Below are 72,089 nucleotides of genomic sequence, written 5' to 3'. Positions count from 1 at the left end.
TGCCAAAGGAGGACACTGCCGTCACCATGCCTCACTGTGAGGATGGTGGTCATCGGGTAATGCGAAGTGTTGCTTGTGCACCAGACATACCTTTTGGAGTTGTGACAGAAAAGCTGAACCTTGCTGTCATTGCACCATAACATATTTTCACACATGCTCTTGGGAGACTTGATGTAATGTTTTGCAATTTGTAGCCAGGTCTGGATCTTTTTCTGTGTGGGAAAATGCTTTCTTCTTCCAGCTGCACCCCATAGGCCAGTCTTATGAAGAATATGGAAGGTTTTGTCACATGTAGTACACAGCCAGTACTTTCCAGAGATTCCTGCAGATCCGTCAGTGTTGCTGTATGTCTCCTTGTGGCCTCTCTGACTGTTTTTTGTCATGTCTTTTCATCAGTTTTGGGGGACGTCTGGTTCTTTGCAATGTCACTGTTGTTCCATATCTACTCCACCTTTTGATGACTGTCTTCACTGTGTTCCATGGTATATGCAATGCTGTGATAATGTTTTTGTACCCTACTCCTGACTTATACATTTTAACACTGAGATCCCTTTGATGCTTTGTAAGATCTGTGTGAACCATGGCTTTTGCTGTAGCAGGTAACTGAGTAAATGTCAGGTATATCCTACTAGGGCAGCAGACCATTATTTGGTGTTACTCAGAGTCTTTTTACTTGATGATAGGTGTGTACCCAAGCAGTCTGAATGCTGTAATTAAATCACAAGCTGCTCCAACAAAGTATTAGTTGGTGGGTGTGCATACATATGTATCCAGCTTATTGTAGGTTTTGTATCCTTCATATTTGGTCCCCTGACAGATTTGTTTGTTTTTCAAGTGAATTGTTCAGGTTATACATCACATTAAAGGTAGGAAAATGTGTGGAATGAAATATCGTGGTCTGATTTTTTTATATCACAAACACCTGGCATCTTAACAGGGGCATGTACACATTTTATATCCACTATATGAGTAATATTTCAAATATGTCCCAATTTTTGGGACATTGTGCCCCATTCTGTCAGTCAGAATATAGGCCCTTGTGGTGACCAATGTGATGCAATGCAGTTAACACCACCACAAGTGAACATGCACATAACGTAATGTGACTAGGAGTGACAGTTGTGTGCATGGTAAAATGCATGCCCTTAACATGCCTTGGGTATTGGTGAACCACAACAGAACAATTCCATACTCACCAGCTTCAGGCTGCTGTCCCAGATCCAGACCGGAGGGACATATGTAGTTGTGGGAGAGAGGTATTGTCAGCAGACTCACATGTGGTATTGGTACAAGATGAATGCATCTTTTCTGCACATTTACGGTACAAGCTCCTATATACACAATTTACTGTCCTTCACCATAGATGTGCACATTTGTGCATTATAAAACCCAACCACAACTGCATTCTGACCTGGCATATGCATCTAGATACTCTACAGATGTCAGTATGGCTGCTACACTAGTCCATTGATCTCCACTTGGGTTTTACCTGCACAGTCCTCGCCTGTTGTCTGGGTGCCACCCACCTCCACATTGTGGGTGTCTGGACTCTTGGTGTGGGTGCCCCAAGGTTAGCAAGGAGCTCCTCGATGGGTATAAGTGGGGCCTGCATGGCAGGACCCCCACCTGTGGCTGTGCGGTCCCTGGCCATGGCAGCAGCCCTTCGCCAGGCATGGAGTATCAGGTCAGTCACACGATGCCGGACCTGCCTGTATGTACATGCATTCAAGCCGACATTGTTTACCCTGTGGACAAGGTCATCCCACAGGGCGGTCCACTCCCACAGATGCTGTTGGGTCTGGCTGAACATTTCACTGTAGTGCTGGATGATGTGGTCATTTATTACTGCAGTTTCAGCCTCCATGTAAGCAGGATTTCTGGCACAATGCATTGCACATGGAAGACAGAAACAGGGAAACACATCATAGGATCTCATACATTTGTCAATAGTATTTACAGAACCTGCACATCAAAACTGACTAGCAGTAGTCACCGCTCACAACCGCATCATACCCCTGTCAGTTATCAGCACAGTATCAGCTTGCATTGCACTCCTTGTCCTTATGTGCCATGTTCTGTGTAGAGGGATGACAGTGGCTGTCTTTCATGTGGATGGAGTGTGGATGGTGCTTAGGCTTTGTTTGACTACAGAATGTAATGGAGCTGAGACCACAGGCCTAACTTCATGTAGGATACAGAGATGGATGTTATCAGGTCCCATGGAGACCTACTTTTGTTGCCTTTCAGTAGGTATTAAAGACCTGTTCCCTGATGATGAGAGGAGGGGTGCAAGTGCTGTGCATATACACCTATACTGAAGGGGGGACAGGAGGGGTGATGTTTCCACTTAACCTGTCTGCAGCAGGTTGGCTATAGCTATGGCATGTGTGTATGTGATGTGATTGATCACCAGTACATGGTGGATTGGGTTGTTACCTCTGAGACTGAAGACATATGTGAGGATGGCCTTGGTGGAGTGGATGTGTCCAATTTTTACTCATAGTTAGCCTTGCCATGATTCACCTGTGACCTTATATGCTTGCTCAGACAAAGATGGACATGCTTCCTAGGTGGTGCCTGCACCTACTTGGCCCTGTACAGCCAATATAATGACCTATTATGTGGTTTGTGTATTGCTGCTATCCAACAAAGGGGATTGCCCTACCTTGGTGGAGGCAGGTCTTACGTGACAGGTATTGCTGAGACCATACAGCTATGGAGGTGCTCCTGTAGCTGTTTGTAGTAGGCATGGACATGAGGTCATAACACAGTTGGACACTTCTCCAATTTCAACCTGATAATCATGCTTATTGTCATACCTATTTCTGTGTCAGGGAAATGCAGAAACCAGTAGCTGTAGACATATATGTCTGCTGGCTGCACTGACACTCATATTATACATGTGTACAACATGTACAACTTATTTACCTGACTGCTCGCAACTCATGTCTGTTGTTTTCTGGCTTCCAGCTAAACCTACTCATAAACATGTGGACAGGTGATTCCTGATATACATTTCTGATCTATTTCAATATGACACACTGTATTTACACTCTTGCTGTTCAGTCATACCTCTTAACCTATTAGAACAGGACATATGGACGATGGCACACATAAATTGGGGGCAAAGGCCCAAAAATATTGACACTGTACCACTATTGCTGTAACATACTTAAGTCAGTTGGTAGCACAGTAGACTTTGCATTCTCAGAAATACCTTGGAGGGTGTCCGACATTCATAAGTATGTTATTATGTTCTGATATCTGTTCACAAATTTGCAAATGGTTTGCTAGACATAACACACCTCTATGTGTAAATGACTACAACTATTAGGCACACATGTGGTTATTTTGCAGCAGGACACTGCACAGTTGAATAGTATGAGCTAAATATATCACATGCAGTTCAACACACACTTTTGCGACAGTAGTTTACTATGCACATACGCAGTATAGGTCTCTTAGATTTTTATCACAAACATGTGTACCATAGTTATATTCACAAGTAACATATAGATATGTACAACATCCCATTATCTGGCCTAGCAGTGTCACAGTCAGTATTGTTCGACAGACACTCCAGTAGTAGTCATATGTGAGCTGTCCTTTCCTTGGGTGACTCAGGAACCTGAGCTGTGATCTATGTCACTGCAGACAGAGATGGATGTTATGGCCATAGGTGCTGTTCAGCAATATATCAGTACAGCAAATCTTGTTGAGACATATTTGTTTAACTTCCTATTTGCCATTATTACATGCCCCCTACTGCATTCCATTACATTCTTACTTGTTTCACATACCTGTTTTTTTTTTTGCCAAATAGACCTGAATAGTCGTGTTTTGATTTTGTTTGGTTTGCTTTGTGGTCTTTCTTTCTTTCTCTCTCTCTCTGTCTACTTACGTAGAGGTTTATACCTGTTTTGCATATGCAGCAGCTTGCCCTTTGTAGATAATGGTTGTGATCAGGTAATGACTTGTGCACCAATTGGTGTTCTCCACTTGCTAATTGTATGCAGAACAGCTGTGTTGTTATTCCAATAGCCAATGGCATGGCAACACACTGCTATAATTGAGTACTTCATGTGTACATTGCCCCTTTTCCTTGCCTGTGAGGAGGACATCATGGACGTGTGTGAGCTACAGCATCACAGAGGGTAGGGGGGAATCCCTCTTACAACAAGACTTGTGGAGACAACCCAACTAACTGGGCGAGAAGGTTCTAGACTTAGGGACAGAATGTAAGTATTGATGTTATACAGCTGGAATAATGTTAGTTTAACAGGGTTTGTCTGGACATGCATTTTCAGCGTGATTTCAAGTCGGACAGTGTTATGTGGATGACATAACTCTCAACTGTAGGGCTATCTGCAAAATGGCCAGAGGTTTGCCTGTTATGTTTGGTTTGTTCCCCTGACAGTTTTGTCCTTGGCAAATCAGTAGGATACTCTGGGGATTGCAGTCACTAAATGCTAACATCCATTTGTGTTTCTGACTTCATATCCCTCAGAAAAGATATGTTACAACAAACCCTGTAACACCAGCAACTTTCTCAGTTTATGACAGCAATATTTCCAATATGCCCCTGTGTTTGGGTCTCTGTACCCCAATTATGTCAGGCTTTGTCCAGATGACATGCACTAGGATGTTCAGAGGTATGTTACATCATTATTTATTGCCTTCATTCCTGCTATCAACCCAGTAATGTAGCAGACTCCCAGACATGTTACAAGGAAGAGGCCATAGATATGAGGCCAAAGCCTGGACATTCTGTGGGAATCTGTACAGTTGAGACGTCTGTGTATGCCTGGCCATTGTTAACAGACTATCAGGATTGTACAGCAGAGTAGTGTGTAAATCTTGGGCTTTGTAAGGAGGGGGGTACATGTGAGTGTCATGGTCCCTTTCTATCTGACTGTGCATGCTGCTCCAGTTTCTGGTGGTCTATCAGCTGTATATGCTTGTATGGGCAGACTGTGACATGCCCTGTATCACCTCAGGATTCACACTACACTGTGACTTGGGGCAGTATATGTAGGGTTAGTGTGTGAGTGGGCAACAGGATATTTTGTTCACACAGTCATTATACTGTAGTGTTCAGTTGTTTTACTGGTATGTTGCTGTGACTGTGGTGTCTGGGTATGCACTTTCACACCAGTGTCTGTTTTCCACTACTGTTACATCCCTGTAGTGCCTGTTATATTTGCTAATGGATGTGTAAGTCCACAAGGCTGATTTGGGGTGGTGTTGAGTTGGTCTGACTGTTGTTTGGATGGTGCTTGGTGACATGCTTGGTAGCTCAGTGTAGTTTGCCTAATGTTATGAGGTGGTTGTGTGCCTCATATCTTTTGCCTAGTCCCAATAACTGTTGTGTATTTCTGACAAATCAGTGGGATGATGTGAGGATTGAGGTCACTAACTTATGAAAAGCAATTGAGTGTCAGATTTGTGATATTTCAGGCAATATACATTAGAACATACGGTGTTACTGCAGCAACTTTCTCAGATTATCTACTCTCGTATTTCAGATGTGTCCCTGTTATCATGCCTTTGTCCCCCCACGTGGTCAGGCTTGGTCCAGATTCATTGCACTAAGGGGTTCTGAGCATACCTGTCAACTGTCAGGCATTCCACAGGATGTCCAGATGTTTGGCTCATATTTTTGGTCTGTTCCACTAATGATTTGTATGTGTCTGGTAAATCACTGTGATGATTTGAGGAGTTATGTCGGTAAATAATGACATATACATTTCTGTTTCAGACCTCGTATCAGATATTTAAAATATGTCCATATTTGTGGCCCATTGTCCCCCCATTTTGATGGACTTTGTCCAAATTTACTGCACTACGAGATTGGGAGCTATGATTCTGGGGCATAACTGCACTGGATGTTTTATACATATATATATATATATATATATATATATATATATATATATATATATATATATATATATATACACACATATATATATATATATATATATATATATATATATATATATGTATGTAAACAAATTAAAGAAACTCTTCAACCTTCTCTACCTTCTTTGTTTTGCCTAGCGGCCCAGCCCTCCTGGACATCCAAGACCAGTCAAAGATAACTATTACACCCTGTTTGATTGATTTCCCAACAGGAAAAGTCCTACCTTCTCCCAGAAGTGAAAGTAAAGGAATTAAAGAAACTCTTCAACCATCTCTACCTACTCTGTTTTGCCTACCAGCTCAGCCCTCCTGGACAACCAAGACAAGTCACAGATAACTATTACACTCTATTTGATTGATTCCCCAACAGGAAATGTCCTACCTTCTTCCAGACGTGAAAGTAAAGAAATTAAGGAAAGTATGCTACATGATGTTATACCACCTTTAATTTGTATGTAAAATTGCTCTACCACTTGCTAGGTGCTAGTATAGGATCCCGGCCAGAGTAGCCGGCAGCCATAACCCCCCATACCTGCCTCATCCTAACCTCCTATTTCCTATATTTGACCTGTCTTTCTCCCTATACCTTTCTACCTCCTATAGTGATCCCTCTCTCCACATTTATTGGATTTGTCCACTAGATGGCAGTCTTTACCCACCTGTAACCTCTCTTCCCTCACTCCTTCTCTCTCACCATAATATAATATCTAGTCTTTTCACTCTCTTCTTTTTTAACTGCTTGGTAACAGTCCTAACTACATCTGAATGCAATCAACTCCTTTTCCCTAATAACAGTACCCTAAGCATCCCTCTAACCAGCCTGCTTATCTTCCTCTGTACTTACCTTCACCATACTGTGTATTTTTCACACTGCCCTTTTACCTTCTTTCCTTGGGTCTACCCGCTCCATTCACCCTGTGGGCTCACTCCACTCCCCTACCCTACCCCCAAATCCCACACACCCCCAGTGCTCCTACACCTATTCTAGTTAAAGGTCCCCTCCCCTTCATCACTCCCAATCCACTCACATCTCCTCACTATCCCCTCCCATCCTCCAATACTTTATCTCCCCATACCCCATCCTAAACCTTATAACACTTTACTCACCTTTAAACTCCTCCCTGTCACACTCTCATAGTTCCCCTACATCCAACCACATCCTCAGCACACTCCTCCCAACAATTCATTTATACTTACATCACACCATGCCTTCTCAAACCCTTCTCATCCCCTCCCTCAGCCTACTACTTCTAATTCCTCTATACCACACTACCTCTTATTCCTCTTCCAAACTACCCCTTCATTCCTATCCCCTCTTCACCCTACCATCACACTCAATACCCAACATCACTCTACCACATCTCACTTTCACACCATATCCCCCTCCTTATTTTAACCAAACCCACTTCTCTGCTTCAAATTAAAACATCTACCCTCCCCTATGAAAAGTCATATTCCTAAAGCTTTATTATACCTCCCACAAAACACTAGAAGTAAACACAAACCCCTGCTCTCATTCCCCTTTAACTGCCTATGCTTAGCAGGTGACATACACCCCAACTCAGAACCTGATACCACCAACAATCCAACCCCCCATTACCACCCATATTACCAACTCTAAATATCTCAAACTCCTGACCATCAATGCCCAGAGTATAAAAAACAAAATAGTCCACTTTCACGCTTGGCTATACCATACCCTACCTGACATAGTAGCTGTCTCTGAGACATGGCTAAAACCCAATATTTCTGACTCTGAAATCCTTCCTCCTGGGTTTCAAGCTCTTAGACAAGACCGCCCAAAAAAGAAGGGAGGAGGAGTGGCCTTAATCTACTCCAACCTAATCTTCATCTCTCCCTACCAAAAGCCTATTCCACAGTTCAACAGTGCTTAACTAGTCATAGGAATTCCCAAACTGAATAACCATAACAACATTTGTGTCATAGCCCTCTATATATACTTTGAAAGAAAGTTACTGTTTGTCATTTTTGCATTTAGTTACTTGTAACACATTGCACTCAAGTTACCTGGCACTTGCTCACTAAAGCAATTATATAAGTCAGCACTAAAAATTAAAAGCACTACACCCTCACTCCCCACTGGCCCTTGTTTTCAATTAAGGATTTCCCAATATTATTCTAGCATGTCCAAAGGTCAGTTGTCAATCTCCTCTCCGGTCCAGCTGGTGAATCTGGGAATCTTGAGGCAATGTTATAACTGCCTCATGTACACAGACAACCCTCTCCTCCTCCCACATAACACAAATACTTGAGAGATGCAGCTATTTAGCCAAACTGGAGGCTGAGCTCTCTCAACTCAGGACTGGCAAGACCAGACAGGAGGAGAAGGCAATTACACACACCACAAAACCAGCCTCACATAATGCTACCACTCCACTGAATCAAACACATAAACACACAAAGACATACTCGGAGGCTCTGAGTAAAATTTACCTAAACAGCAGAGGCCTCCAAAGCAGACACCCAAACAACTGCTACCTCAAGACACCCCACAAGCAACACATAAACCACAAAAGCAGTGTGCAAAGCAGTCACAGCCCTTAAGGCCAAATACAACACCAAACATACTTGTCATAGGTGACTCCATAGTCAGACACACTGACGTCCCACTCACCAGGCTGAACAAGGAGAGGGTCACAGTAAGCTGCCTATCGGGTGCTAGAATCCGCTACATAACACAAGCACTCAGGTCACTCCACGGCAAGTACAAATATGACACAGTCATTGTCCATGCTGGTGTGAACGACCTGAGATGTACCTCCCTGGACTACATGAAAAGAGACATAGAGGAGCTCTCTGATTATGTAGCCCAGGCAGGTATGACCCTGACCCTGAGCAGTATCCTTCCTTCACCAAGAATGATGCCACAATATAGAGACAAGATGATCAGCTTTAACAATTGGCTTAATGTCTGGTGTCATTCAAAGGGGATCCAGTGTCTGTCTGCCTGGGATGACATGCTTGACAAGCCACGCTGCTTCAAGGGACGGCTTGCACCTGTCACCCCTGGGATTCGGATATTGGCTAAGGCTCTTGCCACCCCCATAGTGCCTTTTTAGGCAAGGCTCAAATTCTAAACCTACCACCCTAGAAAACAAAAATGGGAAGAAACTGAGGGTAATGCTGCTCAATGCCAGAAGTCTAAATCTCAAAATGCATGCACTCGAGGCCCTTCTCAGTATGGAGAACATCGATGTCTGTGCTGTAACTGAAACCTGGTTCAAGGCTCCTGAGAGCACCCCGGCACTATTAGGTTTTACCTCATATCATGCGTTCTGGCCCCAAAACCCGGACCACACCACAAAAGGAGGGGGTGTATCCATATTCATAAAGGATACCCACACCTCCAGGTTGTTGGCAACGCACGAAGACTCGGAAACCATCCAGGTGCAACTAACCATAGGCAAAACTGCTCTACAAATTGTAGCATGCTACAGGCCACCCTCTCAAACTCAGGAACCCCACACAGCCTTCCTGAAGACACTGGAGGGTATAAATGTATCTCCAAACACCATCATATTGGGTGACTTCAACTACCCGAATATAGACTGGGAACATTACTCAAGCCCTAACTTTCTAGCCCAACGGTTCCTGGAGTTCATAAATTCAAATGCCATGGAACAGCTAGTCACTGTTCCCACGAGAGGAGAAAATATACTAGATCTCATTGTCACAAACATGGGGACAAAATGCTCCACACCGGAAGTATATCCCTCATTGGTGAGATCTGATCATAAACTAATCTCACTGGAAATCCACATCCCGCCCCCCCCCAAACAAAAAAGACCATAGTGAAGAACTTCTCTAAAGCAAACTTCACACTACTCAAGACTGGTGTAGTATCCTTCAAGACCCTGAGCCAGAGGAAACCACAACCCAAGCTGCGGAAGCCCTTACAAATGCCTTCTATGAACACCTCCAGGACTGCATGGATCAGGCAATCCCAAATAAAACCAAGACTCTTTCCACAAAGGGCAAACGTCCAGTCTGGTGGACCCCAGCCATTAACAAACTTTACAATAAGAGGAGAAAGCTATTACATGATAGAACAAAATCCATAAAAGGAAGTCACCCTGATCATTATTAGTAAAAAACTACGAGCACTCATAAAATCAACTAAGGCCAATTTTGAGAGAAAAATTGCCATGGATTCAAAGGACAATCATAAGGCCTTTTTCAGCTATGTTAGGAACCTGGGTGGAAACTCCCAGATATGCTCAGAATTAGTCCAAAATGATACAAAAATCACTGAACCCACAGACATTGCCAACATACTGGCAGACAGGTTCAGTGCAAACTTCACCCCTCTCCCCTAAAGGAGAGATAACTATCCCAGCCGAGTGTAGCCTCCCGGACATCTCAAATGCGCAGGTGAAAGCTGCTCTCTAAAGCTAAAACACAGCATCAATGGGACCGGATGGTCTCCCGGCTGTGTGCTACACGAGCTAAATGAGGAATTAACCCGCACATAAGGCAGCTGTTTAATCTCAGCCTTACCACAGGATACGTGCCCAAGGAGTGGCGTGCGGTAACTGTGGTCCCACTCCACAAAGGCGGCGCCTCTACGGACCCTGGTAATTACCGCCCCATAAGCTTAACAAGTCTAGTCTGCAAAGCTATGGAGAGGATCATAATGGAGCTCATAAACAAAGATATAGGGACTTGCAGACATTGGACCCGACCCAGTTTGGCTTTGTCAAGGGAAGATCATGCCTTTTGAACTTGGTCGACTTCTTCGAAACAGTCACCAAGGCCATTGATGAGGGAAAGGCAGTCCATACAGCCTACCTTGACCTTGCAAAGGCTTTTGACACAATACCCCACTCAGGTATTGTAGAAAAACTTACCAGCTTAAATGTAAACCCATATGTCACAAGATGGGTTGCAAACTGGCTTAAGGACAGAACCCACAGGGTTAGAGTTGCTGGCGCTGTGTCAGACTCCAAGCCGGTCACAAGTGGTGTCCCACAGGGCTCGGTCCTTGGCCCCCAATTGTTTGGCATCTACTTCTCAGAAGTACAGGCCAGCATGGGAGGACTTTGGCTGACAAAGTTTGCAGACGACTGCAAACTGGGCCATAGTGGAAAGTGCATCGGACACGGATATCCTTCAGAAGGGACTCACGGAAACAGATAGCTGGTGCCAGAGCCATGGCCTGAAGTTAAACGCCAAAAATGTATAGTCATACCCTTCGGGAAAAACAAGGTAACCCCAATCTACCATATAGGTGGCAATCCACTAAGCACAGAAGAGGTTATCAGGGACCTGGGGACCCAGGTTGACAGTGGCCTTTCTTTTGACACTCACATTGCTAAAGTGGTTAGAAAGACCTTCTACATTGCCCACCTGATCATGAAGGGATTCACATCCAGATCTAGTGAGGTCATTGTTCCCCTGTACTCTTCACTTATCAGACCAATGATCGAGTACAATGCCCCATTCGGGATGTATCTCACCAGACATCTGCAGCAATTGGAGAGACCCCAAAAGTTCCTCACCAAAAGGATAAAGGGACTCCAAAATCTGTCATATGCTGCCAGATTGAAGAAACTCCAGCTCTATTCAGTCGCATACCGTCTGCTCAGAGGTGACATGTGCCTGACATACAAGGCCATGTCCAACCCGGAATTAATGGACATGCTCCACTTCAAAAAATCCAAATCCACCAAAACCACTAGAGCAAGCAACTTAAACCTTAGCACGGATATAAATAGGACGTGCTGGAGGGATAGATTTATCACTCAGAGACTCCCTATGCTGTGGAATAAAATCCCGGTCCATGTGAGGCAGAGCACCTCGCTGACTCTGTTCAAGAGAAATCTAGACCTGTGGATGGGAGATCGTAGGTTTACCCCGGGAATCATCTCTGTGTCACTGCTGGACAGAGGCACAACAAACTAATGGGCACAGTAGTTTTTCATATAAGGGGTGGCGTAAGCCACAAAAATTTGGGCTAGGCTTATAAATGCCTTAGGGCAGATAGCCTAGTATAAACCTATGAACCTATGAACCTATATACCCCCGAAAACAATACAAACACACTTGAGGAAATTCTTATATGGGCCTCAGCTAATATTAAGTCTGAGACATACATCCTAGGAGATGTAAACATTGACTGGAACGAAATTACTGCCAAAAACCCCACCAAATCAATCAATCTATTCAATTTCACTCAACTTACAAATGCCATTACCAGACCCAATAAAAATAACCCCCCAAGCTCCATACTGGAGTGGATCCTTGTCTCCCATTCAAATAACATCTCCCACATTGGCACCTTACCAGACTCCATTAGTGATCACTTGCCAGCCTTCATCCATAGAGCAACTTCTTCCTCTCCTCACCTACACCAATATACCCATACTTGAAATCTCACAAACTTTAATGCCACATCTATCTCCAATTCTCTCAAACTGATGAACTGGGACAATCTAAAAAGCCTTCCTCTAGACACTGCTGTTGAATTCTTCAACTCAACCTTCTTAGGTACCCTAAACTCCCAAGCCCCTCCAAGAACAAAACGTATAAAAACCAATTCCACCCCCTGGCTTACTAAAGACACCAAAACACTCATGCAACAAAGGGACAAGATCTGGAAACTTTTACACTGCAATAAGCACCCTAACACTCTTCTTAAATATAAACAACTCTAACTCTGTAACCTAGCCAAAAAAACATATTCTACAGGATAAAAAAAAATCATACTATAGCAAACTTCAGTCTACACATTCCACAAACCCCAAACAGTTTGGAAATCAATCAATGCACTTCTCAACCCAGGTGCCAAAAACAACCCTTGCCCTGACACTTGAAAATCTGACCCAGAAATAGCTACTCTGTTCAGTTCCTTCTTTATTAACTCCATAGCAGAACTCACCAAAACCTTCCCTAACAATAACTCCACCCCCCAACTCAAATCCTTCACCCAAACTTCCATCCAAAACTCTCCTCCTATATTTCATCTCAAACCCATCCTCACCTCATATATAAAAAGACTTCTCTCTAAACTTAAGCCATGCTCCAATGCCCCTGACAATATCCCCTCATTCTTTCTAAAACTTACAGCAGACGGCATCACCACCACCATTAGTATACTCATCAATAGATCCATACAGGAATCATATGCCTCTAAACTGTGGCATGCAGCCTTTATCCTACCCCTCCACAAAGGAGGTAAAAATAATAACATTTCCAACTTCCGACCCATAGCAATTCTCTCCACTATTTCAAAACTTTTTGAGAAATGCATCCACCTCCAGCTCTTACCTTTCCTTACAAATAACCAACTCCTTACCCCAACACAACATGGGTTCCATCCTGGCCATAGCACAATAACTGCTCTACTTTCTTTTCTAGATATCATAAATTATGCCTGTGACTCCAGAGAACTTGTATCCACAGTCCTCCTTGACCTCTCCAAGGCTTTTGATACAGTCTCCCATACCTACCTCCTTATCCACCTTTCTAATCTAAATCTCTCACAAAACACTATTTCCTGGTTCAGCAGCTACCTCACTGATAGATCCCAAGCTCTGAAATGGAAAACTGGCACCTCAGCCTTCCTTCCAACCCCAACCGGGGTACCCCATGGATCCATACTTGGCCCAATGCTCTTTACTATCTTCATTAATGATTTCTATGCAGCCATTCCTAACACTAAGATAGTACAATATGCAGATGACTCAACTTTAGTCTGATCTGCCTCTAACTTCCCTGAGCTCCAAACTAAAACTCAAACTGCTTTCTCAACTACTGAGAACTGGATGCTTCAAAATAATCTCTCCCTGAATGCCAACAAATCTAAACTCTTACTATTCTCCCCCATAAAATCTCTTCCCCTTGACAAAACATCCTTCAATATTATCAGCCATGCCAACTCCACTATAGAAGGTGTTCCTTTTGCTAAACTTCTTGGGGTTACTATTGACAAACATCTAAAATTTGATACCCATATTCAGCTGAATATCAAGAAAACCCATCAGAAACTTGGCATGCTGTATAGAAACTTACACTGCTTCTTCTCTTCAACTAGACAGACCCTCGCCATGACATACTTATTACCCTCACTGATGTATGGTGCTCCCCTACAAACTTACCAATCTTCCTCCATCTCATCTAAACTGGAAACCTGTTACAACAAAATCTCAAAGTTCGCAACCACATCCAAATACTCCACTCACCACTGTATACCGCTACATCAGCTGCAATGGCTAGAACTTCCCAGCTACCTAGACTACCTCCAACTCATCACAGCTCACAAGCTTATTTTCAAACCAACTAAATGTCCAGCACTATCAAACATCTTACCATTATACACCCCACACAGAACTCTAAGTTCTGCCCATCAGAATCTAATCTCTGTATACAAACCGTCCCACTGGTCAGCTACTTTGAACCTTTTCCCTAGCCAAAAAATGGAATTCTCTCCCTCCATCTCTAAAAGTATCTGAAAACTATGAACTCTTCAAAACCCAGCTCCATTCCTACCTCTCCTATAAAAGGAAGTGCAATTTAACCTAACCTGCTCAATACATGAATACATTAACCACACATGGGTTTCATTCTTCCTTACTCACCAGGGATTAACCCTATTCTAATGTTAATTTATAAAATTCCCAGACGTTTCTAACCTCTGTACAAATTTAATTCTCTACTACTGTTCTCAACCTGTAAACATGTAAATATGTATTATATATTTTTATCTATACTGAAACTTAACTTTTCTTAGTTTTGCTATTTTATCGTTGCAAGTTGTTTTACTGATACCTTTACAACTATGTATTGTATTTTGTTTTACGTATCTTGTACTTTGTATTATGGAGCTTTTCTCCCTGGGCCTCCACTGAAAACGGGCACTTTGAGCCCAGTGGATCTCCCCAGTCATCAAACTGGAAATAAATAACTAAATAAGTATGTATGTACATATATATATATATATATATATATATATATATATATATATATATATGTATCATCATATATAAATATATATAGAAGACCGGTGGCAGAACATCGACAATGCAGAAGACCGGATGACAAACCAACGCCGAGGATGCCGACATGGGGAAAGGCTGTGTTTAGTGTGGGCTTGTAAGGATTTTGGTGTGCTTGTGTTGTGTGTGGTTTGTGGAATGGGGATGTGTTTTGTTTTAAATTGTTATTGTGGTGTGCAGTGTATGGGGTTTTTATTTCGTTGTCGGTTATGTGTGGTTTCGTGTTTATGGACTGTCGAATATGTGGTGTCGGTGATGTGGTTGTCGGTGTTGTGTGGTTTCGACTATGTCAGGTAGAACCATATATATATATATATATATATGTATCATCATATATAAATATATATATATGTGTGTGTGTGTGTGTGTGTGTGTATAGTGGTATATACAAAACATGACTGATTCCACAGAGCTTTTTTCCCTAATGTTGAATGCCTCTAATACATGATATGTTTCAAAAAGCAACAGAAATGCATAAAGTTCAAATGATGTAGCAGTACATTGCTTTGATTGTAGTGTACACATTTCTGGGTACAACACCTGCCACAGCCATCTGGGAAGAACAGAGGCTGATGAAGGCAGAGTCATTAAAGCAGTTTTAAATGGGTTTTCATGGTTTTGTGTGATGCTGAACCATGCCAAAACACTGTTAGTCCATTTTGGCTTCACTTAGTGGCGTTTATTCCCACTTACACCCACACTAATTACTTTAAAAGAAAAGCAAAAAGGGTGATAGGAAAGTGGTGAAAAAGGGGCATGCAGAGCAAAAAACAATATGAAAGGTAGCTAGGGATGTGCAGGACGGGTTTAGGGAAGGTCCATAGCTGTCCATTTCTTATACAGCAACAGCCCTGGATTTGTAAACAATTTGGAGGTGAATTTGGACACTCAAACTCCAGAGAGAGGGGTGAGGAAAACAGAAATGTGTCAAGCCAACTGGACCAGATTACATGTGTCTAGTGGACACATGTGTGAAATGGGCAGCTATGTATGGGGCGATATTTTTTTTTGGGACAGATGCCCTTTTTATTTTTAAAGGTGTGAGTGGGATGTTGGGGAAGAATTGTAGGTATGTCTGGGGAGGTAGGTTGGGTAGAGGGACAGACAAGACAGACAAGACAGCAGACAGGGTTGGTATATGGCACATGAGGGGGTAAACACCTTTGATGGGGAGGGTGGTTAGAAATCCAAAGCCCATGGGCCCCCAAATGGATACAGTGGGACTGAAGTCCCCACCCATGGGCAGTCACAACTGCACCTTCACAGCCTTGAAGGTGGCTGTGCTGGGGGCTGGACAGGAGGGGCCGCCTGCCCCTCAAGGTGTGACAGGCGGCCCTCCATCTGGCACAGCCAGTCATCCAACTCTGTTCAGATGACACTGCGCACCATACCCTGGAAATGACTGCAGGTGACAGGCTCCTGTCCATTCTGCTCCCAGGGGAATGGGCCCCATCCCCTGAGGTGGTTCCACCCAAAGGTGGTGCAGGACCAATGGTTGAGGAAGTCCCGGGTTGGGTCCCACACATGCTGAGGCCCAATGCCATGGCCAGATGAGGCTGGACAGTCAGATCTGCCAGGATTTGCCTTCCCAAACATGCTATGGTGTTGAGGTTTTACAAAATATGTTGGCTAGTCATGAACAAAATATTTCAAGGATAGTTATAAAAGCATGCATGGGTGTTCCAATTAACTCCATAAAAAAGATTTGAAACAGTTGCATAGAAAACAGAACACATGCATAAATGGAACAACAGCATGCATCGTAACAGCATGCCAGTAACATTGATGGCAACAGGCCACCAACAATGATATCTGAACAAGGTATGTTGATATGCAACCAGTCAAATATATGAACAATAATAGAACACAAGTCCCAACATTAGGTTTGGAGAACAACATACCCGTAGCATATGAATAATAATTATTGATGCAGATGAGGGGTGGGGAGATAGACAAAACATCCATTAACAACTGTTTATGCTTCTATTTTCCACAGCACTACTGCTCAATACTCTATGGGTCTGCCCTCACTTTATATCTACCTATGGCCCATAGCTTCTGTAGCACAAACATACCTATTAAACTGTCAGCCTGGAATGGTATGGGGCAAACTGTGACAACTCTGGGTACATGACTGGAGGGGACTCGTACATGTCAGGGTTACATATCTGGCACAGAAGGGGTGCCCTGAACTGCTGTTATATGAGTGTGCTACTGGCATACTTCAACTAGTTTCCTATCTATGTCCAGGGTTATTGGCATCAGTGACCACTAGCCATGACAGTATGACACTTGAGAGACATGTATCAGGAAGTGTGCATGTTGTATGTACCTATCCTGCTGTCATTTGCAGGTATGTGGTGGAACAGTTGTACATAGTTTATTAGTATACCCTTCATACAGCTACTACCAACATTTCCTTACCCGTAAAACCTGTGAAGAAATATCTTTTAACACTACCTGACTGTTTTTACATATTTTCCTGATTCTTTGTGTGTAGATATGCACACATGTTAGTACCACTCCCTGGATTCAAACCGTGTCTGGGTATGTAAAATAACAAGTAAGCTATTTATTATCACATTGAGCTACTGGGGACCTGCTGTTTCTTGTTTCACTGGTTTCTGCCTATTACTCTCTTGGTTAGACAGTCTGAAGTTGTAATTCTGTGATGCATGCATGACAGATTGTTAGTGTACTGTGCATTAATCCTTCAAATTGTTACAATCTTAGTGTACTGTGCATTAATCATTTGAATTACTACAATCTGGAAAGCAAAGGTTAACACAGGGCATTTATATCTTCTTTTACAGCCCCATTCTAAGTCTACAACAACATAGAGTAAACACAGCAGTTTGTGTTATAGATGTTTATTTCAGTTCAGTTTTAGTCAGACAAATTTTATTTATTCAGTTAATACAGTAACAGTATGCCTACTAGCAGTACACAATGTACTCCTTCTTAGATATTTGCACAATATACTGCAAAATAGATTTTTACTCACCAGCCTGTCAGCGCAGCCTCAGCAGTCTGTTGACATGGGCTTTGATGTTACTAGCCCTCTCTGCTGCAGCTGTAGGGGAGAAAAACAAACATTATGCATACCTGTCTATCACATCCTCAGGTTAGAATTTGGTACAGCTATATCTGTGCTACTTACAAACTGCTGGAGCATGGTTGTCCCTGGCATCTTAGATCTCCTGGTCCAGGAGCACCCCCTTCTTCCACTTCAGGTCAGCATAGTGGTGCCGGACCTGCTCACCAGTTCGGGGAATGCCAGTAGCACTGGTGAGTTCATGGGTGAGATGATTCCAGGCCTCTGGTTTATATTGTGAGCCTTGGTACTGGCCCTGCAGCAGTCTCTTGTCATGGTTACTTATGAGGAGTCCAGCCATGACCCTGGACTCCAAGATGCCCCAGCTTTGTGCCCTAAAGTGTAAACCCTCACCTACACCAGCCATTGTTTCTGCACAGGTTGAACTATAACAGGTATTGGCTATGTTCCTGCCTGTGCAGTTTAAATAAGGCCATATTCCTACCCTTTGCTGCCATTGGTTGATTTTGAAAAATGTTGAGCACAGCTTAGTGGTGGGAAAACTCAGTAAGACAATTTTAGCAATGCTTAAAGGGGACATTGTTGAGCACTGCTTAACAGTGTGCAAATTTGCTTAGCTGAGATGACTATTACTTAGCATTGCTTAAACCAGCTAAGCATAGCTGAGCACTGCTATTCATTGTTCACTTTTAATTTTTAAAAATATTAAAATAATGACTTAATTTAGTAGGTGTATATGATTTATTTTACATGACATCCCTTTATGTGCTTTCATTACATTACCAAGTGGTGTGACTATTCTGTATGGGACACTTGTATATACATGGGTGGTTTCCCGTGTAATATGCACTCACACTTCCATTTTACACCAGCTACAATACCCTGGTTGACAAATATCACTTACTACATCATTTACAATAAAAAAATAATTTTAATACTGCTTTTTTATGTAAAAATAAAGTGCCTGTCTTGGTACTCAAACCGTGAATGTCTGCATACAAATCCAGGATTCTAACCACTACACTATCCCAGTGTTAGAATTTTAGCTATATATTTCTATTTATCTCCTCTGAGGTGTTTAAGCAATGCTGGGCAGAGGGTCATAATGTGCACACCTGCTCAGCTATGCTTAAACATACCTTAATATGGAAAAAAAATATTTTTATTTATGGCCTTGTACAGCTTTGTTCCTCTAGGAGGTTGACAGGTATGTGAGGCAGGCATCTGAGCATTCTGGAGACACCTGTACAGTTGAGGGCTTTGTCTGTATGGCACTTTCAGATGGCAGACATTTGTGTTTCAGTCTTCATACCACTCAGGAGGTCTGTGCTAATGCTAACTTTTTAGTCTATCAGTTTTTGGGATTGTCACTACAATATTTACAACGTGTTCCTATTTTTGTGGCTTTGTCCACACATTATTTATGGCTTTGTACTGTTTTATTACTGTAGGAGGATGAGAAGTATGTGATGCAGGCAACTGGGCATTCTGCAGACACCTGTATATTTTACGGCTATGGCCGTACGGCACTTTCACATGGCAGACATTTGTGTTTCAGTCTTCATACCCTGCAGAAAGTCTGTGCAACTGCAAACCTTTTATTCTATCAGCCTTTGGGTTTTTCAGTACAATATTTAACACGTGTCCCTATTTTTGTGGCTTTGTTCCCCCCATTACTTATGGCTTTGTGCTGTTTTATAGCTCTTGGAGGGTGAGATGTATGTGAGCCAGGCATCTGGGCATTCTGAGGAAACCTGTACAGTTGACGGCTATGGCCATACGGCACTTTTACAATACGGGGGGTGTGTGACAGAACCTGTCACACACCCCCTGCATTGTTTCTTGCTTCTCTATCTGTTTCAGTGTCCAAGGATACTGAAATTCTCATTTTATTTCATTTCAGTGTCTGTGGACACTGAAATACTTTTGCCAATGGCATTGTCTGAGTGCAGGGGGCATGTTGGATGTATGTGCACTGCTAAGACATGTCCCTAGCACTCGCTTACTGTTCATATTCATTTAACCTTAACAGCAGTGCGCCTTCATGAATATGCAAGGGGCGCTGCTGTTAAAGCTAAGGCTAAATGGACATGAACCACTCCTTGCAGGAATAGCACTATTCCTGCACCGAGTTTATTGAATCCCGGGGTATGTTTTTTGCTGACTGCATAGAACTATTTTATATCTAACCACAAAGTACATAGTCAACATGATTTTAGTACTGACCATCTGCTGACAGCCATGTGTAAAGCTGAATCTTAGTCTACTGAAAGTTTTTGCTATGACTAGTGGAATTATCCGGGTAAAATTCTAATAGTCTGTGTCCCATTTCATTTTGGACTAAAGTTATTCCAGTTGTACTTTGACTGACAACTCTACCATTCCAATCATCTGTGATCTTTTTGGTGTTTTTTCCAAAGTTTGTTGCAGATCCTTGTAAAACTGATTGACTTCTTCCTCTTCATCATCTGTAATTAGAGCATAAATGCTTAACAAGTTATCTTGTAGTTTGACTTAGATCATTCTATTGGTTTTGTGTTGTAGCTAAGTACTAGTTTTGACACCATTTTATAGTTTCATAGTTTTATAGTTTCATAGTATAGTACTAGGCTATCTGCCCTGGGGCATTTGTAAGCCTAGCCATAGTGATGTGGCTTTTGCCACCCCATGAAATGGTACAAAAATGTACAGAATAAATCTAGAATACTGTGCCTCTGTCTAGTAGTGACGCAGTGAAGGTCCCCTTATATAATAGAATTAGTTTACTGTGCCCCTGTCTAGCAGTGACACAGATGTTACCCCTGGGGTAAACTTACAATCTCCCATCCAGTCATCAAGATTTCTCTTGAAGAGAGTCAGTGAGGGGCTCTGCCTAATACGAACTGGGATCCTGTTCCACAGCATGGGAAGCCTCTGGGTTATGAATCTATCCCTCCAGCATGTCCTATTCATATTTGTGCCGAGGTTTAAGTCTTTAGCTCTCGTGGTCCTGATGGATTTGGATTTTTTGAGGTGGAGCATGTCCATCAGATCCTGATTGGACATGGCCTTGTACGTCAGGCAGAGATCACCTTTGAGCAGGCGGTATGCTACTGAATAGAGCTGAAGTTTCTTTAGTCTGGCAGAATAAGACATATGTTGGAGACCCGTGATCCTTTTGGTGAGGTACTTTTGTGGTCTCTCCAGCTGTTGCAAGTGCCGGGTGAAGTACATACCAAATGGGGCATTGTACTCATTCATGGGCCTGATGAGGGAGGAATATAGGGGTACAATGACATCCTTGGATCTGGATGTGAAACCCTTCATGATGAGGTGTGCAAGGTAGAATGTTTTTCTAACCACTTTGGCAATGTGGGTGTCAAATGAGAGGTCGCTGTCTACTTGGGTCCCTAGGTCTCTGATTACTTTTTCCATACTCAGTGGGTTGCTGTCTATGTGATAATTTGTGGGTACTTTGTTTTTTCCAAAAGGGATTAGTTTAAGGCCGTGACTACGGCACCAGTTGTCCATTTCAGTGAGGCCTTTTTGCAGGATGTGTGTATCTGCTGGTGTATCGACTATGGTGCCTAGTTTGCAGTCATCTGCGAACTTTGTCAGCCACAGCCCTCCCATGTTTGCTTTAACATCTGAGAAATAAATGCCGAACAAGAGGGGTTACTACTGGGGGTGCTACTCCATTTGCTCTGCAAGATTCTCAACTCAATCACAGTCAGAATACTGTAGCAAAAAAAGCAGTTGTAATAACTGTCTGTGCAAATGGACATAGGATGGTGATAACAGAGCTCATAAACTAATTTCCAATTTGTTCCTCTGTTACAAAACTGTTAGGCATGAGAAAAAAAACAGCCTATTATATTTTTACACTTCAGATATGAGAGATAGCATTTCCTTCTCCACAAGATCAGGTAGGCTAACCCTGATATTTTCTACAGGTGAGAAACATATGACAGATATTCAGTCAGTTTTTGTGGGGATTTCAGAGTGGTCATTCTTCAAATCCACTACAGCAGAAATGCACAGGACATCTGATTTTAACCTACATTTTACTGTCCTACTCCACTGCTTTTATTTATTTGTATTCACTTAACTGTGTAACTGAAATGGAATCTGAACTATGTAGCTGAACTAGAATATGAGCTACAAGGGTAAAGACTCTCTGCACAGACAGTTTAATACACCTGTCTTTTCTAGTACACAGTGTTGATGAGTACCCAGATTGCCAGTGTAAACTTCTGGAGCAGGTAAGTAAATACATAAACTTGTTTTAAAACTGAACAAGAAAATGCTCAATTTTCCTGTTTCCCCAAAAAACCACCCATTGCAGTCTGGTCCACAAGCCTGCCCCCCCCCCCCACCACCACATGCACACATATGCATACAATACTAAACTGTATAATAGAAAAACAGGCTGGTTGGTAGTGGTACCACTGTATATAAGAAAAACAGAAATCATTTGGTTAATGAGAATGCAGAGTAGTAGAGTATGGGAAACATTTTTTTATTAAATATATATATATATATATATATATATATATATATATATATATATATATAAAATAAAAAAATGTTTCCCATTTGTATTCAAAACATCTAAGTCTGTCCACAAACCACTGACTATTCTTTCAAGTTTAAATTTTATGCTGCTTTAGATACCAGTCACTTGATGCATCCATAGCCAATGGAAATGATGGCTTCTCATAGCTTCTTTCAACATCCCCAACTGCCCCAGTGACACATCATTTCTATTACCCCAAAATAGAAGGAAACCTGTAATAAGGTGTAATCACCTGATTCTGTATCTGCAGAACATGCTTAAATTCTTGGCTGCTAAGAAAAAAAAAACAGCACAGCTGAAAAGATAAGTTTGATATTTTTTTGAGAAAATGGAGCTAGTTTTTAATCCTAACAAGAGGAATGTTGACTATATTTCAGAAAAGCACATAAAATACTAAAACACTTTTTTTAAAATTTTGTGGTGCTTCAGCACAGCAGCCAATTACCACCAACTACCCCAATGTGCTCTAAAATTAATGGTAATGAGAAAGCCATGACATGCACATAAAATATGATAACGCTGAAATTAATTAATTGTGTACCAATTGTTACTCTAACGATGATAGAAATAAGTGATTGGCACTTAATTAATTGTATAGGCACTATTATAGAAGGAAGTATTCTGCAGGGATGCGGTCAAAAGATTTTGCATGTTTTTAAAAGCACAGGCATGAACATAAGTTATTTCTTCGTACTGCTTAAGTGAAAAGGTTAGTGTCACTATAGTCAAAAATACTTAAGAGAAAATACAAAAATGAAAGTCATATTTCTGGCAAAATACCTGAAAATTAAAAAATAATATATTGCATTTAAAATAGACACAGTTGCACTACATAATACGTCCAAAGATATATTTGAAACATTTGTGTTAAAATGGACAAAAAAAAAAAAAAACAGGTCTGGCCAATAACCAGAGGTCAGGATCAGACCCTGTATCACTGAGGTAAAGACTTTAACTGTCAGGGATGACCTTAGGCCAATTGAAACTTAGAACCACCAGAAAAAAAATAAACTTACAAGAACCAAACCCACCTCAGAGATCACTGCTGTGGGTCGGACAGGCAGACTGCAGAACAAAATAAAAAGTGAAGACGCCACACAGACAAAATCTTCATATAACTTAGTGCAGCAAAGTGAGGCACAAAGGTACACTAGTAAATCCAAGCAAAGCTATTTGCGATAAACATAAATCAGACAATACAGCCAGAATCTTCTTGTGGCTAAATGCAGCAAATAAAAATAAGACACGATCCAATAAGTCCAAATTGCCACTCCTTGCGACAAGCATGAACCAGGCGACACATATGAGGTATAAAGGCTTTATTAAAACTATATGCAAATAGTGCTTTCTTCTCTCAGTGTTAATGGGACTTCATCAGAGTTAAACACTGCAAGATACTAAGTCCTCCTATATATAACCAAGCCTCCTCCCTTGAGGTACATCCACACCTGAACCATGTCATTAAGTTTTTAGAGTGGTACACACCTCCTAACTGAAAGTATCAAAAGTTAGGAAAATCACCCGCATATAACAGACATATAAGTCACGATTCATTGAAAAAAGTAGTTAAAAAAAGTATACAAGTAAAAAAGAATACAGGAAGACAAAAATTGTTCTGGTTACTTACACATACAAACCTATAATATAACATATGTATATGAGCTGTAAGCAGAATAAAAAGAAAGAATAAATAAAATGTATTCTAAATGAATGTCTCTAAAAAGAATTTATGAAGCGAATCATAACTTTAATAATATTTTGCACCTTATAAGCAAAATAACCTACACTAACATCATAGGAACATTACTATACTATCAAGGCGGAGGTCATTTCAAGCCTAGCCATTTCATCCCAACGTAATACCATAGATACTCTAGTCAATACCCAGGACTGTATTTAGTAATGACTACCAATGTCCAGGAGGGCTTTGGGCATATCCTCAGTAAGAATTTATGGTACCCCACCACTCATCCAGGTTCCTGTTGAACAGTGTAATAGAGGTGCTTTGCTTCACATGAAATGGCAGCCTATTCCAAAGACGCATCAGTTGATTGGAGAAAAATTTGTCCCTCCAGCACACCCTGTTCGAATGCATGCCATATTTAGGTCCCAGAATGGGTAGCTGTAGCCCCGTTTGATTTACGGCATAAGTCTCCCCGATACAGAGTATAGTGAAAGGGACTTTAGTTAGTCTGTGTAAGGCACACGCTGGAGTCCCCTGGTCTTCTTTGTTAGAAACTCCTGAATTCTCTCCAGTTGCTGCAGGTGCTTTGTATGTTACATACCAAAAGGGGCATTATATTCAATTATGGGTCTGATTATTTACAAGTTTAGAGGAGTTAAAACCTCCTTTGCTCTAGAGATGATCCTTTGCTAATCAAGTGTGCTATATAAAAGACCTTCCTTACTACAGTAGACACATGGTGGTGAAAGTTAAAGTTGCAGTCTACTTGTGATCCCTTACCACTTCATTGGCAGATAGAGTATTGTTGTTAATTTGATAGTGTGAAGGGACATTGTTTTTACCGACAGGAATAATGCTGCATTTCTTTGCATTCCATTTGAGACCATGATTAAGACACCAGTCATTGGTCTGTGTAAGACCCTCATGAATTATGCTATCATTTGGGACCTCAATAATTGCACCTGGTTAGCAGTCATCTGCAGACTTGGTCAGCCATAGCCCCTTAGTTTTGGTGTGAACCTCTTAGAAGTATATACCAAACAGTACGGGGCCCAGCAATGACCCTTGTGGTACCCCACTGGTGACAGGTCTGCTGGTGGATGTGGAGTCACCCACTTTGATAGTGTGTGATCAGTTTGTGAGCCAGTTGGCAGCTCATCTTACAACAAAGGGGTTTACATTCAGTTTGCTAAGTTTATCGGTAAAGCCTGAGTGTGGGATTGTTAAAGGCCTTTGCCAAGTCGAGGTATGCTGTGTGCACAGATTTGCCCTTGTCAATGGCCCTGGTCACATTTTTGAAGAAATCCATCAGGTTTAACAGACAGGATCTGCCCTTGAGAAAACCATATTAGGTTGGATCCACAGTTTGGAGGTTGTCTATGTCCTTATTTATGAGGTCCATGATGATAAATTCCATCGCCTTACAGATGAGGTTGGTCAGACTTATGAGTCTATAATTCCCCAGGCCTGTTAGTAAGCCACTTTTGTGGAGGGGAATAACTGTTGCTGTTCTCCATTCTGCAGGAACAAAGTCTCTGGATAGAGTATGATTGAATAGTGTACTTAATGGTGATGCTAGTTCATGTTTTAGTTTGTTTAGAAGACAGCCTGGGATGCCTTCTGGTTCCATAGAGGGCATGTTGTTTGCCTTACACAAGGTTCATTGACCTGTTCTTTGGATATGTAGGATGGGGGGAAGTTGAGAGCAAGGTTTGTGATAAGTATGGAGGGGATAGGGGAGTGAAATTTTCACCAAATCTGTCCACCAGCAAATTTGCTATCTCTGCAGGATCAGTGTGTGCGATACAGTTAGTCACTAGTTTGGCACATGCTTGGGTCTTATCTTTTAGGCTATGTACATAGCTGTAAAAGGCCTTATGGGTATTCTTGGATCTGATTTCTAGGTTTTTCTCAAAGTTACCCTTAGAGGATTTGACATGTTGTCTTATTAGCCTTTTGAGGCTGAGAAGGGTGCTTTTCCATTGTTGGGGCCTCACCTTAGTTTTCCTAGACAGCAGCTTTTTGCATTTGTTGTAAAGTCTGTTGATGCTGGCTGTCCACCAGGGTGGCTTGTTTTTACATGGGTCTCTGGTTTTGATACTTTCTTTAACAGCCAAGTCTATATACTCATACGAGTGATTGTACAGGGCTTCAGTGTAAGCTTTTGTGTAGTTACCACTTCCAGATGGTGATAGCGCTTGGAATGCATGTATACCTTCTCCTAGGAGGGTATAGTTTGCCTTGGTGAAGTTTTTTAGTCAGACATTGCCCTTTGTGAGTTCTGGTGTTAGTGCCAGTTCAGAGATGACTGATCTGTGGTCAGATTTAACTAATGAGGGTCCGACAGTTGCAGTGGTGCATATGTTTATCATGCTAGTGAGGACCAGAGCTAGTATGTTTATTCCTCTTGTTGGGGTTTGAAGAATTTGTTCCATGGCATTTGCATTAACAAAATCAAGAAACTTTTGCACAAGTGAGTTAGGGCTAGAGTAGGTTTCCCTGTTGATGGTAGGATAATTGAAATCCCCCATGACCAGAGTGGCTATATTTGGATTGACTCTAGTTTGCTCAAGTAGGCCTCATGCACATCATCATTCATGGATGGGGATCTATAGCTACCTATGACTTGAATGGGGGTCTTACCAACAGTAATCTGAACTTGGAGTAACTCCATGGAGTTGTCCAGTCTAACTAGTCAAGAGGAAATGAATTTCCATGGAAGAACAAAAGAATTTAAGATTTTTTTTTAACTTTGGAGATGAGCTCGCTGAGTGTCAGTAATAGTACAACTAATATGCATTTGTGCTTGTGATAAACTTTTTTTTCTTGCTGTTATAATATGCTTGGAGACTTTACAAAGTCATTCTGTATTCTTTGGAGGGGCTGACAGTATTGCTTCATACTTAAACTGCATATTTAATCTTTGAACTTAAAATATAAACTTTTTTTTTAGGATTTACCTAGGGATTCAATAAACTCTGTGCAAGCTTTACATGAAGCCTCCATGTTTGCACTGTGAGCAGCAGTGCTAATTACATATTCATGCCACTCACCATGTTTAAACATAAATAAGCACTGTTCCATTGCTAGCAACAGTGTTACCCACCAGGAAACTGTGAAAAGCAACAAAGATCGCAGCAAACATGTAGACCTGTTTACCTATGGGTAAACTAGGTGTGTAGGATTGCGTGGAAGGCCAGAATGATTACCAGGATGAATAACATAGCAATGTATATTGTCCAAACACATTACAGGACAGTTTATGCAGTTCAGAGTATTGTGGAGTCCCATTTCAGACATCCTGTACAAAAGTAATGTAAATACTTCATAATGGTACATGGACTGTGATTTAAAATATACAGTCAGGGGAAGTATGTGTATTGAATAGGGACACACAGATGAATTGTAGGAATGACCACAGGGAAAGTGGGCAGGTAAAACATCTTACTGTTCAACAGAGGAGGACATTTAAATGAAGACAGCTGTAGCAGGAACACTTATAGTTTCACTTCAGAATCTCGAATTACTGAAAACTTGAACTTCATATGGTCAAGACCATATGATCGAGTTTTCAGAAACTCAAAAACCCCAAGTGAAATATAAAAGAAAAAGATAGCCAAAGACATTGCTGCACTCTCCCTACTTAAATATACTGTCTCCATGATTGCACTATAGCAAGGAAATGGGAAATCTCACATTCTGGGCTTCTGCATACAAAGCAGAATGGGAGATTTCCCTTTTCCTCATTGTAGCGCAATCTCAGATTTGGTATATTTAAGTAGTGGGGTGTGGGGTGTGCAGGGGTGCTTGCCCTCCTCCAAAAATTATGTCTTTGGGTATTTTTTTTTATTTCACTTTGGAATTTTGAGTTTCTAAAAACTCGATCATATGGTCTTGACCATATCAAGTTTGAGTTTTCAGTAATTCGAGATTCTGAAGTGAAACCATATTATATGACTGTCACACAAGGTGGCAACAATGGAGAAGGATGTCTTTGTGATATGAGCATCCTGATAAGTACAACAGAGAAGACATCTATCAGGAATATTATCTGCAATAGGAGTTAGCTGCATATTGTGAAGCTGTGCAAAATGAGTTGCCTGAATATGAATGTAAGGTAAGCAGAAGTTTCACTAAGAGGGACACATAGTTACAGGCTTATGGACAACAGCAAACTGAAGCATGCACAATCATGGACAATATTGAATAATACCAGCAGTAGTCCCATGTTTCTGACATAACATATGTGATTGTGAGTGATCATAGATGTTTCTGCACAAATTCACTTGTACAGCTATTATGAGATGTCTGCAATATATGAGGTTAATCAAGCACACCATCCTGATTCTGTAATATCTGCTGGAGGTATTATGAGGGACACTGCTATGCACATATGTAATATTTTGAACAATCCAGTCTAGCTGACAGGTTTGCATTACATATATATATATGGCACAATCCACAGTGTCATGAATGTAATGCATGCCATCAATGCTGTCAAACAGTTATGTATGTACTGTGTGCATCTTATACTAAGCAATCTACAACATGACCTAGCATATCAAATTACCATCCTCTGTCACAATAGCCTGAGAACTAGCTTGGTTCCAGCAGAGTAGAAAGCAGCAGTAATATCCTTGCACAAATATGGGCCATTAACCAACCCTGGGAAATATGGGCATATAAGTCTAACCAGTCTCCTCTAAGACGGCCATGAAAAGAATCATAATGGACCATATCAGCAAGGACATAGGTGACCTTCATACTCCAGACCTAATCCAATTTGGCCTTATTATTACATATAATAGACTTCTTTGACAAAGTTGACAAAAGGCTGGATGAAGTAAGACAATGCATACCACCTATGTTGATCTAGTCAAAGGTTTTGACACAATCCTCCACTTAGGTATCATTGAGAAATTCTCCCAACTGGGGATTAGCCCTTACATTGGTAGATAGCTACCCACTTGGCTCACTCACAGAAGAAACACATACTGTGAAATTTGGTGAAGCAACCTCGACCAGCAGAGCCTTCACCAGTGGCGTACTTCAAGGATTTATGCTGAGCCCTTTACTGTTTAGAATCTATTTCTTGGAAGTACAGGCTAAATTATATGGTTTGCAAAGTTTGCTGATGATTACATATTAGGTGCAATCATTGAGTCTACCAATGATGTTTACATATTATAGGAGTGGCTAATACAGACAAATGATTGGTGCCAAAGCCACAAGGTCTACAAAGAAATGCAAAACTTCGTCATTATATTTGCCTTCTGCAAAGTGGAATTCCTTGCTAATTACAGCATTGCCAACACCCCCAAGGTCAAACCCAGTGGTGCAAGACCTGGGAACACAGGTAGATAGCACTCTGACCTTCAACCATGAAGTTTCCACAGTTATAAGGAAAGCCTTCTATGTTCTGCACCTTATAAGTCAGGCCATCATATCCAGGTCTGAGGAAGTTATAAAACCACTGCACATGACCATCAGCAATACATTAATAGAGTACAATACTCCCGTTTGCATGTACCTCACCTGACACCTGCAGCAGCTGGAGATACCACAGGGGGTTCTCAACAAGAAAATACAGGGCCTACAAACCATGTCATGACATATGTGGATACACTGAAAACACTGCCACTGTAGTCTGTATTGTATATGCTGCTGAGAGGTGACTTGTGCCTGGTCTACAGATCAGTCTCTGACCCTGCCCTGATGGACACACTTTACATCTGCAAATTTAATGGCGCAAGAGTCACTTGCTCTAAGGATCTTAACCTAGCCTGTGACCTTAACAGAACAAGCTTGAGAGACAGCTATAACTGATGACATCAGCAGTGTCTGTTGATAGAAAGATGGTAATAGCAGTGTCTGACATGGGGTAAAATGCTCTCTCAAATGTCAAGCAAGTGCATAAATACACACACACACACACACACACACACACACGCACACACACACACCAGTTGACTGCAGTGAAAACAGATCCCCTACCTATCTAACTACAGCAGCTAAAGACCTCTATATTTAAAGCAAGCACCACAGCACAAGTCTGACTTGGAAAGCGTCCAACATGCTGGTGTAAATTGCTGTCTCAAATTTCAAACAAGTGAACAAACACACACACACACACACACACACACACACACACACACACACACACACACACACACACACACACACCACATGCAAGTTGACTGCAGTGAAATTAGAATCCCTACCTAAGTACATGGACTACAGAACTCAGTCCTTTACACAAGCACCTAGGGTTACCACCTGTCCCACTTTGCAAGGGACAGTCCCTCTTTGGGCAGTTGTGTCCTGCAAAAAAAATTTAAAAATAGCAAATGTCCTGAGATTGTAGGACAAAATTATTTCCTATATTTTATGTAATAGTTGCATAAATCAGTTATTCTGTATCTGAAATGCCTAAATGTTATACAAAACAGAATATGTAACTAAAATGCTACAAGAATAAGCTTTTATTTAGAAAAAAAAGTGAAGTTTTTTCCTTTGTACTGGCCGTGGGTATGTTTCGGCCTGCAAAATTGGACATTTGGCCTTTTTTTCTTTATGTATTTTTTTCATTATTTTTTCATTATATTTTAAAAAATGTTGTTTTTCTAATATGATCAATTTTTACATGTATAAATGTTTCCTTCTTTCTACTGTTGTCTAAGTTTCTCATACATTACATATATGTACTTACTTTTTTAAGTCACTGTTTCCTATTGGTTATCTACTTAAAGTGGTAACTATGATGTACTAGTTTTTAAATATTATTCTTTTATGTCACTTTCTTTCAGTTCTGTATATTTGTATAATTGCTGTAGTGGAGCTTTTCTCCCCGGGCCTCTACTGAAAATGGACATATATCCAGTTAGACTAGCCTGGTCAACAAATGTAAAATAAAATAAATAAATAAAAATGTCCCACTTTGGGCATTTGAAAAGGTGGCAACCCTACAAGCACCACAACACAAGTCTAACTTTTACAAGGCTGGAGGATAACTTATAATGGATGACATTGGCAATGGATGTTGGAGAGAAGATGTTGAGAGGCCTGCATGAAATGAATGTGTAAGCATGTGCAACTGTCAAAATATTGGTGCTCCATAGGTTTGAAATGGTAACTGCAGGATACTCAACTATGCTCTTCTGACTAGACACACACACACACACACACACACACACACACACACACACACACACACACACACACACACACACACACACACACACATACACACACACCAGTTGACTGCAGTGAGATTGGAACCCCTACCTAGGTACATGGATTAAATAACTCAATACTTTACACAAGCAGCACAGAACAAGTCTGACGTTTGCAAGGCTGTAGGACAATTTGTAATGGATAACATCAGCTGTGGATGTTGGTGAGATTATGTTGGGAGGCCTGCACAAAATAGATGTGTAGACACATGCAACTGTCAAAATATTTGTGCTTCATGGGTTTGGAGTGGTAACTGCTGGATACACACTTAGGCTATTCTGACTAGACAGACACACACTCACACACAACATTTGACTTTAGTGAGAACAGAACCCATACTAAAGTACATAGACTGGAGAACTCAGTACCTTACACAAGCACCACAGCACAAAGCTGACATTTACAAGGTTGCAGGATGATGACATTAGCACTGGATGTTGGAGAGAAGATGTTGGGAGGTCTGCACAAAATGGATAGGTACCCATGTCCAACTGTTAAGATATTAAAATTCTGCATGTTACCAGATTGACGAGTGTGCAATGTGTAGTATTGTTGTGTTTCCAATGTGCAGATATACTTTAAGAGACAGGTTTGCAAACTATATGCAAACAGGTGTCCACATTACTACAAGTATTGGAAAATATGAATGTGTATTGTTATTATAAAGATGTGCATGGTATATAAGAAAGCATTTATTATTTATTTTTATAGTGAAATGTTTTAATGTTGTTCTTGTTATCCTTGCTTCATATGTACTCTCTGGTGAGTTGATACTCAGAATTTCATTTAGGCTTCTCTTATGTAGTTCTAAATGACAATGAAGTTTACTTTGACTTTTGACTTTGACTTTGATATTTGTGAAAAAGTGTGTTGGGGAGGCAACAGATGGCTGCATTGTAAATATATATTATTTTCTTAGATAGTGCCTTCCTTTTGTTTGTGTTTTCATGCGTAGTTTCATGGCATGAAGACTAAATGGACAGGAAACAAAAGTAATACATTCTATTGTCCACTTTGCATAGAGTGCCACTGAGCAGCAGGTATGCATGATGGATGGCAAAATGTTTGCACATGAGAAACACATATTTATGCTGCTTTTCCTGTTTATGCATAGTTAAGGGGAAAGCACACATGAGGGTAATTGATAAAGTAATGAAAATTCTGAGTAGTGAGTGTATGAAACACACCTGCTGCTTAGCTGATCCTGTGGTAGCAGGTGTAAATGCATTGACACATATCTTTTGAAGACCAGATGATACATGGTTTGAATCCAAGTGTAAGTAATAGTTTTAAATAAGTAGTGATAATGCAATGAAATAATTATTTATACTGCATTCACTGCGTGTTAGTGTGTGTACCTTAGCACAGCACTGCACCAATGAAGAGCTGTTCACCGTCACTTGGCATTGTTGCGTGATGCCAAACTCCTCACAAGCACAGAGGCCAAAAAGTAAATAGCTCCATTGTTTTTCGTTTACTTATGTGTGTTGTGTGTGATTCTATTTTTTGACCAGATTAAAGGTGTTAAAATGCAGTAGATAGGAAAGTGATATAATGGGGCTATCAGGGGGAAGAAGAAAGGGAAAGCAATATAGGAATGTACAGGAGGGAGATAGGATTGAGCCATTGCTATCCACTTCTTCAGTAGTTATGGTACAGAATATTAGCTAAATTTGGAGTGTCACCTCAACAAAGAGGGGTGACAACAACACAATCATGTTGTATAGCTGATTGGACCAAATTACGTGTGTCAGGAAGATGTGTGCAAAGTGGAAAGCTGTGTAAGGGTTTTTTTTTTTTGGGGTGCGACAGGTGCCTTTTTTCTTTTTTTAATTTTGGTAAAGGAGGAATGTTGGATAAGGGATGTAGATATTTCTGTGTCATGGAAGTAGGGTAGGTGAGGAAACAAATGCAGACAAACTGGGCAAACAAGAGAAGACACAGGGATGGTAAGGGACACAAAAGGTTGGGGGACACCACTGTTATGGATAGGGAGAGGACAACAGAAGCCCATGCTCATCAAACATGGGGACAGTGAGAATCTAATCACCTGCAGGGCTGTTATCCCTGTCCACTTACTCTGCTGGCTGCTGGAGTGCTTGACATTTCTTCCTCCTATGGACCATGAGGAAGAACAGCCTCTCCATCTGGTGTAGGCATGCGCCAGTGGCTTTGTGTACCAACTTACACACCAACCCAGGCATTTCCTGGCAGATGATAAAATCCCCACCTGTACCAGCACTCCCAGAGGGTACCACAGCACCAGCTGATAGGTAGTTCTACCTGTGGGAGCAGGTAGTACAAGGGTGACAGAGGCAGTACTGCCAGTTTGGGTCCCGGATGTGCTGGCTGTTGGTGCTGGAGCCAGTGGAGCATGGACAGGCTAAGCTACTGGAGCTGGCCTACCTCCCTGTGCTGTAAAACATTTTGTGATTTGCTATAGATGGATGACATGGTAATGTTATGAATACACACAGAAAAAAGGAGGCAAGGGTTGGGATGAGAGGAAAAAGAGATAACATTTGCACCATCATATGTGACATACAATGCATTATCACAATAATACAACTATCTTATCTAAAGTTTAAGTATACTTTCTAACAACTACAAACTATAATTACAAATTGCTCAAAGTAATCTTTGCAGCTTGCAAATATTGCACATATCCTTAGTCCAATTATATATTGCACATATCCTTAGTCCAATTATACAGACTGAAGTTAACAGCAGGGCATTTATTAATTTATGTAATATTTTTAAAGGATTGCACTGTTTTATACTTGTTTCTTGTGGTATTTGAACTCAAAACATCTGACTACAGTCTTATCCTTGACTCCTAAAGTTGGTTTGTGCTACAAAATGAAGTGTGCATTCTTGCTTTTACATTTAAGATATACATGCATACTTTGCTACAACTGTATAGAAAAGAAAAAAATGTTTTTTTCATTTAAAAATTACAATGATACTTCTCTTGTGCTGCATACATACTGTTTGCTTTCCTCAGTTTCTCTTGATGCACAGCATAGGCCTCCTTATATGCAATGAGTTCTGCATTTGCTGTGTAAAGAAAAGAAGAGAGCAGAAGAGCATTATGCATACCAGCCTTGCCTATATTTAGCTTTCTATCTATTATACATTCTCTTTACTAGTATACTTATACAAATGTGGGATGTTTTTAGTTCTAAACTCATTCATCCACTGGTTGAGTGTACCCCTTTTGCACCTTTTTAGGTCATTAAATTGGTGCCTACACTGATTTCCAGTGTGTATGGAATGCCAATCTCACTGGATACAGCCTTGACCAGACTTTTCCAAGCCTCAGACTTGTACTGGGAGACAGTATAGTCCCCCTAGAAAAGCTTTTGGCTCTGGCACTTTACAAGGAGTCCAGTAAAGATTCTGGACTCCTGAACACCCCACCTCTGTGTCCTAAATTGTGCACCTTCCCTTCTAAACCCAGATATATCTAACCAGAAAACACAGCATTGTATAATAATGATTTCCTTCCAATTTCTGTTATCACATTTACTGGCAGTGTGCAAACGCAAACAATGATGCCAACCATGTTTGCATGATGTTGAGTGCAGAGCAACAGTGCCAAAGAGAGAAGAAAGCAGTTTTTAAAACTGGAAGGTTAATCTGACACTTGACATTAGTTTGAGCATTATTCGCTACTGTAACTGTTAGGTGATTTAAATTTGCAGGCATGCACTGGGTGTATAAATTTCATGGCCTGGCACATTTTTGGTTTGGTTTTCTACACTGGTAAAAATGATTTTTACACTGTGGCATTCAAACCTATGCATAAGAGACAAATATGTTCTTCCACAGCAGTGATTTTCCATCTTTGCTACAGAAGAAGTGCTTCTCAGACATATTCATGACTTATTTATAAATACAGATGACAGATTGCAGTGTTAACCATGTATGCGTGCGACCTGACATGGTCCTTCTTTATACATTCATGTGTGCATGTGTCTTATTGCAGTGTGAAGGCTATCCAAGTCCAAGTAGCAGAATTATACTTACAGAAACATAGCAGACAATATAACCAAAGTCATACATCTCAACCTTCAAAACATAATGAGTGTTTTATCCCTTATGCATATAATTCAAACAAGTTCTACTGCTATGCATAGTTATTGTTATTTCTGTTCATTACTATAAACTCAACTGCAACAACAGTAAAGATATGTTGAACTTCCTTTATTAGAACCCAGGACTATATCTGTATTACATCCCTACACTTACAACTGCTGCCACAGGAATAATTAAATAACAGTTGGATATTTCCCTATTCATCATTAACTTCTGTGTGTTAACTCCCATGCAACATCACTAAATGGTGTTGCATGATGAAAAGCAAAAAATGCAACAATGTATCATTTTTGATATTTAGAATGTCTGTGTTTTGTCTGCTTCCTGTGTGGGCCACTTGTCCAGGTGTGTGTGATGGTAAGTGTTGTGCAAACAAGACAAACAAAGTTAAACTTGTTTTAACCTTGTGATCAGTGTTTATTAGGTGTCATCCTTAAAAGACAAAGATTGGATTGAACTGTGATGTACAGATAGTATATGTTGTATGGATCAATGTGTTTAGCTGATGTGCTACACACACAGGTTATTCACATGTGTAGTTGACACATTGATTATCAAAGAAGTACATTACATGACATTTATTGTGTTTATCCATTTCTCGTGTTTGCGTTAAGGCCCGCACAGCATAAATACTGGCATAAAAAAAGAAATGTATAAAATAAACAACACTACAAAATATATGTTAGTATACATGAAAGATTTTTATACAAGTATGGATTTGAACTCTCACACAAATGAACTTTCAAAACACAGTTTAAGGGTGGCTTATTCTTCTTTGCTACAGAAATAGCTTTGCAGCAGAGAATAAAAATCATTGTGCATACAAGCAAGTCCAAAAGCATCCACAACATTAGCAAGACATAAGCAATTGTATACTTCTGATTTGTTTGTACATGTATTAATTTCAGATGTAGTGCAATGAGTGATCACACAACAATTTCTGACTATTGTTTGGAGAGATACAGCTCTGTCTTATTTCTGTATGCTGTTCAGTCTTCTCGTATCTGAGCAGTAATCTGATACATGCAGTCTCTAAGACATTTTGTATCACTGTCCTTAAAATGTCAGAGAATATTAAATGGCAATAATATACAGTTTTCAACCAATGCAAGGGAGGTCAGATGTTATTAAACAGAAACTGTGATGTGTGTGCTGCTTACTTTTAAAACATTTATACAATTACTTCCACACTTTATAAGTCTGACCTGGCTGCCACATATACTAAAGGTAAGGGAGTCTGAATTGTTGTTGTGTTTTTCTTCTCCCTACCAGTAATCATTAACAGTTGCAATCCATTAGCATCAAAAGCTGAGGGAGTGCCTGCACTATGTTTACATTTGCTACACACAGCCAATAATTTGGGATTCACCAATTCTCAAGAGTTCACACCTCATTTGCATCTTTACCATGCTTACAGTCATGAATCTGCACTATAAAAATGGAATAGTGTAGCTATAAGGTGAAGAGACCTGGTTATGTGGATAACGTGGCTGAATATTGCTATTACTTTGGATTTGTCTGCACAGAAGACTACTGATCTTGATAAGGTATGATTGCATTTTTCAGTTAGATGCTGGATATGCTCAGATGTCAGTTAGAAAAAATATTTTATAGAGGTGTTAGCAAGTGCTACTTTTTATCTGTATATACTGTTTAGACGTTTACTGATGGGTATAAGTATTTTGGTCAAGGCATGTTATTTTCATAGATGCACAGCCTTATAACTTTCATCACAAGTGTTAAATGTTACAACTGTTTCTCTTTACACTCTTTATTTCCATGAAATGTAGATGTGCTATAGTTTCAATGACACAGGAGTGTTGCCTTTCTAGGATGGTCCATAGACACCTCTAGGAGAGTACTGGCCACAGGTACAGGTGACTGTCAATTACCTCAAACTGAATATTCTGTGGTAAATGTGTGCATACATTTTGGGACAGTTTATTTGATAGCAGTTATAGCAATTCACTGAAAGTTCTAATTCCTTTCTTTGGTAGCAACATGTCATTTGCTTATTGTTTTTTAATGGGGGGGGGTTCCATTTCTGTGTTGGCACTTAGAAAACGGTTTGTACAGATGTTTGCTTTGCTATTGTTAGTCCCCTAGTTTTGGATCCAACCTTGCTTTGTGTCTGACAGTGATATGCCAAAATCACATAAATCCTTTTTTATATTTCAATATATTTAAATTTTTTTCTCCAGTAGATAGTATTGAAAAAACACTTCCTTATGTGATATATCTGAGCAGGACTTTTATTTATGAGTATTATTCTTCTTTTTTATTTTATGTCACCTAGGAACTATGGCAATCAAGTGTCTCAATGCTCTCATACCCCTTTCAGTGACCCTTAGAATGATCTCATTCTGAAAGCCTTTAGGTAACATGATGCCTTTCTGCTTGAGAGATACCACAGGGATATGTCTGGAAGAATCCAAATTTGGTAGCATACAGTGGAAGAGTTGAATGCTGTTGGGGTCTGCGGCAGGACATATGATCAGGTGCATCATAGGGTCACTGACATGATTTCATCAGCCTGGTGGAGAATAGCTGCAGTGGACGGTGGACAGATGGCTACTGGGGGTGCTGCTAAAGAGCCACCACTGACACCAAATGAATTCCTCTCCACTCTCAGGGATCCAGAGAGCTCAGTGGAAAGTTCACAACAGCATGTGATTGATATTTGTGCTGCTGTTTCAGGGAGGACAAGTATGTCCCAGGAGGAGCCTCCAGGTGGGTTAACTAATGTCAGTTGTAAAAATTTTCTTATATAGTACAATATTGACAGCAATACTTAGATTTGTTTACATTTTTTAGGAGGGAGGAGTAGTTGATACAGTTAACACATTCTGGTTCATTACACATTGGCATGGGGTGGAAGTGTCATCTAAGTTTCTGTTATATGTATTGTTAATGGACATATAAAGGTCCAAAACTTGTTCACCACCTGTGTTACTGTTAATTGTGATGATGCTGTCCTTAATTTTTGCTTCAATTCTTCCTGGACCATCTTTCATAAGAACTGGGGAGTCATCTGCACAAGCTAAGTCAAATATTTTTATTTCAGTACTGATAAGCAGTTCACCAAAATATTTATTTTAGCCATATGTGTGATATGGGTGTCACTGTATTGCTGTAATATCTATAATGGTGGCTTCATTTTGCTAGCATATATTGAACTGTAGTACTGTAGCTATTAACTTTTTCCTGTATTTGTTGCTTATTATCACAGGTGTTGCTGACAGTGGTAGTGTAAGGCTCTTACCACCTGATGTCAGAGTATCGACAGTTGCTGATGATGATGGCCAAACAGAGGCAAAGTCAAAGGGTGCAGAGGTTGAATCTGACACTGAGGTTGGCATTCAGCCATCTCCTGCAATTCCATCAGACTCAGCCAGTAGGTCTACGCCAATCAATTCCAGTGAGGCCTCATGTATTGGACAGGTGGAGGATGTGATACTTGATCAGGGTAGTATGGTTACTGCAGCTTCAATGCCTATTGACTCTGGATATAGCCAAACTGTGGGTGAGGTGCCACACAGGAGTATTGTTAGGGATGCTTGGAGGAAGTCTGCTGTCCATCCGACTGTCTCACCCTCCAGAAAAGAAATTAATACCTGCACTATTATAGTTCCAATGTATGCTAACAAACTAACAGTGGTGCCACTATTACAGACAGTACAGCAATGCGCAGAACAGTTTTGACATAAACATCACACATATGAATAAAATAAATAATTATTTGAGTTGTGCATCAGTACTGACATAAAAATGTTTGGTTTACCATGTGCAGATGATTCTAGGGTCCCCATGGAAGATGGTCCTGGAAGAAATTAAACAAAAGGTAAGGACACCATCATCACAATTAACAGTAACACATGGGGTTAAAACGTTTTGCCCTTTATATAGGTTCATAGGTTCATAGGTTTATACTAGGCTATCTGCCCTAAGGCATTTATAAGCCTAGCCCAAATTTTTGTGGCTTACGCCACCCCTTATATGAAAAAATACTGTGCCCATTAGTTTGTTGTGCCTCTGTCCAGCAGTGACACAGAGATGATTCCCGGGATAAACCTATGATCTCCCATCCACAGGTCAAGATTTCTCTTGAACAGAGCCAGCGAGGTGCTCTGCCTCACATGGACCGGGATTTTATTCCACAGCATAGGGAGTCTTTGAGTGATAAATCTATCCCTCCAGCATGTCCTATTTATATCCGTGCTAAGGTTTAAGTCACTTGCTCTAGTGGTTTTGGTGGATTTGGATTTTTTGAGGTGGAGCATGTCCATTAATTCTGGGTTGGACATGGCCTTGTATGTCAGGCACATGTCACCTCTGAGCAGATGGTATGCAACTGAATAGAGCTGGAGTTTCTTCAATCTGGCAGCATATGACAGATTTTGGAGTCCCTTTATCCTTTTGGTGAGGAACTTTTGGGGTCTCTCTAATTGCTGCAGATGTCGGGTGAGATACATCCCGAATGGGGCATTGTACTCGATCATTGGTCTGATAAGTGAAGAGTACAGGGGAACAATGACCTCACTAGATCTGGATGTGAATCCCTTCATGATCAGGTGGGCAATGTAGAAGGTCTTTCTAACCACTTTAGCAACGTGAGTGTCAAAAGAAAGGCCACTGTCAACCTGGGTCCCCAGGTCCCTGATAACCTCTTCTGTGCTTAGTGGATTGCCACCTATATGGTAGCTTGTGGTTACCTTGTTTTTCCCGAAGGGTATGACTATACATTTTTTGGCGTTTATCTTCAGGCCATGGCTCTGGCACCAGCTATCTGTTTCCGTGAGTCCCTTCTGAAGGATATCCGTGTCCGATGCACTTTCCACTATGGCTCCCAGTTTGCAGTCGTCTGCAAACTTTGTCAGCCAAAGTCCTCCCATGTTGGCCTGTACTTCTGAGAAGTAGATGCCAAACAATAGGGGGCCAAGGAACGAGCCCTGTGGGACACCACTTGTGACCAGCTTGGAGTCTGACATAGCGCCAGCAACTCTAACCCTGTGGGTTCTGTCCTTAAGCCAGTTTGCAACCCATCTTGTGACATATGGGTTTACATTTAAGCTGGTAAGTTTTTCTACAATACCCGAGTGGGGTATTGTGTTGAAGGCCTTTGCAAGGTCAAGGTAGGCTGTATGGACTGCCTTTCCCTCATCAATGGCCTTGGTGACTGTTTCAAAGAAGTCAACCAAGTTCAAAAGGCATGATCTGCCCTTGACGAAGCCAAACTGGGTCGGGTCCAATGTCTGCAAGTCCCCTATATCTTTGTTTATGAGCTCCATTATGATCCTCTCCATAGCTTTGCAGACTAGACTTGTTAAGCTTATGGGGCGGTAATTACCAGGGTCTGTAGAGGCACCGCCTTTGTGGAGTGGGACCACAGTTGCCATATGCCACTCCTTGGGCACGTATCCTGTGGTAAGGCTGAGATTAAACAGCTGCCTTATGTAAGGGTTTAATTCCTCATTTAGGTCATGTAGCACACAGCCGGTGGCACCATCTGGTCCCATAGATGCTGTGTTTTTAGCTTTAGAGAGAGCCGCTTTCACCTGCGCATTTGAGATGTCTGGGAGGCTACACTCTGCTGGGATAGTTATCTCTCCTTTAGGGGGGGAGAGGGGGGTGAAGTTTGCACTGAACCTGTCTGCCATTATGTTGGCAATGTCTGTGGGTTCAGTGATTTTTGTATCATTTTGGACTAATTCTGAGCATATCTGGGAGTTTCACCCAGGTTCCTAACATAGCTGAAAAAGGCCTTATGATTGTCCTTTGAATCCATGGCAATTTTTCTCTCAAAATTGGCCTTAGTTGATTTTATGAGTGCTCGTATTTTTTTACTAATAATGATCAGGGGTGACTTCCCTTTTATGGATTTTGTTCTATCATGTAATAGCTTTCTCCTCTTATTGTAAAGTTTGTTAATGGCTGGGGTCCACCACACTGGACGTTTGTCCTTTGTGGAAAGACTCTTGGTTTTATTTGGGATTGCCTGATCCATGCAGTCCTGGAGGTGTTCATAGAAGGCATTTGTAAGGACTTCCGCAGCTTGGGTTGTGGTTTCCACTGGCTCAGGGGCCTTGAAGGATACCACACCAGTCTTGAGTATGTCCATTAATGATACTTTTAATAAGAACTTGGATGACACATCCACCCCAGGCCTATCTGTAATCAGTCAGAATGTGTTGTTAATTGTATCAAACTACAACCATCCCCCCAAACAAATTTATGTTAAACAGAACTTAAGTATTGCTGTCAATATTTTACTATACTAAAAGTATTTAACAACAGAAATAGGTAAGCCTACCTAGACGCTCCTCCTGGGACATACCTGTCCTCCCTGAAACAGCAGCACGAACATAATTCACATGTTGTTGTGCACTTTCCATTGAGCTCTCTGGATAACTGATAGTGGGCAGGAACTCTTTGTTTGGTGTCAGTGGTAGTTCTGTAGCAGCCCCTCCCTCCAGTAGCCATCTGTTCACAGGCCATTGCAGCTGGTCTCCTCCAGGCCGATGAAATCATGTCAGTGGCCCTATGATGCACCTGATCATATGTCCTGCTCTGGCCACCTACTGCATTTACATCAGCCACTATCTGCTGCCAAACTTCCATTCTGCCAGACATATCCCCATGTCCCCTCTCAAGCAGAAAGGCAAAATGTCACCTAAATGTTTTGACAATCACTTCATTATCAGGGTCAGTGAAAGGGGCTTTGTAGGGATTGGGACACCTGGTTGCCATAGTCCTAAGTGACATAAAACACAGAGGAAGGAAAATACACATAACTATCACATAAATAAAAGTCCTGCGTAGATATAACACATTCAAGGTAGTTTTTTAATATTACCCACTGTAGAAACAAAAAGCAGTCAAGATATTCAAATATAAAAATGGATTCATGTGATTGCATCATATTTTAAATCCATTACCTTATGCTGTTAAGCGCAAACGATTGTACCTTCCTATGATACCTTAAAGTAATACTTAGTCCTTCTCCCTTTTAACCTTTACCTTTGTAACCTTTTTCCAGGTAATTTATCCCTCTCTGACCTCCTTCATTTCTCTGAGTGATCTCCCAAGAGTTCTTGCAAAAACCAAGTGCCTGTGGACAATAACCTGGAGTGGAAAACTCATAATTAAACACTCATCTACCGCTTGATACTCTCTCCTCATCAGCAATATCTCCCTAGTGTTAATGAATGTACAACCCGTATTATAGTGTTTTACTTTCTGTTGTCCTGTTTTAACCAATTGGCCCCTCATACATCACCAACTCCCCTACTTTAGCCATGCTTTGCTCCTTTCCATTTATCTTACTCTCTTCTTTAAAAGCTAAAGTAACAACTTCCTTGTTGTTGGTCATTATCTAGGCACCCCTACAGCTTTGTCTGTCTTTCTTTCCAGTTGTACTCCACATTTTCCATAATTATTTATCTGTAGCCCTTCTATTCCTTTCCCACTTTTCTCCCACCCAGCACACTCTTATCTCCCTGAAATTTTTTATTACTAGCTTTTTCAGCCTACAACTGCTACTGCTAACCAGCCATATCTATTTCCTTCTAATCTTCTCCCTGTAGTAATTGCAGTCTTTGGACTTACCTGTTTGATCATTTTTCTAGCAAGATACTAGACCAGGGCCAGCCTGCTCTGTTTACCTTGCTATGCTCGGGCTCACAACACTCCCCTTCCCTACCCCATTCCCATCCTCCCTCAACTTCCTTAGGTTTATACTTCTCTAGGCTACTCCCACTACTTCATCATCCAATCAACCCTCACTCTAACCACACCTAGACCCTTCACACAATTCACCTTAAAGGATCCCTGCTGTAACTAAGCTCCCTGGTCTAACCAATCTCCCATACATCTTATTTATTTCACTTGTAACCTATCACATATCCAATCATTTTTATTTATGCAAACTGTCCAACATCTTACAGTTAGCAATCTTCATTTCCTTTCTCAATATTTCTCTCCTCATATTGACCCAACACACAGCACCTCCCTCCACTATATAAAATGCTCATTTTCAAATAACTCCTACCCTTGTTATAAAAACACAACCCAATGCAACAAGTTTCTCAAACATCTCATCAACAATATTCAACTGTTGTAACATATTGCCTCATAAACTCAAACTTCTCCCCATTAACAACAAACTCAGACTAACTCATAATACTTTATCCAAGTCCTTTTTAAAATCCACATACTTTGCACACATAATATTAAACCTCCAGTTATTATCTCAAAGTGGCAATGTTCACCCAAACCCCAGCCCTTCCCTCTCTCCCAATATAAACCATCCCCCTCTCCTTTCTTAAACACAACCACAAAAACTCGAAACCTTATTATGATAACAATCAACATAAGGAGTATCTGTAATAAAATTACTGAATTTCATGGTTGGGTCTCTCAATACACCCCTGATATAGTAGCTGTTACAGAAACATGGCTAAAACCACATATATTAGATACTGAAACTAGGTATTTTCACTAAAACAATTAGGTTGGCTAGAACTCGCCAACTTACTAAACTATAACCAACTCACCATGGCTCATTACTTGCTGTACCACCCAAATAAGATTCCTGATCTCTCAGGCTTACTCAACTTTCACAATTCTGCTTGCCAACTAAGATCCACAAACAACACCCTTCTTGAAGTACCTAAGTGCAGACACAGTGCTGGTGAATCCCTCTACTCCTACACAGTTGCTAAAATCTGGAATTCTCTTCCACCAGATATCAGATTGCAAAATAGAAGTCCCATCTTTAAAACCCAATTAAAAGCCCACCTCAATCTCATCTGGCAATGTACTTGTACTGACCATGGCTAGCCCTACTACCACCATTCAGATAAATCTTCCTCTGGCACTACTCAAAGTTCAAACACATAGGAAAAATAAAAAAACATACATACATGTCAAGCAGAGCGCTTCTTTGGCCCTCTTCAAAAGGAACCTTGACAATTGGATGAGAGATAGGAAATTCACCCCGAGGATCAAGTCAGTCACCCTGCTAGACAGGGGTCCAGGGAGGTAAATATTGTGGGAAGAAATAGACAGTGAATTGTTATGTTATGGACGATAGACTAGTACCAACCTATGAACCTATGAACTACCATAACGAATTGTATTTTTAAATGTATGTATATAACTCTATATATTTTCTGTTTTACTACTGGACATTGTACACATCTGTAACTTCTCACCATACTTTGCTATGATATACTATTGTTTGCTTTATCGGTTTGTACATATCTCTGATTTTTGTATTTTTATCATGTATGTGGAGCTTCTGTATTTTTTATGATTGTCATGTATGTGGAGCTTTTCTCCCTGGGGCTCTGCTGAAAACGGGCACCTGATTGCCCAGACAGACAAAACCGGTAATCAAATATACAATAAATAAATAAAATAAACATGTAAGGAACTGTAACTGGAACATATATTTAAGCTTACTGACTCACACATTACTTCAAACACACTTGCATGTGCATCTCCATTCATGACTGCATTCATAGGTTCATAGGTTCATAGGTTCATAGGTTGGTACTAGGCTATCAGCCCTAGGGCCTATACAAGCCTAGCCATAACAATTCCCTGGCTATTTCTTCCCACATTATTTACTTTCCTGGACCCCTGTCTAGCAGGGTGACTGACGTGATCCCTGGGGTGAATTTCCTTTCTCCCATCCAATCGTCAAGGTTCCTCTTGAAGAGGTCCAAAGAGGCACTTGACATGTATGGGCAATCTATTCCAGAGTCTGGGGAGTCTCTGGGTCAGGAACCTATCCCTCCAGCATGTTTTGATTATTGTGATGACAAGGTTTAGATCCCTGGAGCATGTAGCTCTGAGGGATTGGGATTTCTTTAAGTGTAGCATGTCCAATAGCTCTGGGTTTGACATGGCCTTGTATGTTAAGCAGAGATCGCCTCTGAGTAGACGATATGCGACAGAGTATAGCTGGAGTTTTTTAAGGCGGTCAGCGTAGGGCATCTGCTTTAGGCCTGTGATTCTTTTACTGAGGTATTTCTGAGGCCTTTCCAGTTGTTGCAGATGTCTTGAGAGGTACATACCAAATGGGGCATTGTATTCTATAATGGGTCTAATGAGGGATGAGTATAGTGGGACAATGACCTCCTTTTTCTAGATGAAAAGCCCTTCGTGATGAGGTGTGCCACATAGAAGGATTTCCTGACTGTTGTGGCGATGTGGTTATCGAAGGTGAGACCACTGTCCACCTGTGTCCCTAAGTCTCTTATCACACTTTCTGTGTTTAGTGTACTGCCACCTATATGGTAATTCATGGATACATGTTTTTCCCAAAGGGGATAACAATACATTTCTTGGCATTGAGCTTGAGCCCATGGCTCTGGCACCAAGCATCTGTTTCTGTAAGGCCCTTTTGTAGAGTATCCACATAATTTGGGGATTCAATAATGGCTCCCAGTTTGCAGTCATCTGCAAACTTTGTTAGCCAGAGTCCCTTAGTGTTGACCTGTACTTCAGAGAAGTAGATGCCAAACAAGAGCGGCCCCAGGACTCAACCCTGAGGTACTCCACTTGTCACTTGTCTGGAGCTGGATTTGGAGTCAGCTACTTTTACAGTGTGGGTTCTATCAGTAAGCCATTTAGCAACCCATTGGGTGACATAAGGATTAATGCCCAACTTAGTAAGTTTATCTATGATTCCATCTATGATTCCAGAGTGGGGGATGGTGTCAAAGGCCTTGGCAAGGTCTAGATAGGCTGTGTGGACCATCTTACCCTTGTCCATGGCTCTGGAGACTGATTCAAAGAAGTCAATCAGGTTCAGGAGACAAGATCGGCCTTTCACAAACCCAAACTGGGTGGGGTCCAATGTTTGAAGGTTGCCAATGTCTTTGTTTATAAGTTCCATGATAATACACTCCATGGCCTTGCAGATAAGGCTTGTCAGACTGATGGGACAGTAGTTTCCGAGATCCAAGGTGGATCCCCCCTTGTGGATTGGGATAACTGTAGCACTGCGCCACTCAGTGGGCACGAAACCTGAGGTGAGGCTATGATTAAACTTGACACTTAGGTGAGGTGCCAGTTCATATTGTAGTTCATGTAGTACACAGCCCGGGATGTCATCTGGTCCCATGGATGCTGTATTCTTGGCTTTAGAGAGTGCGTTTTGTACCTGTGTGGCCATTATTACTGGAATTTGGCAATCTTTCGGTATTGAGATGGGCCATTTAGGGGTGAGATGGGGGTGAAGTTGGCACTGAATCGATCTGCCAGGATATTGGCAATATCCTTCAGATCAGTATATTTAATGCCATTCTGTTTTAGCTCAGAGCAGATCTGAGCATTGCCATTTAGATTCTTGGCATAGTTATAGAATGCTTTGTGGTTGTCTTTGGAATCTTTGGCAATTTTATTTTCGTAACTAGCTTTGGAGGATTTTATGAGGCATCTCAGTTTCTTACTGAGGCTAGTAAGGGAGTTTTTTGCATCCTGGGATTTTCCTCTTTTCTGCAAAAGTTTCTTCCTTTTGTTGTAAAGTTTGTTTATGGCAGGGGACCACCAGATTGGCTTCCTTTTTTTGGATGAGAGCATTTTGGTTGTATTTGGGATGGCATGATTCATGCATGAGTGGATGTGCTCGTACAGTGCCTTAGTGTAGGATTCAGCAGTTGAACTTTCAGTTCCCATCTGCATGGGTGTCATGATGTTTGTCACTTCTGACTTGAGTAGCATGAAGTTGGCTTTGGAGAAGTTTTTTATGGTGGTTTCTTTACTGGGGGGTGGGGGTGGGATGTGGATGTTAAGGGTGATTAGCTTATGGTCAGACCTGACTAACGAGGGGCTGACCATAGGTATGGAGCATTGATTTCCCATGTTGGTAATGACCAGGTCTAGGATACTGGAGCTCCTGGTGGGACTATGGATTAGTTGATCCAGGGCATTCAAATTTATGAATTCCAAGAACCGTTGCGCAAAGGTGTTGGGACATGAGTAGTTTTCCCAGTTAATGGCAGGGTAGTTAAAATCACCCAGTATTAGGGTGTTTGGTTCTATCTTAATATTTTCCAGTATTCACTCTGGATGACTGTACAAAATGGCCCTGTTCTCATACGTTCTCAGTACTTCTATGCATGTGCTATTTAGCTATAGCGGCTGAATAAAAATATTGCACATAATGATCTACATCCTCCCTCTTTGAGTTGTTCGACATGCAATAGGAGAACAAAACTATGTATATGCAAGATAACATTTCCATATTAATAACAAATCAGAACTTAAGTCCAAATCGTTGTGTAGTTTGGATTGGGTGTAGAAATTCTACCCAATCTGGTTACATAAAAGCTTTGATTGGGTTTAGCAACAGGACAAGTCTCTGGGGAATTCTTCTCAATAGGAACATCAGGGATAACATCAGGATTATTTGAGGAAAATACACTGTCCTGTGACTTTGGAACAAGTGTAAGGATGCTCTGAGAAACAGAGTCTTTGGCACAGGCAATCTGCTGTGTCACTGGTTCAGAAAATGGAAGTATATGTCTTCACTTTCTTCAAAAATCCATTCCTTCTAATTGAACAATATAAGATTTCAGTTCCTCACAAAAATGTTTGATAATACCCACTTGGTCATATCCTTTGGTTGTCTGCATTCTTATGTTCTCTCCTTGTCTTAATGGTTTAAAAAGTTTGCTAGATTTATCAAAGTACAACTTTTGTGACTGACATTTCTTCAAAAGTTGGGTTTTGATCACTTTGTTGTTCTTTTCATGTGGAATCAATAGTTGTTTACTGATCAGTAAGGTCATTCTTGTCTGTGTAGACATCAATCTCTGTGCAGATGAACCAAGCAAGTTATTCCTGGATATGTTTTGGAGACTGAGTAGGTTAAGGAAAATGTCGGTACCATCTTTTTCTAACAAAAATTTCGCAGTTTAAACTGCACGGTCAGCTAATCCATTGGACTGTGGATACTCAACAGGAGTAGTAGTAAGGTGGACAAAGTCCCAAGATTCATCAAATATCTTGAACTGCTGACTGGTAAACTGTGTCCCATTGTCAGATACAACCTTGTGTGGATGACTATGTACAGAAAAATGTCTCTTCAACTTTATTATGACAGTGCTAGATGTTAAGTTAGGAAGAAGGTCAATTTTAAACCAGTTTAAATAAGAGTCTACTAACACTAAGTAATGTTGACCATTCAGTTTGCCAATATCAGTCGCAACCATCGATCATGGTAGTTCAGGAATCTGGTTTAGCTGAAGTAGCTCATTTTGTTGGTGCAGTTTAGTACTATTGCAAATAGACCATGCCAGAGTTTCCTTATCTATATATCTTGACATTAAAGGCCAAAATACTAAGCCTCTTGCCATTCTTTTGGTAGAATCAGTACCCAGTTGCCCATGATGTAAATTCCTGATATATTCCTGTTGTAACACAGAATGAATAACTACTTTTGGACCTTTCATGATGATTCCATCTCATCTCAGTAAGGAAAATATTTCTGTATGTCAAGTGGTAGACTAGTCTGTTACACTAGCCATCCTTGAGTAATAACGTGTCAACTGGGTCTAAAGCTGTGTGATGTCTAAGTTTAATAACACACAATGAGGAAACATTTTTGATTTCTTTAACTTTCATGTTTTCCATGACCTCAAAGCCATGCTGTTTTGTTGTTTGTCTGGGTGCTCTTGACAAGGCATCAGCAAGGTGTAAATATTTGCAGACAATATTGAAATTGTACTCTTGCAATTTTAACATCATGTGTTGCAGATGTGCTGGGGCTGAGTGTATAGTATTTTTCAGAACTGTCACTAGATGTTGATGATCAGTCTCTGTTTGAACAGGTTTGCCATAAATATAATCCTTGAACTTTGAACATGAGAATACTTCTGCCAAAAGCTCTTTCTTAATTTGCGCATACTGCATCTCAGTTTGGGTTAAAGTTCTGGATGCATAGTCTACTGATATACCTTCTTGAAGACATGCAGCATCACAACCATACCTTGAAGCATGGCATGAAAGAGTTACTGGTTTGTGAACATCATAATATCTCAATGTGGGTGGACTGGCAATTTTCTTTTTCAGAGCATCAAATGCTCTTTGCTGTTGTTCGAACCAAGACCAATGTACATTTTTGCATGTCAATTCATGTAATTGTGCTGAAAGCTCACTCAGGTCTGGGACGAGCTTTCCTAAATAGTTGACTATACTAAGAAAATGTTGCAAATATCTGACATTGTCTGGAACTGGTATCTCAAGAATTGCAACTTGCTTAGACGGATCTGGTTGCAAGCCAGAACTAGTAAACAAATGACCCACATAAGTAACTTCTCTCAGCTTTAATTTGCATTTCTGAGGATTCAGTTTATTATTGACTTCATGTGCATGGTGGAGAACTTTCTTAAGGTTTCTATCATAGGTTTATAGGTTCATAGGTGTTTATTAGGCTAACAATGAGAAGGACCTTTTAAGCCTAGCCATGCAATCCAAATCTCTGACAAGTTCTGATATCCTTAATAAGTGTAAGTAGGGGTTTGGGAGATGAAACATTTATAAGCAGGGGCCTGGGAGAAGAAACACTTACAGGTTGCTTGTGTCCATTAGAGATGTAGGTGCCAAACCAGGGAAGAATTTCCTTTTCCCTATCCAACTGTCCAAATTGCACTTGAACTGGGTTTATCTTCACCATTGCCCCCTGCAATAATGCCATCTACTATGATAGCACACGGATAACCTGGAAAATATTTGCTCCATCACATGTTGAAAGACTTCACCTGGCAGAATTTATCCCAAATGGCATTCTCAAAAATCTGTACCTTCCAAATGATGTACTAAAAGTAGTTAAGAATAAAGATTTGTGATCCAGTGAAATTTGCCAAAACAAACTTTTTGCATCGAAGTCTGAAAAAATAGTGGCATTTGGCATGAGAACGGCTACTTCTTCTACTGTGTGCATCACATGATAAGCACATTTAAGCGCTTTGTTTAAATCTCTGGGGTCGATCCCTATTCAATATCATCTGAGCTTTTCTTATGAGCTATGACCATGCAGGATACCCATTTATTTGGTTCTTGTACTGGCGTTATCACACCTGAATTCACCATTTTCTGTAGTGCTGTTTTTACTTTGCCCTGCATTACTACCAGAACCTTTCTTGTTGGTCAGACATCTGGGCTTACTTCATGGTTTAACTTCATAGAATATGTGACTGGTAGCTTGCCAACCTCATCTTGGAAATATCAGCATATTCACAAAACATATTCTGTGTAAAACTATCGTGGTTGTTCAGACTTATATGGTGAACTTTTTTATTAAATGAAATCATTCCCATTCTCAAATTATCCTTGAGGCCTAACAGTGACTGCACATGTCTTTTGACTATGTAAAACTGCAAATCATAGCTGAATGCACCCTCAGACTGAATCTCTTCACCACCATAAACAACAAGTTTTGCACACTTGCCTGAATCAAGTTTCTCACCAGCTTTCACCTTGGCAAACATTTGTGATGATATAACATTGCAGTTGGATCCAGTATCTAATTTAAGCTCTACAGGTTTTCCATTAATCTGAAAAGTACAAAATATTTCACCCTTAGCTGCCAGACTACCAGTTAGCTGATAGTTTACTGTATTAATTGTTTAATCAATCACAGATACACCATCAACATAGAAAGTTTGCTTGCGGCTTTCTAACTGATCTACTCACTTCTTTGGATGCTCTCTTTTATTAAAAGGTTTTGGTACTTTAGACATAAAAAGCCTTTTGAAATAATTCTACTTTTTGTATCTGTGACATTGCTGACCAAAAGCTAAGCACTTTTCTTGTTTAGTTATGGTTGCCTCCACAATTACGACAGTTAACAATAAGTTTATTTGTAGCAGCCCCATTCAGTTTATGTTTAGGTTTAGAAGCTTCCACATTCTTTGGCTTATATTTCTTTTTTGTGTTAGCTCTCTGTTGTACACTATCAACATTTGCACTAGTAGATATTGTATGCTTGCTTTTCTCATTCGTAAGCATATTTGTGTGCTTCTCTGTAAGCTCATATTTGACAAATCTCTATGGCTTTGCTCAATGTTAAATCACTATCTCGAAACAAAATCTTTCTCACAGCATCATTATTAACATCAACCACAAGTCTGTCCTTTATCAACTCATCTCGCAAATCACCAAATCTGCACTTTTTGCTTTATTTCTCGAGTCAGTAATGTATGCTGCTATAGATTCACCAAGCTTTTGATTTCTTGGATAAAACATGTGCCTTCCCCATTGTAATATTCATTTGAGGGTTATATATTTCTCTAAATTTACATTTTAAGCAGTTAGGGTCTTCCCGCTTTTCAGCCTGTATCACAGTATGGCAGTTTTTCCCCTCTCCTGCATATATGGCAGGTGCATACACAAATGAACGTTCCCTCTCAATGGTTTTGGAGCCTGCTAAATTAAGAATTAATGCTTCTGTACATGCGTCTTTATCAGAAAAATCAGCCTGTATGAAAATATATTCTTGTTTAAACACTCTCCAATTATCAGCAATATTATTATCAAACAGCAGTGGTTCAGGTCTGTGAAATCCCTCTGCTATCACAAGAAAATACATTCAGACATGAACATAGACCAGGTACTTGAAATTATACACAAATGCACAACAATCTCTTTGAAAAGGCTTTACTTTGATACTGCAAACACTGTAAACATTCCAGAAACTTTGGACACTTCAAATAGCTTTAACTAATGCGAAAAAGTAGTACATTGCAAAAAATACAGTCTTCTTAGCCTTTTTGTACGTTAAAAATTTTGGAAGTTATTTTGAACACATTTGTATATATTTTGAATACTTTTATCAGTATGTCACAATTTCAGACATTTCTTTTATCTGTGTAATTATTCCGAATGTTTTGGATGCTTTGCCATACATTTGGTGGCTGAAAAATAATTTAAACAAATTTAAGTAGCTTTGAAGAACTGCTGACCTGTTGGTGAGTTCATTCCGGTATATTCCTCCACTTCTAACCAAGTGCCTCATTGCTTGTGTGCTGCTTCAATTTCAGATCCCATTCTGGCACCATGTTGCTTGTCTCATGCATTCAAAAGAGATGATGAAGCGGTGTATGGGTTCAAGATATTTACTATACATAAACATTTCAGGAACTATAACTAGAACATATATTTAAGCTAACTGATTCACACATTACTTCAGACACGCTCGCATGTGCATCTCCATTCATGACTGCATTCACTCTGGCTGACTGTACAAAATAGCCCTGTTCTTGCACATGGTCAGTACTTATATGCACATGCTAGCTAGCTACAGTGACTGAATAGGAACATTGCACATAATGATCTGCAAGGGATAAGACCTTCTTACTGTGTTTTGAAGGTTCAGATGCATGACTGAGAGTATACTGTTTGCTATGATTCTGTAAGTCTAATTCTGTTATCTGGACTTGGGTGGTCTTCACACTTAAATAAGACACATACACAAATTAATGTATATACAAGAACTTTGTCAGGTCATACACATACATGGTTAACACCTCAATCTGTCATCTGTATTTATAACTAATTCATGACTATGTCTGAGAAGCACTTCTTTGGTGGTAAAGATGGAAAATCACCACTGTGGAAGAAAGGGTTTTGTCCCTTATGCATAGGTTTGAATCCCAGACTGTAAAAATCAATGTTAGCAGTGTATAAAGCAAAACACACGTCACTTCATGAAATTTATGCCTCCAGTACATCTCTGCAAAGTTAAATCACCTAACAGTTACAACAGCACATAGTCCTCAAACTAATATCAAGTGTCAGATTAACCTTCCAGTTTCTAAAACTACTTTCCCCTCCATTTGGCACTGTCACGCTCTGTTTAACATCATCCAAATGCAGTTGGCATTGTTGCTGGGGTTTGTGCGCTACCAGTAAATCCAATAACAAGAACTGGTGGGAAATCATTATTTGCTATTTCACTGCTTTAAGATTGGACATGTCTGGTGTTAGAGGAGAAGGTGGCCAATTTAAGGTGCAGAGGCAGGGTGTTCAGGAGTCTGGAATATTTACTGGACTCCTGGTAAAGTGCCACAGCCAAAGACTTTCACTGGGGGATGATTCTGGCTCCCAGTACAAGTCTGAGGCTTGGAGTAGTCTGGTCAAGTTGGGATCCAGTTCAACCAGCATCCCTTGCACTGGAGAAAAGTGTAGGTACTACTACAACAACCTAAAAAGGCACAAGATAGATACATTTAACCAGTGGCTGCATGAATGCCAAACTAGCAATATCCCACATTTGTGTAAGTATGGTAATAAAGAGAATTTATAATACATAGAAAGCTAGTTTTTCTTTTCTTTTCACAGCTAATTCTAAAATAAATGCGAATAGGCAGGCCAGTGCTGACCTTCTAGAAAACTGAGGGTAGCAAGTGGTATCTATGAAGCACAAGAGACGTATTATTGTAGGTTTAAAATTTAAAGAAAAATGTTATTTTCTATTCAGTAGTAGCAAAATAAGCATGCATATCCTAACTGTAAAAGCAAGTATGTATGCATCAGTCTGTAGCACTAACCAGCTTCAGAAGTCAAATGTAAGACTGTAGTCAGAGGTTGTACCATGACAAACAAACATAAAACACTGTAATTAACATAACATAAAATAACATAATAAGCATAAAACACTGCAATTCTTTAATAATATTACAGAAATTAAATTCTACACAAGTGGCATAAATGCCCTGCTCTTAACTTTAATCTGTATAATTGGACCAAGCATATGTGCAATGTCTGCACATTGCAAGGATTACTTTGAGCAATCTCTAATTATAGTTTGTAGTTGTTAGGAAGTATATGTAAAACTTCAGACAAAATAGCTGCATTATTGCCATAATGCATTGTATGTCACATATGATTGTACTAATTTTATCTCTTTGTTTTATCTCACCCCAACCCTTATCTTTTTTTAATTTTCTATCATATGTCATCAATCTGTAATAAATCTCTAAATGTTTCACAGCACAGAGAGGTAGGACAACCCCAGTGGCTCAACCTGCCCCCTCCACTGGCTCTAGCACTGATGCCCAGCATATCTGTACCCAACATAGCAGTACTGCCTCTACTGCCTCTGCACTACCTGTGCCCTCAGGTAGAACTACCCTAGCAGCTGGTGCTGTGATACCCTCTGAGAGTACTGGCAGAGGTAGGGATTTCATCACCTGCTAGGAGATGCCAGGGTTGGTGTGTAGGATCATGCACAGCACCATTGGTTTATGCCTACCCTGGATGGAAAGGCTGCTGTCTTTCTTGGTCCATAGAAGGAACAGACATCAAGCACTCCAGCAGCCAGCGGAGTAAGGGGATGGTGACAACAGTCCTGCGGGTGAGATTCTCACTATCCCCATGTTTGATGGGTAGGGCTTACATTGTTCCATCCTTCACCCCAATTATGGTGCCCACCCAACCTTTTGTGTCTCTCACCATCCCCGTGTCTTGTCGTTTGTCCTGTTTGCATTTGCTTCCTCACCTACCCAATTTATCTGACCAAAAAATACGAACTTCCCTTACCAAGCATTTCTCTTTTACTGAGTAAAAAAAAAAAATCAAAACAAAAGGGCACCTGTCCCACAAAAAAAAAAAAAAAAAAATATATATATATATATATATATATATATATATATATATATATATATATATATATATATATATATCTACTGCCCCATATATAGCTCTCCACTTCACACACGTCTTCTTGACCCACTTGATTTGGTCAAGTTGGCTATACAACACGACTTTGTTGTTGGCAACCATCTTTCTGGAGGTGATAGTGCAACTTCAGTTAATATTCTGTACATATTTTCATTTTACACTGTTGAAGACATGGATAGCTAGGGTTTTTTCCTACCTCTCTCCCACACAATCCTATATTGCTTTCCCTTTGGTCTTCCCTCTTTTTTCCCCCAATTTAAGCACCTTCCTAGCTATCCCATTTTGACACCTATAATCTGGTCAAAAAATATAATCACACACAGCACACATAGGTTACAAAAAAAAAAAAACAGTGGAGACCTTCATTTTGTGGCCTCTGTGTTTGTGCCTAATTTGGCATCCTGCACCAATGCCAAATAATTGTGAAGGGCTATTCTGCAGTGTGATTACCTGTACACAATGGCGCTTAAACACACTGTGCTGCATTAACAAACAGTAACACGCAGTGACTGTAGTATAAAGAATAATGTCATTGCATTATTACTTATTTAAAAGTATTACATACACCTGGATTCAAACCTTATATCATCTCAGCTCAAAAAGAATATGTCAATGCATTTACACTTTTTGCCACAAAGTCAGCTAAACAGCAGGTGTATTTCATACCCTGAATACTGAGAATTCTCAGACTTTTAGCAATGAGGTTCACATTAGTGCACTGCTTAACTACACAGGGAAAGTGGTAGAAATGTGTGTCTTGCATGAGCAAACACTGCTAACCATTGTGCAAAACTCCTGCTCAGTGATGCACTATGCAATATGGACAATAGCATGCATTGCTTTTGTTTACTGTCAATTTAGTCTTCATATCATGAAACTACATGTGGAAACACAAACAAAAGGAAGGCATCATCTAAGAAAATGATACATATTTATAATGCAGCCATCTGTTACCTCTCCCATGCACAGCAATCTTGGTCTCTCAGTGCTTGTTCACAAATATATTAACTACAAAGTCATACTTGTATAGTGGTGCATGTGTAAAATGCAGAGTTCTCTGGTCTGTGTTTTTTAGATAGGTAGTGGTCCTAATCTCACTGCATTCAACTAGGGTGTGTGTGTGTGTGTGTGTGTGTGTGTGTGTGTGTGTGTGTGTGTGTGTGTGTGTGTGTGTGTGTGTGTGTGTGCACTTGCTTGACACTTCAGAGATGTGGGACTCTGCTATTAGCATCTTCTCCTCACCACACACTACTAATGCCAAATATGTTATGTAATATGCACATCTTTACAATGAAAATACGCATTCAGATTTTCTAGTACTTGTAGTAATGAGAACACTATTTTGCACATAGTTTGTAAAGCTGTCTCTTAATGAATATCTGCACATTGGAAACACAACCACCAAATATTGCACATTGTACACTAATCAATTTCTTTAATATTCAGATTTTTAATATCTTCACAGTTGGACATGGCTAGCTATCTATTTCATGCATGCCTTCCAGAATCTTCACTCCAACATCCACTGCTGATGTCCTGCAGCTTTATGAAAGTCAGAGCTGTGTCATGGCACTTGTGTAAAATACAGATATCTCTAGTCTGTGCACTTAGAAAGGTAGCGGTTCTGTTCTCATTGTAGTTAACTGTGAGGTATGTGTTGTTATCTATCTAGTCAGAAGAGTATAACCATGTATCCTGCATTTAACACTCCAATCCCATGGATTGCCAGTAGTTTTATACTTGCACATGCTTACACATCTATTTCATGCTGGCCTCCCAACATCTTCTCTCCAATATCTACTTCTATGTCATCCACTATAAGTTTTCCTGCAGCCTTGTAAATGTCATACTTGTATAGTGGTGCATGCATAAAATATAGAGTTCTCTAGCCTGTGTTCTTAGATAGGTAGGGATCCTAATCTCACTGCAGTCAACTAGGGTGTGTATGTGTGTGTGTGTGTGTGTGTGTGTGTGTGTGTGTGTGTGTGTGTGTGTGTGTGTGTGTGTGTGTGTGCACTTGCTTGACACTTGAGAGAGCATTTGCAACAGTATGTGGGACTGCTATTAGCATCTTCTCCTCACCACACACTACTGATGCCATCACCTATAAACTGTTGTCTGACAGTCTTCAAGTCAGACTTGTGCTGTAGAGCTTGCCTTAAATACAGAGTTCTCCAGTAGGTGTATCTGGATAGGTAGGGGCTCTGATCTCACTGCAGTTGACTGGTGTGTGTGTGTGTGTGTGTGTGTGTGTGTGTGTGTGTGTGTGTGTGTGTGTGTGTGTGTGTGTGTGTGTGTGCACTTTCTTGACATTAGAGAGAGCATTTTACACCAGCCTGTAGGACACTGCCATTAACAGCTTCCACTCACCAGACTCTGTTGATGTCATCAGTTATAGCTAATTTGCAGATGTGCAATATTTCCATCAGGGTAGGGTAAGAGATTGGCCTGTATGCCAAGCACAAGTAACCTCATCCTATATGATACAGATTACGGTGAACAGGGCTTTCAGTTTATCCACATATATCATGGAATGGTTTCTAGGCCCTGCATTTTCTGGTTGAGAAACCTTTGTGGTCTGTCCAGCTGCTGCATGTGTCTAGTGAGGTATATCCAAAAAGGAGCATTGTACTCTATTAGTGTTCTAATGAGGATCAAGTACAGTGCTGTTATAACATCCTCATATCTGAATACCACAGCCTGAATTATGAGGTGCACAACACAGCATTTCCATACCACTGTAGAAACTTGGTGGTCAAAGTTCAGATTGCTATGTACATATGTTCCTGGGTCTTGCACCACTGAGTTTGACCATGGGGGTGTGTGTGTTTTCAATGCTGGAGTAAATGGGGAATTCCACTTTGCAGAAGGCAAACATAGTGACACATTTTTGTGTTTATTTGTAGACAGTGTGGCTTTGGAAGCAATCATTTGTCTGTGTTAACCCCTCCCATAATATGTTAACATCACTGATGGACTCAATGATTGCACCTAATATGCAATAATCAGCAAACTTGGTAAGCCAAATGCTGTATACTTTAGCCTGAACTGCTGAGAAATAGATTACAAGCAATAAAGGGCTCAGCAAAGATCCTTGTGGTATGCTACTGGTGACAGCTCTACTGGTAGAGGTGGAGTCAACAACTTTCACAGTATGTGTTCTGTCAGTGAGCTAATTGGCTAACCATCTACAGATATAAGGGTTAATCCCCAGTTGGGAGAGTTTCTCAATTATACCTGAGTGGGGGATTATATCCAAACTCTAGGCCAGATCAAGATAGGGAGTATGCACTGTCTTCTCTTCATTCAGGCCTATCACACAGAATCAATGGTCTTTGACAACATCACAGATCATCTATAGCATGTTTCAGAACATACACCTACCGAACATGGCTGGATACACACTTCAGCACACCCTTCAGATGGAATATGTTCCTGTAGAATGGTGTACATCAACATGCATCCATCTGAGTTGGGGGTGACAGCACCTGATGCATGCATGTATAGACACATCCTGACACTCCTCACTTGTGAGGTAGACCATCATGTAATCATGTACTATTTATAAATGGACACTAGTAATACCCCGGCTGTGAGCAAAAGAAATGGTGTGAGTTGTTAATGCTACATCCATGTCTAGTGGTCATCAAGGACATGCATGATGACAGCACTATCATCCCATGGAACTTGGCCAGGTCAAGGCATTTCACACAAATCCACACTGAGATATTCACTCAGCACTGTCAGATGTGGCCATAAACACCTATATCACCAAGTGGGTAGACTACTGGATCACATATGTGGCATCTAAATATGTTGAAAAGTGTGAAGTGACCTATATGTCAAGTCTAATGATCAGGTCTGTACATCAGGGTTGTGTGTTAGGCCTTTTCATGTCTATTATTTAAGTCACAGACATCAAGAGTGGCATACACAGCCTGTGTCCAAACAGCTATCTGGAGGACTATAGATTGTGGGCAATCATTGACTCCAACTGTGATATTAGTATAATGCAGACAGTATCAACACACACCTAAGATTGCTGCAACAGCCATGACAACACATGAGATGAAACAAAAACATGGGGGATTTGTTACATTATAAAAGCGAACACACAACTCAGTGATAATGTAGACATCACAACCCTATAAGCAGACCAAGTGGTATGTGACCTGTGTCCTGGGGTAGATGGTTTGTGGAACATCTACCAGCATGTGGCCACTCCCTTGTATATAATACAACTCCTGAGTATGTGCAGGACATCCACATCACAAGCCATAATACCTCCATATTTTACAGCCTTCAACACACCAATAACTAAGTACAATGCACATTTCTTCATGTACCTCCCTACACATCTTCCAGTGATGTGTAACTGAATTGTACCATCTTTGCCCAGTGTGCTTTCACACATCTTTTTGGCCATACCTAGTGTGATAAACTGAGAGGCTGCCAACCCAACTGGACAGAATTTTGTAAATAATTTTATGTCATTGTAAATATTAAAATGATCCACAGCTCATTTCACAATAAGTAAATTGTGTTATGTGCTGAGCTTCATAAAAGTAACCACAGTACACCCTGCTGGAAGAAAGCAGAAATGTGTATAAACTCTATGCCTATGTAATGTATGTTTTCATGGTAGAAAACTGGGACATACAGAGTTAACTTGCAAACTCTAAGAAAATAAGCTGATAAGTTAAGAATTTTATGACTGTGTGTGATCTCAAGCTAAGCAACAGGATGTCTAGGCTAGGAGTTTCTTTCTATTGTCTTAAGACAGAGATAATTACTGGGTTTCACATGCAAAGTACGTTTTATTGCTCTGTGACTTCCTGGCAGCTGCAGATCACAAAGAAATTTTAAAGATTTTGAGTTCTATTAGTCTGGGAACTAAATCAGAAGTGACAAGAATGATGTAATCTGAAATGACTCAGCAGTAATGTGTATTATCAATTTAAGGACTATCTCAGAAAGAAAGACATGCATTTTGTATTTTGTTCTGAATCTGACAACAACTCACCAGCACTTGTTTTCTCCATAAGTAGGATTTAGATCTTAGTATTTCTCTTAGAGATAGATAGGAATATAGTACACAATGTGCTGACTTTTGTGGTTTTAAATTTGCTATCCTTAATCTTGTTTACATTGAAGCTAGGGGGGGGAGAGATTGGCAAAATGTCTTAAACAAAAAAGAACTATTATGGCAATTAAGACTAGCTGCAAACTTCCCTCCAGGCCTAAATGACCATTTGACCATCCTGCCAATTTTGAAAGAAAAGGCAGGACATGTTTTAATGGTTTACTATTTAGTATATATTTTTTAAAAAAATAAAAAGGTTATCGTGTGGGGTTGTTTAATATGCCTTTGCAATGATTAAAGCTTTGATTAAATCTCTTTTTTGTTGTAAAATGTATAATATAAAATTAATAGAGCAAGTTTTTAGTGTTGGTAACTAACATGTACTTAATATTCATGAATTGAATTGGATATTCATGAACTGATTATACATTGTTCAATTATTGGGGGAAGGGAGAACCAAACACTGTAAAGTATGTAGTATTTAAATTTATTCTGTTTGATTTTTTATTGTTCTGCTGAAGTCAACTGGTATTGATGAAAGCGCTAAACCCTATCTGCAATAAATTTTATCTGAGGACTCACAACATTAGTGCTCTTTATTTGGTTTTCATAGATAGGAATATAGACAGATTAGTGCAGATGTTTACTAAATTTATGTCAGACTGTACTACAATGTTGTTTTTAAGTATTTCCTGTGATTTCCGAGCTCTCTATTGTCACTGGGTTGAGTTTGTAAATACTGTCTTGTGTTTTTATTGTTTATTATTAAATATTTTTAAACCTTTTAACTGTGACTGCTTTGTGTAGAGATAATTTAAGGTCTAGAGTACTTGCATGTATTTGGTGATACTGTACAAGCCACTCCAATAGCCTTGCTGTTCGTCACACTTACCATTTGGATAATAACATTGTACAGTAGAATTAGACACCTTTTGGTAAGGGCCTTTTATAGCAGTTGATAGGAGTAGTTGGTGGCAGTGATTGCTACCTTATAGCCTGGGCAGAAAGGGGCATAGCTAGTGAACCTGTGCCAGCCTTCCCCAGGAGTATCCATGTGTTTGTATATAAATCAAATCTCAAAGTGTGTGTCTGCCAGCTACTTGAGCAGGGATACGAAGCATTATTTGGACAGAGGGGGTACTGGAGGCATCTAGGCTCCAAAAGAATATGTCAATGCATTTACACTTGTTGCCACAAAGTCAGCTAAGCAGCAGGTGTATTTCATACCCTCAATACTGAGAATTCTCAGACTTTTAGCAATGAGGCTCACATTTGTGCACTGCTTAACTACTCAGGGAAAGTGGTAGAAATGTGTCTCTTGCATGAGCAAACACTGCTAATCATTGTGCAAAACTGCTGCTCAGTGGTGCGCTATGCAATATGGACAATAGCATGCATTGCTTTTGTTTACTGTCCATTTAGTCTTCATACCATGAAACTACATGTGGAAACACAAACAAAAGGAAGGCATTATCTAAGAAAATGATGCATATTTATAATGCAGCCATCTGTTACCTACCCCATGCACAGCAATCTTGGTATCTCAGTGCTTGTTCACAAATATATCAACTACATTGTATAAATAAATAAATATTTTATATAATATGCACATCTTTACAGTGACAATACACATTCAGATTTTCCAGTACTTGTAGTAATGAGAACACTTGTTTGCACACAGTTTGTAAAGCTGTCTCTTAAAGTATATCTGCACATTGGAAACACAACCACCAAATATTACACATTGTACACTAATCAATTTCTTAACATTCAGAACTTTAATATATTCACAACTGGACATGGCTAGCTATCCATTTCATGCATGTCTTCCAGAATCTTCACTCCAACATCCACTGCTGATGCCCTGCAGCCTTCCGAAAGTCAGACTTGTGCCATGGCAGTTGTGTAAAATAAAGAGTTCTCTAGTCTGTGCACTTAGAAAGGTATGGGGTTCTGTTCTCATTGTAGTCAACTGTGAGATATGTGTTGTTATCTATCTAGTCAGAAGAGTATAACCATGTATCCTGCATTTACCACTCCAATCCCATGGATTGCCAATATTTTTACACTTGCACATGCTTACACATCTATTTCATGATGACCTCCCAACATCTTCTCTCCAATATCTACTTCTATTTCATCCACTAAAAGTTTTCTTGAAGCCTTGTAAAAGTCATACTTGTATAGTGGTGCATGCGTAAAATACAGAGTTCTCTAGTCTGTGTTCTTAGTTAGGTAGGGGTCCTAATCTCACTGCAGTCAACTGGGGTGTGTGTGTGTGTGTGTGTGTGTGTGTGTGTGTGTGTGTGTGTGTGTGTGTGTGTGTGTGTGTGTCTGTGTGTGTGTGTGTGTGTGTGTGTGTGTGTGTTTGTTTGTGCACTTGCTTGACACTAGAGAGAGCATTTGCAATAGTATGTGGGACTCTGCTATTACCATCTTCTCCTCACCACACACTACTGATGCCATCACCTATAAACTGTTGTCTGACAGTCTTCAAGTCAGACTTGTGCTGTAGTGCTTGCCTTCAATACAGAGTTCTCCAGTTGATGTACCTGGATAGGTAGGGGCTCTGATCTCACTGCAGTTGACTGGGGTGTGTGTGTGTGTGTGTGTGTGTGTGTGTGTGTGTGTGTGTGTGTGTGTGTGTGTGTGTGTGTGTGTGTGTGTGTGTGTGTGTGTGTGTGTGTGTGTGTGCACTTTCTTGACATTAGTGAGAGCATTTTACACCAGCCTGTAGGACACTGCCATTAACATCTTCCTCTCACCAGACTCTGCTGATGTCATCAGTTATAGCTGATTTGCGGATGTGCAATATTTCCATCAGGGTAGGGTCAGAGACTGGCCTGTATGCCAAGCACATCACCTCATCTTATATGATACAGATTACAGTGAACAGGGCTTTCAGTCTATCCACATACATCATGGAATGGTTTCTAGGCCCTGTATTTTCTGGTTGAGAAACCCTTGTGGTCTGTCCAGTTGCTGCATGCATCTAGTGAGGTATATGCAAAAAGGAGCATTATACTCTATTAGTGTTCTAATGAGGACAAAGTACAGTGCAGTTATAACATCCTCATATCTGGATACCACAGCCTGATGTATGAGGTGCACAACATAGCCTTTCCATACCACTGTAGAAACTTGGTGGTCAAAGTTCAGATTGCTATGTACATATGTTCCTGGGTCTTGCACCACTGAGTTTGACCATGGGGGGTGTTGTCAATGCTGCAGTTAGTGAGGAATTCCACTTTGCAGAAGGACAACATAGTGACACATTTTTGTTTTTATTTGTAGACAGTGTGGCTTTGAAAGCAATCATTTGACTGCGTTAGCCCCTCCAATAATATGTTAACATCACTGAGGGACTCAATGATTGCACCCAATATGCAATAATCAGCAAACTTGGTAAGCCAAATACTTTATACTTTACCCAGGACTGCTGAGAAATAGATTCCAAACAATAAAGGGCCCAGCACAGATCCTTGTGGTACACCACTGGTGACAGCTCTACTGGTAGAGGTGGAGTCAACAACTTTCACAGTATGTGTTCTGTCAGTGAGCTAATTGGCTAACCATCAACAGATATAAGGGTTAATCCCCAGTTGGCAGAGTTTTTCTATGATACCTGAGTAGGGGATTGTATCCAAACTAAGCCAGATCAAGATATGGAGTATTCACTGTCTTCCTTTCATTCAGGCCTATCTCACAGAATCAATGGTCTGTGACAACATCAGAGATCATCTATAGCATGATTCAGAACATACACCTACCTAACATGGTTGGATACACACTTCAACACACCCTTCATATGGAATATGTTCCTGTAGAATGGTGTACATCAACATGCATCCATCTGAGTTGGGGTGACAGCACCTGATGCATGCATGTATAGACACATCCTGACCCTCCTCACTTGTGAGGTAGACCATCATGTAATCATGTACCATTTCTGAATGGACACTAGTAATATCCCGGCTGTGAGCAAAAGAAATGGTGTGAGTTGTTAATGCTACATCCATGTCTAGTGGTCATCAAGGACATGCATGATAACAGCACTATCATCCCGTGGAACTTGGCCAGGCCAAGGCATTTCACACAAATCCACACTGAGATATTCACTCAGCACTGTCAGATGTGGCCATAAACACCTATATCACCAAGTGGGTAGACTACTGGATCACATATTTGGCATCTAAATATGTTAAAATGTGTGAAGTTACCTATATCTCAAGTCCAATGATCAGGACTGTACATCAGGATTGTGTGTTAGGCCCTTTCCTGTCTATTATTTAAGTCACAGACATCAAGAGTGGCATACACAGCCTGTGTCCAAACAGCTGTCTGGAGGACTATAGATTGTGGGAAATCATCGACTCCAACTGTGATATTAGTATAATGCAGACAGTATCAACACACACCTAAGATTGCTGCAACAGCCATGACAACACATGAGATGAAACAAAAACATGGGGGATTTGTTACATTATGAAAGCGAACACACAACTCAATGATAATGTAGACATCACACCCCTATAAGCAAACCAAGTGGTATGTGACCTGTGTCCTGGGGTAGATGGTTTGGGGAATATCTATCAGCATGTGGCCACTCCCTTGTATATAATACAACTCCTGAGTATGTGCAGGACATCCACATCACAAGCCATAATACCTCCATAGTTTACAGCCTTCAACACACCAATAACTAAGTACAATGCACCATTCTTCATGTACCTCCCTACACATCTTCCAGTGATGTATAACTGAAGTGTATCACCTTTCCCACAGTGTGCTCTCACACATCTTTTTGGCCATACCTAGTGTGATAAACTGATAGGCTGCCAGCCCAGCTAGATAGAATTTTGTAAATAATTCTATGTCATTGTAAACATTAATATGATCCACAGGCTTGTTTCACAACTGTAAGAAAACTGTGTTATGTGCTGAGCTTCATCAAAGTAACCACAGTACACCCTGCTGGAAGAAAGCAGAAATGTGTATAAACTCTATGCCTATGTAATGTATGTTTTCATGGTAGAAAACTGGGACATACAAAGTTAACTTGCAAACACTAAGAAAATAAGCTGATAAGTCAAGAATTTTATGACTGTGTGTGATCTCAAGCTAAGCGACAGGATGTCTAGGCTAGGAGTTTCTTTCTATTTTCTTAAGACAGAGATAATTGCTAGGTTTCACATGCAAAATGCCTTTTATTGCTCTGTGACTTCCTGGCAGATGCAGAACAGAAAGAAATTTTAAAGTTTGAGTTCTGTTAGCCTGGGAACTAAATCTGAAATGACAAGAATGATGTAATCTGAAATGACTCAGCAGTAATGTGTATTATCAATTTAAGGACTATCTCAGAAAGAAAGACATGCATTTTGTATTTTGTTCAGAATCTGACGACAACTCACCAACACTTGCTTTCCTCTGTAAGTAGAATTTAGATGTTGGTATTTCTCTTAGAGATAGATAGGAATATAGACAGATTAGTGCAGATGTTTACTAAATTTATGTCAGACTGTCCTACAATGTTGTTTTTAAGTATTTCCTTTGATTTCCGAACTCTCTGTTGTCACTGGGTTGAGTTTGTAAGTATTGTCTTGTGTTTTTATTTTTTATTATTAAATATTTTTAAACCTTTTAACTGTGGCTGTTTTGTGTAGAGATAATTTAAGGTTTTAGGGTACTTGCATGCATTTGGTCATACTGTACAAGCCACTCCAATAGCCTTGCTGTTCATCACACTTACCATTTGGATAATAACATTGCACAGTAGAATTACTTTTGGTAAGGGCCTTTTATAGCAGTTGATAGGAGTAGTTGGTGGCAGTGATTGCTACCTTATAGCCTGGGCAGAAGGGGGCATAGCTAGTGAACCTGTGCCAGCCTTCCCCAGGAGTATCCATGTGTTTGTATATAAATCAAATTTCAAAGTGTGTGTGTCTGTGTTAGCTACTTGAGCAGGGATACGAAGCACTGGTTGGACAGAGAGGGTACTGGAGGCTTTGGCATGACTACTTGGCTGAGATCTGAACCCTATAGCTGACTACTTGGCTGAGATCTGAACCCTATAGCTGTGCCAGTGGGGAGTCTTATTGGGGATCTGGAGAGAAAGGGAGAAACCATCCCCAGACTGACTGTGATCTCTGAGTGCTCTTAAGAGAAATTGTACTTTACTGTGTGTGTACTTGTTATCCTCCCAATATGGACACCCGTCACTGATGCTAGTGGTGAGGATTGAGGCTCCTTGATTACTGGGCCAGTGCACGGGCCTCACACCTGGGTATTCTTTTTGGTGCATAAACATTAATGTCTAATGGTGTAGATCCCCATCAAGGTGTCATACCAGATGCATGTGTGATAGCTGTTCTGTTGATGCACACAGTACATGCATAGTTGTTTGACAACATTGTTGGCATGGGTTACATTCATGACAGTGTGGATTGTGCCTTATATATGCTATGCATACCAGTCAGCTAGTATGGCTTGATCATAATGTGCCATACAGTTATAACAGTGTCTCTCCTAACACCTTCAGCAGATGTTACAGTATCAGGACAGTGTGCTTGATTACCCTCATAGATTACTGATATGTCATAATAGTTGTACAATTGTGTTCATGCAGAACCATCTGTGATCACTCAGAATCACATATGTTATGCCAGAGACACGGGATTACTGATTATTCTGATATTGTCCATGATTGTGCATGCCTCTTTTAGTGTTGTCCATGAGCCTTAACCTGTGTCCCACTTGTTGGAGACCTCTGCTGACATTGAACTCATATTCAGGCAAATCAGTTTGCACAGCTTCACAATATACACCCAGCCCCAATTGTATATAACATCCTTGATAGATGTCCCTTGCATTGTTCATGTCAGGGTGCTTATATCACAAAGATATCTTCTCCATTGTTATGTCAGCTTGTCTGACAGTCACATAATACACATTTCCACTGTATTGTACTATGTCGATACATGATTAGTGTTCCTGCTTCAACTGTCTTCTATTTACATGGCCTCATCTGTTGTACATTATGATGTTTCACCTGTCCTCTTTCCCTGTGTTTATTCCTACAATTCATCTGTGTGCTCCTTTTCAATACAAACACTTTCCTCTGACTGTTTATTTTAAATAGCAGTCTATATTCCATTACAGATCCTTTACACAACTTTTGTTCAGAATGCCTGAAATGGTATTCCACAATGCTCTGCACTGTATACACTGTCCTGTAATGTGTCTGGACCATATACATAGCTATATTATTTACCCTAGTAATCATTGTGGCACTCTGTACAATCCCGCAGGCCTAGTTTGCCCATAGGTAAACAAGTCTATATGTCTGCTGCCAGCCAGGAAACTCTGTAAAGCACCATGGATATCAGCAGATATACCATGTAATTAGTGCTGCTGCCCACCTCCATGTAGACTTTGTGTGAAGCCTATACAGAGTTTATTGAATCCCAGTGGCAGTCCAGTGAAGACTTTATAACTGTAGATTTCTGTAGAAAGATTATTTTGCCTAACAATTGCTATTTATTTATGAACACTTTTATATTGCTTGGATCCTCCATTCCCTTGGTCTTTAACTTTGCTAATATTGTACATCTTAGCTGTATGGTAATTTTCTCCTGTGTCTTTATGATATGTTTTTATGTTTTAATAATGTTCTGTTACTTTTTAGTTCTTCTCCACTTACATAATTTTGCATGGTTTAAGTCAGTCATAGATACTTTTAATAATAGAATATAATAATTGATGCATGTGTTTTTATTGGCTTCTCAGCCAATTTCATTTAAACATTTGTGCTCTCAGGTAGTTGTGGTAGTCAGTGATGCCTGCCATAGTTACTTTACAGATATTTGTACTTTATTATCAATACACAAATCTGTAAACAAAGCATATATATGTAACTGTGTCAGGATCAGCACATTGATCAGGAATATTTTATTTTGTATGCCTAATTATAACTACAAGTCATATTAATATTTATGTCAATAATTTGACCATTATAGACTTGATAGTGCTTTATGGTATCAATCGAAAGATTACATAATAACGGAGAAATTCACAAAGAGAGATGGTATTCAGCTACCACCATTTTTCAGGTATCTGTACTTCTTTGACATATTTATGCAAACATGTCAGAAACCATCCACAAAGTTTTATTGTGGAGCAGCATTTCACAGGACAGGTGAGTACACACAGGTTTATCTGGTAATTCATGGTATCAAATGAAAGCTTAAATAATGCTGAAAAGGTTGTCATTGATACCTGCTGTCTGCCTAATACGAGTTTGCATATTTTTATACTACTGTAATAATAAAATATGCATAAATGCACATATATCACTTTTCTGTAAGTTTCTTGAGCATTGCTCACCTGGAAACATTGTGTAACAATATTTAACATGCCTAGTCATCACAGAGGTAAGGAATGTCTCCTTATGGCTCCTCGGGCAAATGGATTACTGGGTACCAGAGAAAATATGAGTTGTTTTCCATGAATATTATGATTATATGCCATATGTTTATAGTTATCTAGTACATAGCATGCCCTGATTACTTTTAAAGAATGGTGAAATAATATCTTTGTTCAGTGCTGCTACAGTGCAAGACCTGACCTTAACAATGCTTAGAGTAGTGCTTGACAATTAAGCACCCCAGGCACTGTTAACATCACATCTGCACCAAAAGCAAATGGTACTGACCAGTAAACAGCAGCAGCAGGTCATGAACCAGATTTGTTTCAGCTCAGGTTTATGCCTGCTATCACAGTACAGAAGTACACAAACTATTTTCAATTAAATTGCTTCCCTTACACAGAGAATATGTAAGACGTCATACCCCCCCCCCCCGCTTTTCCATCTTTCAAAGCCGGAACAATACATTTCTGTTTTTTTTTTAATCTTGCTTTTTGTTAATTTGCAGTACATTAAGAAAATTAATCTCAATGCACTACAAAGAATTATAAGCAGGTCAGTGGTATATGACCTTGTACTATGTGTTGTCAACATTTCTTTTCATCCATGTCTCAAACATTTAATAGACTGGTTATGCTCACCGAATCATTCATAATCATCTAAATTAATAGATTAAACCAGAAGGTGTATATTTAGTAATCCATGGTATCAAATGAAAGTTTACATAATTCTGGAAACAAATGCATTGATGGATGGCATCTAAGTAATACTGCTTTGCAGCTACTTGCATTTATTTGTGCATTAAACACACATACAAATCATTATTATGCAAATATCTCAAAAATGAAGTGATAGCTACAAAATTACTTTGAAGCAAATTGAATATCACATCTGCATGAGCAAACGTTACACTGATATCTTGTGTCTGTGTACTATGATTAGAGGATATCTGGTGTCTGTGTACTATGATTAGAGGATATCTGGTGTCTGTGTACTATGATTAGAGGATATCTGGTGTCTGTGTACTATGATTAGAGGATATCTGGTGTCTGTGTACTATGATTAGAGGATATTTATTTATTTATTATTTATTTTACATTTGTTAACCGGGCTAGTCTAGCTGGATACATATCCTTTTTCAGTAGAGGCCCGAGGAGAAAAGCTCCAACATAGTGGTTAATACAAGTCGAAAATACAAGTTAAAAAATACAAGTTAAAAAAGGTACATGTTTCAAATACAAGGAGAGAGAGAATTTTTCATAGATGTTAAATAAGACAACAGAACAATCAGAAGGTTATACACAGCTGAGATTTCTTATATGCAAATAGTATAAAGACTAATACAAGAAAATAAACATGTTTACAATTTGGTTGATAGATTTTAGACATTTAGAAGGGTTTGAGATATATATTTAGTCAGGTTCACGACATGGGCATAGCCATTGTGTTTTGAGATATTCTTTCAGGTTGTTTTTGAACTGATTGTGTGAGGTTGTAATTCTAAGGTAGTTTGGCAGGGAGTTCCACGGCTTGCCAATGGAGTTGGCAAAGAGGGCATCACCACCTGAGTTCTTAGCTTTGATGGTTAGGATCTGAGTGCTGTTGGATGATCGAAGACTATTAAGGTTAGTGTATGGGGTCAAAATGCTAGATAGTGAGGGAGTTCTATCCGGTTGGTTGATTAATTTGCAAGCTTCAGTGAGTTGGTTAAGTTTGAGAAGGTTTGGGAGTTCCAACCAGCCAAGTTTCCTCAGGTTGAGACAATGGTGAGTGCGATATGGGGATCCAGTTATAAATCTAGCAATGTGGTTGTAGGCAATAGAGAGCATGTTGAGTTCACGTTTATTGAGGAAAGAAAGGACTGGGGAGGCATAGAGGAGGGTGGAGAGGAGATGTGTGCGGGCAATAGTTAATTTGGCAGTCGGAGTTAGATAGTTTTTTATTCTGTACATGGATCCAGGTTTTTTGTTAACAGATTTTACAGTTTGTGTAATGTGTATGTCAAATTTGAGCTTATGATCAATAGTTACACCTAGTAATTTGGTACTGGTGACAGGGGTTATGATAGTCTCGTTGTTGGATTTAACATGGAAGGTTGTATTGTTATTGTTTGTGAGTTCTATTCCTAGGGTTGAGAAGACGTTGGGGAAAAAAAAGTAGTAATTTGGTTTTAGTTGGATTGAGTAGGAGTTTCAGGTCAGTGAACCATTTTTCTACTAGAGAAAAACAGTGTTGAGTGGTGGTTTGGAGATTCAAGAGGGAGACATCAGAGCAGATCAAGGTGGAATCGTCGGCATATTGGATGCAGGTGGATTTAGGGATGACTGAGTGTAGGTCATTTATGAAGATGGAAAACAGAAGTGGACCCAAAATTGAGCCATGAGCAACGCCTATGGTATTGGGGAGCAGGCCTGATAGTCTGTTTTGCCACCGCCAGGAGTCCCCAGGGTCTTAATGGGAGCAGTTTTCCAGGTAAGTTTTAGTTAACTGCCAGGTTCCTGAGACTAGACGTACTTCTTAGCTTTTAAGGGGAGAAGGAGAGAAGTATGCTTTAAATTTACCCTGTAGTTTATTTTAGGTTAGGTTGAAGTTCTTCAGTTTCCCCTTTTGTGAGGTAATTGCTGGTCAGAGCATTCACAGTGGTTAGTAGTCCCGGTAGGACCTTTTTTGGGTCTTGGGGACCTCGCGTAGTTGAGTCAGGGTAGGGGGGGTTCCTGTGATATAAGGGAAAGAGATAGGATGTGAGAATAAGTAAGGTTAAATTAGGAAAACACAGTTTAAAGCAGCTTTGCTGTTAAACCCACATAACAGTCTGTAAACAAGTGTTTAAAACATCATGTGAAAACAGTGCGTGTCTCAGACACAAACAGATTATAACCATTCAGTGAGTCAGTTGGATAAACGCACCTTTGCGAGGTTTAGGCTTTTCTCACTACCAAAGTACAGCACAAAGCAGTATACAGTGTTTTAGTGAGCAATTTCTAGTACATCTTAAGAATATACAGTACAATATTGGTCATACATTGAGTTAGAAGGAGGACGCCAGCTTCCTATTAGCAGACACGTGCACTGTAGATATTTTGATTACGGCTGCAGCACTAAAAACCATGTCGCTAATTAGATATCAGCAAATTTAGGCCAAATATGTGCCAATATATGCATACAGAACCTATATAATAGTTGTAAATATCATCGGTCCTATCCTCTATTTAATTAAGTAAAAGGACGCTAGATGTGCGTCAGGGGCACGTGTAGAGCATTTGTATTTAGATCTTTACATCTGCGACTAGTAGGCAGACACGCCACAGAGTTTTCACGCAACAACAAATCT

Source organism: Protopterus annectens, chromosome 1.part0 (assembly GCF_019279795.1).
Source record: "Protopterus annectens isolate FY-2018-M chromosome 1.part0, PAN1.0, whole genome shotgun sequence".
Lineage (NCBI taxonomy): Eukaryota > Metazoa > Chordata > Ceratodontiformes > Protopteridae > Protopterus > Protopterus annectens.
The sequence above is the reverse complement of the archived record's forward strand: the minus strand, read 5'-3'. Positions refer to the sequence as shown.